The sequence below is a fragment of the Coffea arabica genome, chromosome 9c, assembly GCF_036785885.1.
Source record: "Coffea arabica cultivar ET-39 chromosome 9c, Coffea Arabica ET-39 HiFi, whole genome shotgun sequence".
Lineage (NCBI taxonomy): Eukaryota > Viridiplantae > Streptophyta > Magnoliopsida > Gentianales > Rubiaceae > Coffea > Coffea arabica.
The window spans coordinates 37,290,986-37,357,379 of NC_092326.1; the positions used below are offsets into that span (position 1 = coordinate 37,290,986).

The 66,394-nt window shown below is 35.0% G+C and overlaps 6 protein-coding genes and 1 long non-coding RNA gene across 10 annotated transcripts; 4 read left to right on the top strand and 3 right to left on the bottom strand.

Moving 5' to 3' along the window:
* Positions 1 to 17,580: 17,580 nt before the first annotated feature.
* LOC140014219 (uncharacterized) lies at positions 17,581 to 18,800 on the top strand. The gene is made up of 3 exons (XM_072064647.1): positions 17,581 to 17,907; positions 17,989 to 18,035; positions 18,140 to 18,800. Exons 1-3 carry the CDS (start codon positions 17,581 to 17,583, stop codon positions 18,798 to 18,800), a joined length of 1,035 nt encoding a protein of 344 aa, XP_071920748.1.
* A 2,769-nt stretch (positions 18,801 to 21,569) lies between these two features.
* LOC140014220 (premnaspirodiene oxygenase-like) lies at positions 21,570 to 22,254 on the top strand. Its single transcript, XM_072064648.1, has 2 exons — positions 21,570 to 22,145; positions 22,240 to 22,254. Exons 1-2 carry the CDS (start codon positions 21,570 to 21,572, stop codon positions 22,252 to 22,254), a joined length of 591 nt encoding a protein of 196 aa, XP_071920749.1.
* A 658-nt stretch (positions 22,255 to 22,912) lies between these two features.
* Positions 22,913 to 23,362, top strand: LOC140014221 (premnaspirodiene oxygenase-like). Its single transcript, XM_072064649.1, has one exon. It carries the CDS (start codon positions 22,913 to 22,915, stop codon positions 23,360 to 23,362), a length of 450 nt encoding a protein of 149 aa, XP_071920750.1.
* A 14,848-nt stretch (positions 23,363 to 38,210) lies between these two features.
* Positions 38,211 to 40,551, top strand: LOC113708157 (strictosidine synthase-like). The gene is made up of 3 exons (XM_072064285.1): positions 38,211 to 38,529; positions 38,652 to 38,921; positions 39,880 to 40,551. The coding sequence occupies exons 1-3, from the start codon at positions 38,294 to 38,296 to the stop codon at positions 40,421 to 40,423; spliced, it is 1,050 nt and encodes a 349-aa protein (XP_071920386.1). The 5' UTR covers positions 38,211 to 38,293; the 3' UTR covers positions 40,424 to 40,551.
* Positions 40,552 to 41,932: 1,381 nt separating this feature from the next.
* LOC140014222 (uncharacterized) lies at positions 41,933 to 46,375 on the bottom strand. Its single transcript, XM_072064650.1, has 6 exons — positions 46,295 to 46,375; positions 44,716 to 45,190; positions 44,386 to 44,643; positions 44,056 to 44,310; positions 42,443 to 42,759; positions 41,933 to 42,358 (listed from the first exon to the last, which is right to left on the bottom strand). The coding sequence occupies exons 1-6, from the start codon at positions 46,373 to 46,375 to the stop codon at positions 42,221 to 42,223; spliced, it is 1,524 nt and encodes a 507-aa protein (XP_071920751.1). The 3' UTR covers positions 41,933 to 42,220.
* A 2,917-nt stretch (positions 46,376 to 49,292) lies between these two features.
* Positions 49,293 to 50,003, bottom strand: LOC140014289 (uncharacterized). The gene is made up of 3 exons (XR_011821014.1): positions 49,848 to 50,003; positions 49,611 to 49,721; positions 49,293 to 49,428 (listed from the first exon to the last, which is right to left on the bottom strand). It is a non-coding gene; the product is annotated as an uncharacterized lncRNA (long non-coding RNA).
* Positions 50,004 to 52,088: 2,085 nt separating this feature from the next.
* Positions 52,089 to 60,311, bottom strand: LOC113708672 (protein NARROW LEAF 1-like). Of its 4 annotated transcripts, none has more exons than XM_072064429.1 (6): positions 59,975 to 60,311; positions 58,623 to 59,129; positions 58,128 to 58,271; positions 55,164 to 55,404; positions 53,780 to 54,280; positions 52,089 to 52,907 (listed from the first exon to the last, which is right to left on the bottom strand). In XM_072064429.1, the coding sequence occupies exons 2-6, from the start codon at positions 59,115 to 59,117 to the stop codon at positions 52,492 to 52,494; spliced, it is 1,797 nt and encodes a 598-aa protein (XP_071920530.1). In that variant the 5' UTR covers positions 59,118 to 59,129; positions 59,975 to 60,311; the 3' UTR covers positions 52,089 to 52,491. The 4 variants fall into 4 exon arrangements, with proteins under 4 accessions (XP_071920530.1, XP_071920529.1, XP_071920528.1 ...); XM_072064428.1 differs by having other exon boundaries at positions 58,623 to 59,153; XM_072064427.1 differs by having other exon boundaries at positions 58,623 to 59,199.
* Between the last annotated feature and the right edge of the window lie 6,083 nt (positions 60,312 to 66,394).

Below are 66,394 nucleotides of genomic sequence, written 5' to 3' on the forward strand. Positions count from 1 at the left end.
TCTAATTAATATGGAAACAAGCTACCTACAAAAGTGGATTTGATAAGGGAATATAGACTCGCCACTCTTCAATTTCCACAATCCTCCCTTTCCACCTTACCAATTTATACATATACATACTTTGCCTTTTAGTGTGAAAAGGATCAAAGTTAATTTCTTTCGATTTTCAGACACACTCCTACAACGAGGAGAAGAGTAGAAGAGACTCTACTTTAGAAAGAGAGGCTCTCACTTAGAGAGAGAAAATCTCGAGAGGTTCAAAAAAATGATGCAAGTAAGTGGTAGTAACTCTGTGGTTAAACGAAGAAGTTGAATATATATTTTTTTGGGAATTGCAGCTTTAGTCCCCTTGCTTTTACTTTGTTTTTTGTTTTGACCAATGCCGTAACTTGAGTTGTTTTTCTAATTTGACCTCAACACTATGTTAAATGCGATATACTTTCATTACCGACTTTCTATTTTAACAAGATTCTGTCTAGTGTTTTCTTTTATATGGAAATAATAAAGTCCTTAAGAAAATTAAAATATTAAATTGATTGGTAATGTTTTGATTCACAAGATCTTGCTTTATTTATCTAAACTCATCTGATAAAATATTGAAGTTCATATTAGTTTATAGACGAAGCATGAAAACTGAAGAAGTTCGATTCAAATTATTCTTAAATAAGTAATTTGGATAGCAAAAGAATTTTACAATTACTTATATTTTGTTATTAATTAGTACATTAGACTTCAAATTGACGTCGTACTAGTTTATGGGCTCACAGCATGCATGAGCTTCCCCAGACGAATTCCCAGATTGTATAGCTACGTACGTTGATAATAAGCCTCTATATCAATAGTCTGGCTACAATGTGATCTTGGTCTCAAAGGCTAGAAAAGCTATAACAATGGAATGAAGCAATGAAGTTTTGGAAAAGAAGCTCAAGGAATGTGTTTTTTTCCCCGGGGGGGGGGGGGGGGGGGAGGAGGTTCTAATTGAAACAGCAAGATATCATACATTACCACAAATTTTTACTTCAATCCTCTACTCTTACTTGAAAGAAGATGATGACGTAAAACCTTAGTGTACTGGAAAAGAAGAATATAATCATATATTTACTTTGTTTTAATTACTTCAAGAATCTATATTGAAACACAAGAGGGACCTCGAGTGCACTTAATTTGCAGGGAATGCTTCCTTTCATAGGCGTTATATATAGAGTCAGTCTAAAGAGAAAGCATAAATCCTTTTCCCTTTTTTTTTTCTTTTTGGTAAAATGTCTGAAACTTTTCTTAGAACCATGAGGACAACCAATGATCACCATGAATTAAATTGAAAGTGGAAATGATTTATTGGGAAAAAAATAATAATAAGTGATGTGACTTGGCAACTTTGACTTGGGCTTTTGTTTCTAAAGACATGGTAGCTTAAGAAAAACTAGTGGTACTTGAGTTTTTTTTAATAGTGCTACTTAAAAAAAACTAGCTTAAACAAAATAATAAGGAGGTTCTTGGGTAATGGGTACTTGTTAAACAATAAAATATATTTTGCACATGTATCATGCATTCACTCATACTAATATTTTTACCTAAAAAGGAGACAGGTGGCCTCGGACTATAAGGCTTTGTTAATATGGTAATCAGGTTGTTAATGCTCTAAATATTGTAGGCAGTATATGATGTATGAGATTGGCCTCTAGTGAAAACTTTATTCACGTTTTAGAGATCTTTCATTTTTTTTTCTTACATATTAAACGAGTTTTGTGAATTGGTACTTCATTTATACTTAATAACAACCATCACATAGACAATACTCATAAATTCAATCAAATTGATAAGTAAAATTTTCCAATTCAAGCATTGCATTCATGTTTTTATACATAATCCTCCTATGGTTTCAAAAACTATACATAACCTTCTCATGATTTAGATTAAAGTGTCAAAGTAACGGAATTTGCAATTCATAACGGAATCACCTAAAATATCAAAAATACCCCCATGTAAAGTTAAAAATTATTTATTAACCATAAGGGAGTTATGTATATATTTTGAAAAAAAAATATTTATCAAATTGGTAAGTAAAATTTTCCAATTGAAGCATTGAATTCACGTTTTTAAATTAGGGCAAATTACATTTTACCCTCCTGTGATTTAGTGTTTTTGTACATAACCCTCCTATGACTTCAAAAACTATACATCACATTCTCATGATTTAGATTAAAGTGTCAAAGTAACAGAATTTGCAATTCATAACGGAGTCACCTAAAATATCAAAAATACCCCCATATAAAGTTAAAAATTATTTATTAACCATAAGGCAGTTATGTATATATTTTGCAAAAAAAAATATTTATCAAATTGGTAAGTAAATTTTTCCAATTGAAGCATTGCATTCACGTTTTTAAATTAGGGCAAATTACATTTTACCCTCCTGTGATTTAGTGTTTTTGTACATAACCCTCCTATGACTTCAAAAACTATACATCACCTTCTCATGATTTAGATTAAAGTTTCAAAGTAACAGAATTTGCAATTCATAACGGAGTCACCTAAAATACCAAAAATACCCCTATGTAAAGTTAAAAATTATTTATTAACCACAAGGGGGTTTTATATATTTTGAAAATCATAAGGGGGTTATATGATAAAGCATTAAACCATAAAGGGGGTTATATGGTAAAATATAAAATTATACAGAGTTAATACGTCATATATATTATGTTTATATATTTTGGTCATTTAAGCTATTTTAATTTTTAAACAAGGGTAATTTCGACATTTTTAAAGGTTCCATTGCGAATTATCATTTCCGTCACTTTGACACTTTAATCTAAACCATGAAAGGGTTATGTATATAGTTTTTAAAACCATAGGAGGGTTATGTACAAAAATACTAAATCATAGGGAGTAAAATGTAATTTGCCCTTTAAATTATCAAAACACTGAGCTCATGGTCTTCTAGTGTTCTACACTCTCACAAAATGTTATTCTTGGTTTTGATGATCACAAAAGTTTGTTTATACAGACCAAGAAAGTGAACACTTTGATCTGGTCTGTTGGAACAAAGAAAGCATATGTTCGTTTATCTCCTGACTACGTTGCTTTGGATGTGGCAAACAAGATTGGAATAATATGAATGAATTTAGTCATTGTTTTGTTTTCGATCAAAGATATTGTCTTTTAAGTATGTCTAGTTTGTCATTCTTGGTACTTTGAAATATTTGTCTAACCTTCCTCAAATACAAGTGTTTTTTGTCTATCCAAGAATCAGGTTCAAATATGTCATGAAATGTAAAACAACCAAAATGAGAAGCAAAAACAGGACATTCAGGTCGGACGGCCGAAAGGAAACTGTCGGACGTCCGAAAAGATAAAGAACATCAGGAAGGAAGCACCGTCGGACGCTCACATGGAAGCATCGGACGTCCGGAAGGATCGGACGCTTGCCATCGGACACTAATCAACCGCATCGGACGTCCGAAAAATTCCAAGATAACTTGCTAGCTCTCGGCCCAAGGTCGGACGCTGTGCTGTCGGACGACAAAGAACTTATCGGACGTCCGAACCTCAACTTGGCTATCATCGGACGATTGGTTCGGACGATGATTCGATCGTCGGACGTCCGACAGCCCCAACGGCTAGTTGACTCTTCAGCTGCCTTCTATCCGTTGGAAGCATTGATGAAGCCCATTTCTGGATCCCTTTAAAATCAAACTGGTCTGAACGAAGTAGGGACTTTTGCTCACTTTGTTTACAAGTTCTCAAGAGATATTTTAGCTAGAAAATAGTCTCCAAAGCAGATTTGTATTAAAGTGGTGTGAATTTCTGTTGAGCATTTCTTTTGTGGTTGAAAGGATCTTTAGTGTAGCTTTGTTGAGGGTTTTCTGAGTGATTGTAAAACTTCCTAGCTTGACTAAGTGAGGCTTAGGGCAAGGAGGAAGAGCTCCCTCCATTGTACATCTAGTTGATCTTCGTTCATCAAAGAGAAGGTGCTCTTCCTAGTGTTTGGTCTTCAAGTTTGGGTAAAGCTTGGTAGACACTTGGTTTGTTTCTCTATTTTATATTTCTGTTTAATAAAATCTTCATTGCTTATCTATACTTGCTTCTCTGATTAATATTGCTATTGTCTTCTAATCTACTTGGTTGATCATTACTAAAAAGGAAGGTAAATTTTCATTAAAGAAAAAGTGCATAAACTTGGTTAAGATTTTAATCAACCAATTCACCCCCCCTCTTGGTTGTCTGTGGGACTTACAATTGGTATCAGAGCCAGGTTTCCTTGAGATTAAGCTCTAACGGCTTGGAGTAAAGATGACAACCAGTCATGCTATGTTTGTTGAGGGGCAATCTGTTACTAGGCCTCCCATGTTCAGTGGCTCTAACTATGTTAGCTGGAAAGAACGAATGATTATCTTTTTGCAATCTATCGATATTGAACTATGGTTTATTGTGAGTGAAGGACCGCATGAAGCTAACTTTCTTGATGCAGATACAGGGTTGCTTCGGCCAAAAACAAGAGTTGAAATGAATGCTCAAGATAGGACTAACCTCACATTGAATGCCAAGGCCATGAATGTTATTTATAGTGCCCTAGATTCAAATGAATCAATCAGAGTAAAAGGCTGCAAATCGGCTAAAGAAATGTGGGATAAACTAAGAGAAATCCATGAGGGTGGTGACAATGTGAAAGAACAGAAAAAGGCCATCTTGGTCACGAAATATGAATCATTTAAAATTGAACCTCTTGAGGATATTGACAAAATGTATTGCAGGTTCACTGACTTGATCAAAGATCTCGAGGCGTTGGGCAAAGAGTACACCTTGGGAGAGAAGAACAGGAAAATTCTCAATGCCTTGGGCAAAGAATGGGAAAATAAAGTGACAGCAATAGAGGAGGCCAAGGATTTAAGTTCTGTGCCTATTGAATCTATCATTAACTCACTAACCACTTATGAGTTGAAACTGAAATCTAAAGTGCAGGAGGAAGAGGATGCTAGAGCAAAGAGAAACATTGCTCTAAAGACTACTCAAGGTGAAGATGATTCTGCTCATCTGGATGATGAAGACTCGGATGGTGATGATAATGATCTTGCTCTCATCACCAGAGGCTTCAAAAGAATCCTGAATAAAAGAAAGTTTAGAAGGGGAGGACCTAGCAATCAATTCCAGAATCAGCCATCTATCGCAAAGTATAAAGGTAAACAAGATTTCAACAAGAAACAGTTGGACAAATGCTTCGAATGTGGACAGATTGGACATTATGCAAACGAATGCCCCATGAAGAAGATGAAAGATGGAAAAGCTGATCGAAAGCCAAGATTCAACAATTTTCAGATTACTTGGAATGAATGCAACTCCGAAGGGGAAGTTGAAGAAGAAGAAGAATCTGCTCAAATGGCCTTCATGGCTATTGGAAATAATGAGGTAACCTCCACACACTCTCAATCTGAAAGTGATAATGATGAAGATGATGATCTTGAATCTTTTGTTGAAAAACTGCATAATGCCTTGAAGGAATCCTATGATAAAAACAAGCAGTTAAAACAGAAAATGGCTTTTCTCATTCAAGAAAATGCAAGTCTTTTTCAACAAAATAAACAACTAAAGACCGACAATGAAAGTCTAGTAAGAGCTGGATGTAATGTTCAAGATGAGCTTGATAGAAAGACAAATATTTGTGAAATGCTGAAGGAAAGACATGGTGATTTGAAAAAAAGGATGGACAGCTTGGATGAGAATTTGAAAGCAAGAAAGCAGGAGTTTAACAAAAGGAACATGTTATCTACACATCCTACTACTTTTCAAAGAACATTTGCACACAACAAAATTGCACATGGTTTCACAACATATAGAAGAGGTGAATTAAGATATGTCAAACCAGTACATGTTAAGGACTCTTCCATTATGTGTGTTTTTTGTTGTCAAAGAGGGCATTTGAAAAGTAATTGCTATGTGAAAAGAAATCTGAACAAAGGGATGAAGTGCATGTGGTTAGTTAGATACAATGCTAACTATTATGGACCCAAAAATTAAAAAGGGTACCAAACACGTTATCTTTTCAGGATAAAGGATCAAACAAGTCAAAATGGTTTATTGATAGCGGCTGCTCAAGGCACATGACCGGTGATCCTTCCTTGTTCATAAAGCTGAAATCAAAATCAAGTGGAAAGGTAACATTTGGTGATGATGTGAAAGCTAAGACAATTGGAATAGGTGATGTTGGTAAGGATGGTGAAACTTTTGTTCATAATGTGCTCTTGGTTGATAACTTAGGTTATAACTTGCTTAGTGTTAGTCAACTGTGTGATAAAGACTTGTATGTGTTATTTAAAAAGCATGAATGCATTGTACTTGATTCCAAATATAATGTTGTGTTCAAAGGTAAGAGGTTTAATGACATATATATTGTGATTCTTGATAAAGTTGATTCTTCTAGCTTAAAATGTCTTAAAGCTTCAAATGAAGATTCTTGGTTGTGGCATAGAAGACTTTGTCATTTTAACATGGATTTACTAAAGGAAATTTCGAAAAAGGAGTTGGTTAGAGGCTTGCCAAAAATTAGTTTTGATAAGGACAAAATATGTGATGCATGTCAATTTGGGAAGCAAACTAAAATTTCTTTTAAACCAAAAATGTGTGTATCTACTTCAAAACCTTTGGAACTCTTGCATCTTGATTTATTTGGTCCCACTCAAATCACTAGCTTGGGAGGTAAAAAATATTGTTTTGTAATTGTTGATGATTATTCCAGATACACTTGGGTGATATTTCTTGCTCATAAAGATGATGCCTTCAAGAATTTTACTTCAATGTTTGCTAAAGTGCAAAATCTGCTTGGGTTAAAAATTGTTAGGATTAGAAGTGATAATGGGACTGAATTCAAGTATTGTGGTTTTCCAGAATTTTGTGATCATAATGGTATAACACATGAGTTTTCTATTGCAAGGACTCCACAGCAAAATGGTGTTGTAGAAAGGAAAAACAGGACTCTCCAAGAGGCTGCTAGAACTATGTTGAATGAATGTAGGTTGCCTAAATATCTTTGGGCGGAAGCGGTAAACACTGCATGTTATGTGATGAATAGAATACTCTTGAGACCTATTTTAAAGAAAACTCCTTATGAGCTGATTTTTGATAAGAAACCTACGGTTGGTTATTTCAAAGTATTTGGTTGTAAATGTTTTATTTTGAATCTAAAGGAACATCTTGGTAAGTTTGACAAAAAATCTGATGAAGGAATATTTTTGGGGTATTGTGAGAATAAAAGAGGATATAGAGTTTTTAATAGAAGGACACTTGTGATTGAAGAAGCTATACATATAACATTTGATGAAGCCAATGATGATAATTCCAAAAGTTTGTGTGAGGATGATGATGTAGGTGTTCGAGAAGGAATGGAAAAGCTATCAATTGGAAATGAAGGAAGTTCTGAACCAGCAGCAACTGAAATGGAAAATGAAGTTCATAATGATCAAGAAGAGGAAGATGAAGACAAAAATGATGATCTACTCAAAGATCTTCCCAAGGCTTGGAAATTCAACCAAAATCATCCAAAAGAGCTTATAATTGGTGATCCATCCGAGAAGGTAAACACTCGTTCCTCATCCAGAAAATTGATTGATAATTTTGCTTTAGTTTCTCTTTTTGAACCCAAAAATATCAATGATGCTTTAAAGGATGAAAATTGGATTTTGGCTATGCAAGAGGAACTTAATCAATTTGAGAGAAATGAAGTTTGGACACTTGTTGATAGACCTCAAAATCAACCTATCATTGGCACAAAGTGGATTTTTAGAAATAAGTTGGATGATAAAGGTGTTGTTGTAAGAAATAAAGCCAGATTAGTTGCTAAAGGATATGCACAAGAAGAAGGAATAGATTTTGATGAAACATTTGCTCCCGTAGCAAGATTAGAATCTATTAGAATGCTTCTTGCTTTTGCTTGCTTCAAAGGTTTCAAATTGTTTCAAATGGATGTTAAAAGTGCCTTTTTAAATGGTTTTATTGATCAAGAAGTGTATGTGGATCAACCCCCAGGTTTTGAAAATACAAAATTTCCAAGTCATGTGTTTAAACTTTCTAAAGCTTTATATGGTTTAAAACAGGCTCCAAGAGCTTGGTATGAAAGATTAAGTGGGTTCTTGATTGAAAAAGGTTTCAAAAGAGGTATTGTGGACACCACACTTTTTACTAAGCATGTGTTGAATGACCTTCTCATTGTGCAAATATATGTTGATGATATTATCTTTGGTGCTACTAATGAGTATCTATGTAAGGAGTTTTCCACCACTATGCAAAATGAATTTGAAATGAGTATGATGGGAGAATTAAATTTCTTCCTTGGACTTCAAATACATCAAACTCTTGAGGGAATCTTTATCAATCAAGCAAAGTATACCAAGGAATTACTGAAAAGGTTTGGCATGGAGGACTCAAAGCAAGTTGGAACTCCAATGTGCACTTCTACAAAGCTTGACAAAGATGAAGAAGGTAATCATGTGGATGAAAAGCATTATAGAGGTATGATCGGAAGCTTACTCTATTTAACTGCAAGTAGACCTGATATTATGTTTGCAGTTTGCTTGTGTGCTAGATTTCAATCGTGTCCAAAAGAATCACATTTGAATGCTGTAAAAAGAATTTTTAGGTATTTGAAAGGTACATTAGACTATGGTCTTTGGTATGCTAAATCCAGTGAGTTTGCACTATATGGTTATTCGGATGCTGATTTTGGAGGGTGTCGTGTAGATAGAAAGAGTACTAGTGGATCTTGTCACTTTCTTGGAAATTCTTTAGTCTCTTGGTTTAGCAAGAAACAAAATGCAATCTCATTGTCTACAACCGAAGCAGAATATATTGCCGCTAGTGCATGTTGTGCTCAACTTTTATGGATGAAGCATACCCTGAATGACTATGGATTGTTGTATGACTGCATGCCTGTATTCTGTGATAATACTAGTGCTATAAATTTGACCAAAAATCCTATTCAGCATTCTAGGACAAAGCATATTGAAATAAAGCACCACTTTATTCGTGATCTTGTTCAAAAAGGTGAAATTTGTGTAAATTATGTTAGTTCTAAAGATCAATTTGCTGATATTTTTACAAAAGCTTTGCCATTAGATCAATTCATTCATCTAAGATCAAAATTAGGAATGTTCGAAAAATCATCATAAATTTTTCATTGCCTTCGGACGTCCGAAAGAGGATGAACGGACGTCCGATGATGTTCTTCAGCCATTTTCCAGATTGCACCTGTTCGGACGCAGCTGTCGGACGCACAACTTCGTTCGGCCGTCCGACAGTGCAACGGCTCATTTTTTAAAATAACTTTCTTCCTTATTTGCTTCAGTCTCTTCCTATTCTATCTCCTCTCGGACGAAAACCCTCTCTTCTCTCACTCTCAAATTCGTACCATTCTGTAGCTACCATTCCCAAATTGACTCAACCAAAACATTTCCCCATCGTTTGCGTTTCATTTCTCCTGATCACTTCACCAAACTGAGTAACACTTCGCAAATCCCCAAATTTTCCTCACAACCCTACACTTGCATAACCGCTCTGTAAAATCTCGTTCAAGGTGTTTTTGTCCCAAAATTTCTGTGCGATTCACTTCCCTACTGTTGTGTGCATCATTTGCATCCTCCATTCCACACATTTAGAACAATGGTGAATCTAAGGGGAGGAAAAGTTACTGCCGGACGCAAGCATTCACTCAGGGATGAGGATGAGAATCTTCCTACTGTCAAACGGACATCCAAACGCTTCAAAAGGGGAGCTATCAAGGGTCAAATGTCACGACCTACTCCACAACCCACTTCTCAACCAGAATCTGGACAGGGGACCTCTTCTCAACCGCCTCCTAAATCAGTCCCTCTCCCTCCATTCTTTGATGATGCTGCGAAAGACAAATACGCCTGGATATCTCAGAAGGGTGTCATCCCTCAAAGAACTGTAAACCCCTCTGAATTTCGTTCCATAGGATTAGAATCCATTCTAAGTCTATTTGATTTCCAGAAATGGTCGCATCTCATTTCCATGCCCAATGTCTACTATCCTGATATGCTGCATCAATTTTTTGCTAACCTTAGGAAAGGAACTGACCAAACTGAGATCATGTCTAGGGTAAATGGGGTAGACCTAATCTTTGATTCTGATACTGTGAATTCCATTTTAAAGACTACCATTGAACGTTTGTGCAAAGATAAGGTTGCTAATTTCTTTTCTTATGAAGAGCTTCCTACTGCTGCAAATCATTTTGATGGGACAAAAATGTTAACTTATTTCAAAAGAAGTTTTTCTTCACCTGCTGATGCTAAGTTGAATGATTTGGCTCCTGTGAATTTGATTGCCTTTTCTATCATTTCAAACTTGCTTGTGCCCACTGATGGCCATAGAACTGATGCAAACAAAATGGAGCTGTATCTTTTTTACTGTTTTCGAGAAAAAATTCGGATTGATTTTGGCTTTGTCATGTGCAAGTTTTTACTTCGCTATGCTACTGACTCTCGAAGAAAACTATCCTATGGGAAGTTTCTTCAAAAGATTTTTGAATTTTACAAAGTTCCAATTCTAGGTGTTTGTCCCAAAGAAGCATCTTCTTATGCTTTTACCAGAGCATATTTTGAAAGGAAAAATCTTATTTTTAAAGATAATCTGTGGGCATATAAGGGGGCATCATCTAGTGAACAAAGATCTAAGACTGTACATGATTCTTCACCCATTTCACTCACTCCCATTCACCCTAGGAAGTCTACCACTAAAGCATCTTCCTCTTCTAGTAATGAGGTAATTGAGCTTCTTCATGAACTCAAACAGCATGTTCTTCTTCTAGAACATGGCCTAATGCTCACCATGTCTTCTGAGCAACAAGCTGCCTTTCTTGATAAAAAGAACCTTCTTTTTCCTCCACCTGTGGTTGAGGAAGTCTCACATGACAAAGAACCTCGAACCACTGATCCAGGTTCATCAGTTCCAGATCCGAATCCATCAACTCCTGTGACTCCTCATGGCCCTTCCACATCAGACAAAGGCAAGGCACCAATTGAAGAAGCTACTGAAGATGATGAAGAAACTGATGAGGAAGACCTCTCTCAATATCAGCTCTCTCGGAGGACTCCTGGATCCACTTAGTTCATCATTTAGGACATTTGCATTCTATTTGTCTCTTTTATGTGTTTGTGGTATTCAACAATGAATATGTATTGTAATGGATATTTTAAGTTTTTTTTTGGTATGATCTGGTGGATGTTTAAGTACTGTTTTGATGAATGTCTAAATATTTTGATGAATGATTGTCTATTCTGCTTGTGTGAATGTAATGAATTTGTGGATTGTATGATTGTCTATTGAATATGATTGTCTATTTTAAGTACTGTTTTGATGGATGTGTTGGATGGTGTCACCAGGATGTTGATTTGTGAACTTGTGTAAATTTGTGACTGTGTGGATGACAAAAAGGGATGTTGATGTTGATGTGATTGGTTGCCCTTTTGTGATGACAAAAAGGGGGAGAATATGGTATAATGATTGGATTGAGTGATGATTGGTGATTGATGATTAGTGATGTTAGGATATGTTGGAATTGATTGTTTAAATTTGGATTGGCTGATATGCTAAATTGTTTAATGTTTAATTGTTTAACTCGGTTGGGCAGCCAAGTGAGGGGGAGTTTTTCAAAATTTTTAAATTTTAGGTTTCACTAAGACAGGGGGAGTTTTCATCTCAATCATCAATTTCATTTCAAACTTTTGTTTTGTCATCATCAAAAAGGGGGAGAATGTTATTCTTGATTTTGATGATCACAAAAGTTTGTTTATACAGACCAAGAAAGTGAACACTTTGATCTGGTCTGTTGGAACAAAGAAAGCATATGTTCGTTTATCTCCTGACTACGTTGCTTTGGATGTGGCAAACAAGATTGGAATAATATGAATGAATTTAGTCATTGTTTTGTTTTCGATCAAAGATATTGTCTTTTAAGTATGTCTAGTTTGTCATTCTTGGTACTTTGAAATATTTGTCTAACCTTCCTCAAATACAAGTGTTTTTTGTCTATCCAAGAATCAGGTTCAAATATGTCATGAAATGTAAAACAATCAAAATGAGAAGCAAAAACAGGACATTCAGGTCGGACGGCCGAAAGGAAACTGTCGGACGTCCGAAAAGATAAAGAACATCAGGAAGGAAGCACCGTCGGACGCTCACATGGAAGCATCGGACGTCCGGAAGGATCGGACGCTTGCCATCGGACGCTAATCAACCGCATCGGACGTCCGAAAAATTCCAAGATAACTTGCTAGCTCTCGGCCCAAGGTCGGACGCTGTGCTGTCGGACGACAAAGAACTTATCGGACGTCCGAACCTCAACTTGGCTATCATCGGACGATTGGTTCGGACGATGATTCGATCGTCGGACGTCCGACAGCCCCAACGGCTAGTTGACTCTTCAGCTGCCTTCTATCCGTTGGAAGCATTGATGAAGCCCATTTCTGGATCCCTTTAAAATCAAACTGGTCTGAACGAAGTAGGGACTTTTGCTCACTTTGTTTACAAGTTCTCAAGAGATATTTTAGCTAGAAAATAGTCTCCAAAGCAGATTTGTATTAAAGTGGTGTGAATTTCTGTTGAGCATTTCTTTTGTGGTTGAAAGGATCTTTAGTGTAGCTTTGTTGAGGGTTTTCTGAGTGATTGTAAAACTTCCTAGCTTGACTAAGTGAGGCTTAGGGCAAGGAGGAAGAGCTCCCTCCATTGTACATCTAGTTGATCTTCGTTCATCAAAGAGAAGGTGCTCTTCCTAGTGTTTGGTCTTCAAGTTTGGGTAAAGCTTGGTAGACACTTGGTTTGTTTCTCTATTTTATATTTCTGTTTAATAAAATCTTCATTGCTTATCTATACTTGCTTCTCTGATTAATATTGCTATTGTCTTCTAATTTACTTGGTTGATCATTACTAAAAAGGAAGGTAAATTTTCATTAAAGAAAAAGTGCATAAACTTGGTTAAGATTTTAATCAACCAATTCACCCCCCCTCTTGGTTGTCTGTGGGACTTACAATATAGTTTGCCCTCAAATTTTATTTAGAAAATTATGTTAACTTTAAATTGAAGGGTGATCTTGTAATTTCATAATAATTTTATTTGAAAATTTTGACCGTCCAAATTTCACCGTTAAATCTAACAGAAAACTTAACGGTTCACTTTGATTACAACTATAAAGAGTTAAATTGTAGACTTTCAAACGACGAAGAGTTAACGTGTGGCATCATTGTTTAATGAAACTTCTCTTAATGAAACTGTGGCATCATTGTTTAATGAATCATTTGAGTTGATGTTTTAAAATAGAACTATGAATGAACTGCAAATGTAGTTCATGAAGATATACTAAATCCAGAAGCAATGAAGCAATCGTTCACCATTCACCGTGATACTAAGATGGTAACCAACAAGGATTTCACCTAATTTTCTAAAAGGTTTTCTCAGCAACTCATATATCAATAAAGGATATTAAGATCAGTCTAGTACTTCCCATCCAAGTTATTCAATAGGTAGGAAAGGTAAAGTTAGTAGGAAAAGAATCCTAAAACACATACCGTAAGTTACATTCCATCATGTAGGGTAGCATTCTATAGTAGAGGAGTATAGCTCCTTTGTGCCTATTTTCATAAGTTTCGGCTGTAGATTATATGCTTTGCGGTTGCTAAAATTTATAGGTTTTTATAACAAACTGCTTTGCATTTAATCTATCGTAGAAATTTTTTGTAGCGGATACCAATATATATATATATATATATATATATATATATATATAAAAGATGAAGAGAATCTAACGGAAGAAGGTAGAGAAGTAGTCATTAGAACAAGTCTGCGTAACAGTCGAAAGCTGTTACTCAAAAATAATGAGATATTAATTCAATCACTAAACGGCAAAAAAGGCATTACTCTTACATTTAATTATGAAAACAACATTTAAGTAATTACAATAAAATGAGAGTTAGAATGACTAGTACCCAATGCTCCAATCATAGCCCAAACATTCTCATATTTCTAAACTTCTCTTAACCTTAAATGTCTAAAAGGTCATCTCAGTGATTACAACAAATTCAAAACTGATATGACTTGTACCTAAAGCTCTAACAATACTCCAAATATTCTCATATTCCCAAACTTTTCCCAACCTTGCAGTTGATATTAAGATGGAAACCAACAAGGATTTCACCTAATTTTTTAAAAGGTTTTCTCAGCAACTCATATATCAATAAAGGATATTCAGATCAGTCTAGTACTTCATGTCCAAGTTATTCAATAGGCGGGAAAAGTAAAGTTAGTAGGAAAAGAATCCCAAAACACATGCCGTAAGTTCCATTCCATCATGTAGGGTAGCATTCTATAGTAAAGGAGTATAGCTCCTTTGTGCCTAGTTTCATAAGTTTCGGCTGTAGATTATATGCTTTGCGGTTGCTAAAATTTATAGTTTTTATAACAAATGGCTTTGCATTTAATCTATTGTAGAATTTTTTGTGGCGGATACCAATATTTACATATATATAGAAGATGAAAAGAATCTAATGGAAGAAAGTAGAGAAGTAGCCATTAGAACACGTCTGCGTAACAATCAAAAACTGTTACTCAAAAATAACGAGATATTAATTCAATCACTAAACGATTACACTTACCTTTAATTATGAAAGCAACAATTGAGTAATTACAACAAAATGAGAGCTAGAATGACTTGTACCCAATCATAGTCCAAACATTCTCATATTTCTAAACTTCTCTCAACCTTAAATGTCTAAAAGGTCATCTCAGTGATTACAACAAATTTAAAACTGTTATGACTTTTACCCAATGCTCTAACGATACTCCAAATATTCTTATATTCCCAAACTTTCTCTAACCTTGCAGTTGAAATTCAAATACAACCTTTAACTACAACTCATTATTATATAATATAAGGATACAGATTTCATCCAGCATCCTTCCCAAAAAGTGGAGACTTCTATGGGCATACTATGACCGTTTATTTTAATAAGGGAAAAGAGTCCCAATGGCCCTCTAACTCTTACTCAGGTAAAGTTTTGGCCCTCCAACAATTAAAGAAATGGTTTTGGCCCTCGATCTAACAAAATGGCATATTCGTGGCCTTTCTGTCAAATCCAGCAGTTAACTATGACGGGAGAGCTTCATCTCGTGAGATGCGCGCACAAATATGAAGGGCACTATAGTCTCTTGGCCAAGACAGAGTAAAAACAGTTTCACCAACCATTTTCCTTCCAACAATTTCACCCCCTTTGCTGTAAAACCCTAGTGCGAGTTAAATCAGAGTGTTCAATTCGGACGCTGCAGCGAAAGTGGTAATTGCCGGCGTGGGAGGGGTTGTAAAGGCAGAAATGAAGTGGCGAATAAGGAGGAAGGATGACTACTTTGATCTGTACCTTGTTTACGGTAATTGAAATTGTTGTTTACTAACCTTTTTGGGTTTAAGATTTGTTTATATGTTTGGGCAATGTGTACTGGAACTTATTTGTTTAGTATATGCATGTGTAATGGGACTTATTTGTGTATATGTTTGGGTAATGGTGATGTTGGGAGGCTAAGTGGTCCAGTTTGTGGTCCTATTTTGTTTGTTGTAAATTGATAATGTCGGACAAAGGAGGTTATTTTGAAAGTGATGTATTTTAATGGCTGAAAAGGGACACTTTATTTGTTTATGATCTTTTTTTTTTGCCGAATACTGACCAATTTAGTATTTCATTTGTCAGCCTCTGTTTGTTTTTTGTTGACTGTTTTATCCTAATTGCTATTGTAGAGACTGATTCTGAATGGTTTACTATTCGGATGCATCATGGGGGTAGAATTATGTGGGAACAGTATGTCTGGTATGCTAATGGAGAGGTGGACTATGTAGATGTTTGTAATGCCGAAAGAATGTTAACCATTGAACTAAATAAAATGGTAGGGAAAATGGGACATCGTAACGCTGCCATAATGTACTACTACCTTGAACCAAATAAGGATCTAAGAAATGGTTTAAGAGAGTTATGTACAGATGATGACATTATCAAGTTTTGTGGTTGGACTTATAAGTACAAGGTAATGGAAGTCTATTGCAACCATCTAACAGCTGAAAAAATTAATAGTTGCAAGTCTCCCATAGTGATCCAACCAGCAGAGAAGAAGAAAAGTGGTGTTTTGATAGAAGAGTTGGATGAGGAGGATAGTGTAGTAGAAGAATCTTTTTCTCACCTAGTTCCTAAGAAGAGGCTGTTCATTAGAGAGTCAACTGGAGGACAGAGTCGAAGTAGAAGAACAGCAAAGAGCCAGCACATTGGTGAGCAAAGTGGTGATGCACAACAGGAACATGAAGGGTCCTCAAGTGAGCAGCAACAAGAGCAGCAACTTGAGCAGCAAACTGAGCAACAGGAAGGGTCCTTAAGTGAGCAGCAACTTGAGCAGCAACCTGAGCAGCAACTTGAGCAGCAAACTGAGCAACATGAAGGGTCCTTAAGTGAGCAGCAACTTGAGCAGCAACCTGAGCAGCAGCATGTAGGTTCTTCAATTGGAGGACCTTCACAGCAGGGAGGAGATGCAGCACAAGAAGGATTGAGGTGTGAACAGGCTAATGAAGATAAAGGAAATGGAGGAGATGATGAAAATTCTGGATCAGAAAATGAATGTGACAGATTCAGTGGTGATGTAGAATACTGTAGAGATGAGGATCTTCTTGGTGATTTGACATTGCAGCCAACACAGTGTAGAAGCATATTAGAAGAGGTGCAAAGTGGAGGACCTTCACAGCATGAAGAAGAAGCAACTGAGCAGGCTGCAACTGAGCTGGCTACTACTGAACAGGCTACTACTCAACAACCTGAAACACAATAGTCCTCAGAACAACAGCAAGCACAACAGAAAAAAAACAAGTAAGGCGAAGAAGAAAAACAAAACAGCAGCAGCAGACCAGAGATTCTATACCTGAAGCAGATGCATTGGCAGAAGATACAATCCCAGATCATCTAAGAAGTGATGTTGGTTCATCAGAGGAAGATGAAGAACCTGACCAGTATGCTGGTAGGTATAAAGATTTTTCTTGGGAAAAATTTAGGATTGATACAAGGTTTGAGTTGGGTTTGAAATTCGAATCAAGAACCCAATTCAAAGCTGCTATCCAAGAATATGGAATTAAGATGGAAAAACTAGTGTACACAAAGAAGAATGAACCAAAGAGGGTGAGAGCCAGGTGTAAAGATCCATGTCCATGGTATGTGTTTGCATCAGTTGAAAAGGCACTTGGCACAACAAATTTGGTGGTGAAGACAATGTATGACAAGCATGAAAACTGTAATCATGCCTGGAAAAATAAAAATTTGAAGGCCAATTGGTTGTCAAATAGATATATGGAGAGAATTAGATCCAATACTTGCATGCCAACTCGGGAGATTAGGCAAATAGTGCATGAGGAGTACCAAACCCAAATTTCGAAATGGGTGGCTTCTAATGCGAGAAAATTGGCTCTGAAAATGATATAGGGGTCGGCCGAAGCACAATATAAGAAACTTTGGGAGTATTGTGCTGAGATAAAGAAGACACATGAAGGGAGTACAATGGAAATAATGTTTACTCCATTTAGAGGATCAGGGGGTAATCCTAAATTCATGAGGTTATACTGCTGTTTAGACCCATTGAAGAAGGGATTCAAGAATGGCCGTAGGCCAATAATAGGCCTAGATGGTTGCCATCTAAAGGGGGTTTATAGAGGACAGTTACTAACTGCCATTGCTGCAGACCCGAATAATGGATGGTGGCCTATTACCTGGGCTGTTGTGGAGAGAGAAGCAATTGAGCAGTGGACTTGGTTTCTCAAATATTTAAGTGAGGACTTGGAAATCGAAAATCAGTGCCACTATACCTTTATATCAGATCAGCAAAAGGTATGATATAAAACTTTGAAATTCAACATTTGATTCAAATGATGGTAGAAACTAACAGTCTATATCATGATTTCATTTTAGGGGCTAGACAGGGCACTTAGTGAAGTTCTGCCTGGATGTGAGCACAGGTATTTTGTTTTCCTTTAAAACTAAGAAATTTTTATCAAGTTTTTTTTTTCCACTGAAGTTTTGCAATTGTTTAACAATGACTTAAATAACTTTGTAAAAACAGGTACTGTGTCCAACATATGTATCGCAATTTCAAAAAAAAACATCCTGGTTTGGCTCTTAAAGACAGGATATGGAACATAGCATGTTGCACAACAGTGAAAATGTACGACAAAGCTATGGAAGAACTTCAAACTTTTGATAAGGATGCATATGAATGGGTCAAAAAAGCTCCTCATCCTCGACATTGGTGCAAAGCATATTTTCCAACTCACGTCAAGAGTGATATGATAGTGAATAACCTATGCGAGTCCTTCAATGCCCACATTAAAGATGCAAGGGACCAACCTATCATCACAATGTTGGAAATTATAAGGGAATATTTTATGGAGAGGATCCAAAGAAGATGCGCTGCAATGGAGAAATGCAAGGGCTCCACTGGACCTTTAATTAATGAGATTGTTCAGACTAGAGTCAAGCATTCAAGTCGGTGGATGCCCATTTGGAATGCACTGCATGGCTATCAAGTCAAAGGTCCAAGAGGGGCCCAATTTGCAGTAGATATGCAAAAAAAATATTGTACTTGCAGATTATGGGAGGTTAGTGGAATTCCCTGCTGTCATACAATTGCTGCTATCTTCATGCGAGAAGAGGATCCTTACTCTTATCTAGATCGTTTTTATAGCAGAGGCCTCTTCTTCCAGATTTATGAGAATGTTTTGTAGCCAATTAGTGGCGAGGATCATTGGCCCTCATCCACCATGCCTGTGCTGGATCCACCAATACCAGTTACTCAACCTGGTAGGCCTAAAACGGCTAGGAGAAGGGATGTGACTGAGGGGAGAGATCATGGTAGAAGGTTGAGGAGGAGAGTTGTCATTCATTGTAGAAAATGCGGTGAGATTGGTCATAATGCAGCTACGTGCAAGAAGCTTTCCAATGAAGAAGCACAACAAGGTTCTAACCAGTCATCCGAAGCTCAACCGAGTAATCAGCAGAGGCAGCAATCAGTAGAAAAAGAGAGGACAGTAAGTGCATGCAATTGCTATTAATTTTTCACTATTTTACATCCGTCATGTACTTATTTGTGTCATGTACAATTTTGATAAGAATAAGGAACCAGGTCAGTCTTTTCAAAATGTGCAACAACAAATGCAACAGGCTAACGATGAAACTGGACAGCAACATCTACAACAGAGCCAACAACATCATCATTCGCAGCAAAGAAAAAACTCAGCTACAAAACTACTTACTGATGCCGAAAAAGGAGCTATCAATGCAAACTATGCTTATTTGGGTAAAGAACCCCCATTCACAGTTGGAAACTGGAGGGGGAGATGGAGTGGAAGAGGCAGAGGCAGAGCAAGAGGAAGAGGAAGAGGAAGACAAGGTGAAAGAGAAATGAGAGGAACAGCCACTGGAAGAGGAACTCAGCCATGATAGACTTATTTCTGTTTGACAAACTCTTTTTGTCTTATCCTGTGTAAACTGATGATGACAATTCATTTTGTGTCTAGTAGTTCTTCTCTGTTTTTTTTGTCTAGCAGTTGCTTGTTGGTAACATGCTGATTCTGCTTTGTATTATAGCAGTTCCTTTTGATACTCATTGACAAGTGATTAATATGATGTATACATTATGGCTTTATGTACTCCTTCTTACACCATTATTATGCCTTCTTTCTAAGCACAATACCAAACCAATTCATTGAGTCGAACAAATGAACTTCAACACTTTTATTTAATAAAAAGAGATGAGCAGATATTTCATTAGAACCAGCACAAACACAGATTTGATTACAAGGTTTGCGAATACATCATACAACTACAAATCAAAAATTTACATTAAAAGGAACAATTTGGATCATCTTCTTCCCCTGCAAACTTCAACTTGGTAAGGGCCAGGTGTTTGCAAGCACCTTGTATTTGTCGAAAACTGACAAGGTTTCCCTTTTTTTGGCCCCAACTCATCAAAATTAAAAAAATCAATATCCATGTTACAAAAAGCAATTTCCCTAGCAACTTATTAACCCATTTTTTGCTGCGAATGTCTTTCTCTAATTCTTTAACTTTTTCCTTCAATTTTGTTACCTTTCTTTCATTTCTTCTTGCTATTTCTTCATATTCATCTCTGTCCTTTTCAGTTGCATTAATCTTTCGAAGAAGGCCAGGTATAATTTCTGTAGCCCGTCGGCACATCTCCTCATCGATCCATGCCCAATATCCGCAGCAACCTTCAGCGCACACAGCAAACCTTCGTCCAAGATTTTTTGAAGTCCATGAAGTAATCACTCTAGTCTCTTTCTCACATCTGCACACCGGTAGAGGGGAACTGCTCATTCTTCGCATTTTCAGCTCCAACTTTGAATTGCTGCAGACTTTGTTGCTCTAACTTAAGGTAAGAGAAGAAACTATCTTTTTACTCTCTCTTTGTTTGGTCAACCATTCTTAAGAGACTATAGTGCCCTTCATATTTGTGCGCGCATCTCACGAGATGAAACTTTCTGTCATAGTTAACTGCTGGATTTGACAGAAGGGCCACAAATATGCCATTTTGTTCGATCGAGGGCCAAAACCGTTTCTTTAATTGTTGGAGGGCCAAAACTTTACCTGAGTAAGAGTTAGAGGGCCATTGGGACTCTTTTCCCTTTTAATAATTGAGAGGTCATAAAATGGTGCTTTTGTCATGTGTTGCATACTTGGATTCTTATGCACTGGCGGATAATTAATTCTTTTTTTTAAATTATGTCACTAAATTTTTAGTGATTGAGTAATAAAGAGTTCACACTTAGACCCTATTGATAATTCAATTTAGCAATTAAACTTAATGGAATGGATTCAAATCTTAACATATTTGGACGCGTTTGATAACAAAAAATTGAATATCTGAATTAATTAAATGGTACTGAATTTTTAAGTAAAACTTGCTCCAAAAAATAAATGATGAGTTATTTACTCACTGATCACTTAATATGAAATATATTTAAATGTATCATATTTCAATTTTTAAACTTCAGTTTTATCAAACGCTACCTTAGTTTACACCAAATACAACCAAATCAAACAAGACTAAATAAATATACATACGTCAAAATTCCAACCTTAACGATCGGATGAGTATGCAATGGTGCATCTTGGATGCTTGAAGATAAACACACAAATAAAACAGCAATAGGTGTGTTCGGATGGACAATATTTGCAAAAAAAAAAAAATTTGCTGCATCAACAAATATGTTTTTAAAATAGTTTTTTTATTTTTTCATCACCTTTTTATTTCGCATGTATTATATCAGAAAAAGTTCTACAATAATTATTTCATATAATATTTCAAATAATCTCCTATCCAAACGCATTCATTTTAAAAACCAAATGTTTTTCAATGTGCACCACAAGAAATCATTCTCGAGCTATAAATACAACGTTTAATGAATCCAGATAATTGAGCACCACTTGGATATCCTCATCCTCTTAACCCCAATTTCCTAGGATATAGTATAATGGAGCTTTTGTTCATTCCTCTCCCCTTGGATATGAACATGAGCTCCCTCCATAATATTTTCCTGCTGTTCTCCTTCCTGCTTATATTACTCAAGATTTCCAAGAGAACAAAAACGCCTACTGATACAACTCCAAAGCTTCCACCGGGCCCGCCAAAGCTGCCTCTCATTGGAAACCTGCACAACTTAGTTGGTGGACTTCCCCACCATGTTCTTAGAGATTTGGCTGCAAAATACGGGCCACTCATGCACCTTCAGCTTGGTGAAGTTCCTGTTGTGGTTATATCATCACCCGACATGGCCAAGGAGATTTTGGTGTCTCGTGATCCTGCTTTTGCTGCAAGGCCCCATACTCTAGCCAGCAAAATCATCTGGTATGACCATCAAGATTTGATCTTTGCTCCTTACAGCGATTATTGGATGCAAATGCGTAAGATTTGCATGATGGAGTTTTTCAGTGAAAAGAAAGTGCGCTCCTTTACATTTATTTTCCAAGATGAAATTTCCCAACTTACAAACTCGATTCGGTCTTCTGAGGGAGTAGCAATAAATTTGTCGGACAAGATTTTTGCCCACGTAAGTTCGATGATCTGTGGAGCAGCATTTGGTACAGTGTACAAGGATCAGGAAACCACGATTCAGAATTTGAAGACAGCAATTGCTTTTGCAGCTGGAATCAACGTAGCTGATTTCTTTCCATCCCTGAAACTGTTACATGCCATTACGGGATTGAAGCATAAGTTGCTAAAGATGCACGATTACTTGGATGAAATTCTCGAGGATGTTATCAAGCAGCATAAGGCGAACCACGCAAGTGGGAAAATGGGTAACGCTGAGTCGGGAGATGGAGATCTTATTGATGCGCTACTACAACAACAGGAGAGTGGCAAATATCAGATTCCGATAAAAGCTGAAAACATAAAAGGTGTCCTTTTGGTAAGTATTGTATTGCATCTAGTCCCTTGCCCCCTTCCCTAATAAAACATAAATTATAAACTACTGATCCCTTTGGGGGACCAAAAAAATATATTGAACAGTTCAACCCAAAGGGTTGCTGAAATGGTAATAAGTCACCAAATGAGTATTTCAATATTCAGCACAAGGTTCAAAACTTTATTCTCATAGAGGATAAATTTGGAGAAGTAAGCAGTGCATATCATTTAAATTTGCAGGATATCTTCGCTGCTGGATTGGACGCATCATCTGTTATAATTGAATGGGCAATGTCAGAATTAATGAGGCATCCAGGGATTTTGACCAAGGCACAAGAAGAACTACGACGAGTTTGCAAGGGTAAGAAAACGATCGATGAGGATGACGTCCAGAACTTGAAATACTTGAAGATGGTGGTAAAAGAAACTCTGAGGCTTCATCCAGCTGCTGCTTTTATCCCAAGAGCAACTACAGAAAATTGTGAGGTAAATGGATATATCATACCGGAGAAAGCCCGCGTCTTAATCAATATCTGGGCAATAGGGAGAGATCCTAAAAACTGGGGCGACCCAGAAAATTTCATGCCTGAGAGATTCGAGCAAAAATCAGTTAATTATCTTGGAACCCATTGTGACTATATCCCGTTTGGGTCAGGAAGGAGACTATGCCCAGGAAGTACGCTAGGTTTAGCCACTGTGGAGCTCATGCTAGCTCATTTACTTTACCACTTTGACTGGAAACTTCCTGATGAGATGAACCCCAAGGACTTGGACATGGATGAGGTTTTTGGAATAGATATAGCCAGGAAAAATGCCCTGTGCCTGGTTGCAAAAGCATACGATCCTTTCCAGGATCAGTAAGTTCATGGAAAATAAAGAAACATTTGTTGTAGTATGCAGTAACTACATCAATCATAGTGTAGTGCTTAAGAAGTTACAAACGGTGATCTATGATTTTGCCTTTTGTGAATAATCGATTATTCATGTACTGTCTTTCTTCCTTTTTCTTCACCTTATTCTCTTCTTTTCTAATTTTCAGTATTGAATAGGGAAAATCGTTCAAGACGTCCCTCACATTTTATAAAATAACTTTTTTCGTCCCTCACTTTTAAAAATGTAATTTGACGTCCCTTACAAATTCACATTGGTCAAATTTCATCCCCACTTACGTTTCCGACTAGATTTTGGTCGGAATTCACCACGTGCCTTGCATGTGATCATATTTTAAGGGCAAAATTGTCAAATCAAATTTTATATAATTTGATTCATAATCTCTCACATTTCATAACCCTTACATTTCACAAATGAACTTTTTCATCCTTCGCATTTTTCAAAATGAATTTTTTCATCTTTTATTGATTATGTATGTGAATAATTTTTTTAAATCCATGTGTATATCTATTTGATTTCACCTGAACAGTACGAATAGCATGTGAAATCAAATAGAGATATATTACATACTATTCGTACTACTCAAGTGAAATCAAATAGACATACACATGGGTTTAAAAAATTTGTTAGTTTTTCACTTATATTCATTTTCTTTTACTCAAAAATTGAAAATAAAGAAAACGTTTAATCCTAAATATTATCGAGTGTTTATATCGAATTAAATTTGGACAGAAAAAGTAAACAAAAGAAAAGTATGACAAAAAGAAATAAATGATTAGCACTTTCAAATTTTAAAACAATCACAAGGCAAGTAGTTCAACTGTTGGTCTTAAATGTGTCGAGTAGAAATTTCAGATTTAAATTGAAATTTGTTAGCACAATTATAGAATTTGAGTTAGGACCCATTAATTAGATGATCTTATTATACAACTTAATAAATAAATTATTACCAAAAGAGAAATGTCACAAATATTGAATAAGTTCAAATGGTGAAATCATATAAATATATACATGGGTTTCAAACAAAATTATTAGTTTTAAACCCCTATATATATCTATTGAATAGGATGTGTATAACTATGATTAGCATGTTTAGATAAAATCCAATGGAAATAAATTACATGTTATTCATACTGTTTAGGTAAAATCAAATATACATATACGTAAGTTTATAGAAAAAAGCTATTTCATACACATGATCAATGAGGGATGAAAAAATTCATTTTGAAAATTGTGAGGGATGAAAAAATTCATTTTGTGAAACGTGAGGGACTATGAATCAGATTATGTAAAAATTTGATTTGACAATTTTGCCCTTAAAAAATGATCACATGCAAGTCACGTGGTGGATTCCGGCAAAAAATTAGTCGGAAACCTAGGTAGGGACCAAATTTGATCAATGTAAATTTGTAAGGGACGTCAAATTACACTTATAAAAGTGAGGGACGAAAAAAGTCATCTTGTAAAATGTGATGGACGTTTTGAACGATTTTCCCCATTGAATAACCGCGACGGGGATTATTTGCACTTGCATTCCTAAACAAACTGTTAGATATCAGTTGTAGTATCATAGTTTCTAGTTACAATTTTTGTGTCTTTCATTCATGGTAGTCCGGTAACTTGAATAAATATGTCAAATTTTAGCAGTTCTTTCACCGGTGAAAAAACATCAAAAGAACCCTTTATATTGTGAACTGCATAAATTATCCTTTCCGTGGTTAGCAACCTAACGACTTCTATTCTTTGTCTCAATGAGTTCAATGCAATATTTTGTTTTTTCTATTGAGAGGTACATATATATAGAATGTTAGGTAAAAATAACGTGTCATAAGTTGTGAGTTGATTTTAGAAACTTCGAAAATTTTGTTCATTTACTCAATAAGGTGATTATCGTTTTCATAGTGAAATGGCCAGCTAAATTTGAGCATACTTTACAAGAAAATAAAATTTTGAGGTTGTTCCTGGTTTAGCACGAAAGATGATAATCACTCATAGTTTAGGGGCAGAAATTATGATTAACTCCAAAAATTAAGATAATTATACATATAAAAAGAGGAGCAACTACTTTAAATGCCACCCAACCACGGGTATGCAATTTCCTACCAAGCTATCCCAATAGAGGGAAGGGACAATTTTGTTGTCCTACTAAATTTTTTTTTTTTTTTTGTTGTTGTTGTCATACTAGACGATTAATGAAGGAAATTTTCTGTCGTGCATTGTCTAGGATACAATAAGCTTAGCACATTAATCAGGCACAATGTCAAAGAATTCCGCCTATATATATATATGTGTGTATTTATTTATTTATTTTATCCTCCCATCTTTTTCATACCCTTTCCATCTCCAACTGTCAAGTATAGAATTCAAATCTTAAATTTGACAGCGAGAAGAACTCTAATAGCCCTCCCCTAAATTTCACGTACATAATTCTGTGCATAGAGAAGAAAATATGTACTTCTAGATCGTAATTCAAGTTACACTTTTCTACAACTTTCACGCATTGTAGCTTCATTCTCAGTAACTCCTTTCTTTAAAATCCAAAAACTTGAGTCCCTCGATTCCAAATTTTAAGTGTCTAACTTGTCTTTTGGTTGGCAATTTGGGATCAAAGCTTATGAATTTTTTACTCGAAAAAATTAGGGCTGTGGTGTTTTCCAAAAGTTAAGAGGGGAGGTTTAGTGACATACCCAAGAAATTGGGGTGCAACTTCAGATAAGATTTGAAGGCAAGTTCGACCAGACAAATTAACAAGGCGATGGAGTCTTATATATATCACTAATGTGAGTATTAAATGCAAGAGGAAGGGATCAAAACATGAGTAACTTCTTACGCCATGTGATTAGTGTATTCTCAACGGCGGATTTTATATAAATTAATGTGTATGATGTTGTATTATTCTGTTTTGCATGCAAAGGAACAAATGTTTAAGAATTAAGGATAATTTTAGAAACCTCCCCCTAAGTTTTTTGATAATTTCACTTGGCACTCCCAAGGTTTCAAGTACTATACCCTATTTTGAGTTTTAATATAACAATGTCTATGAAGCATTCATATAAAATGCTAAAATGTACTTTCATTGGATACAACCAATCTAAAAAATAATAATAATAAGGCAATTCATTAAAAAATGATCAACATTTATCTTGAAAAATTACTCATCGCATTAATATATATATATATATATATATATATATATATATATATATATATATATATGTATTTTATCTAAACCATTGGAAGAATTAAAATCTAAACTTGATGCTTGAAATACAACTTTAAAAAGGGTTTGAAATTGTAAGAGAGAAAAAGAATGGGCGTATTCCCTGTTAGCAATAGTAAAGTAGGCGATATTATCACACTTTTTCCCTTTGTATGTCATATTATCAAACTCAACAGCATCGAAAAATTAGTATCTGAATTAGAAAAGAAAATTTTGATATTTTTCTTTAAGTATTTCTTTGCATGAAGTTTTAGATATTTAATTCTCTTAATGATTTTGTTGTGATATTAACCCAAAATAATTTTGTAAGATGAATTCATTTCCTTTTTATTACATTTTTCTTGTCCTTCTTTTTCTCAGTTTAATCCATTATGTTAGTATGCAATGGTAGTGTGGAAAAAAATAATATTTTTCAGCCTTTTATATCAGTTTTTTGAGATATATGGACTGACTTTGTTACATGAAAATTCAAAATAGGAGAGGAAACTGTAATATTTGAAGCCATTGAGGATCTAAATGAAATCGTTAGAAACCTCAAGGGAGGTTTCTAAAATTATCCCTAAATATTATGGTGTATAAAACTTCTTACACCATAAGATGTTGCATTAACCCCAACGGCAAAGTTACATAAATTAATCAAAATGATATTATTTTGTAATATCAGCCAAAATATTGAAGAGTGATGGTTGGTGCTAGGGGTGGCAATTTTCGACACGACCTGAAAACACGACACGAACCTAACACGAAATTAATGGGTTTGGATTGAGGTTTCGGGAATTCGGGTCAGAATCGGGTTGAACCCGATGAACCCGAAAAGAAAACATGTCGATTTCGGGTCAACCTGTGGTGACCTGATATGACCCGATATGACCCGTTTACGAATTAAAAATAATTTAATAAACATAAAAATAATTTTATCTAACTAAACTAAGTTATTCTTTTTTTCAAAGGCATTAATTACTTAATCCTAAATGAATTTATTTAATTTGTGTGAAGTTAAAATTATTATATTTGGATAAATAATATATTATATTATTTTTTACTTTTATACTGTTTTAATTTATTTTATATTTTGTTTGGGATAAAACACTTTTACGGTGTTTAATTTATTTTAGATTTGGTTTGGAATTATTTATTTAAATTTTTATTACTTGATTATGTAATTAGTTTTGTGAGAAATTAATTTTATTAGAAATTACAGTGATAAATTAATAAATTAAAATTAAGTTTCGGGTCATTTCGGATCGACCCGCCAACTCGGCAACCTGAAATTTTCGGATTCGGGTCAGTATACCTGACCCGTCATGGGTTGGCGGGTCGGGTTTGGATCAACAAATTTTCTGACGGATCGGGTCAGACCCGACCCGCCAACCTGATTTGGACCCGAATTGCCACCCCTAGTTGGTGCATGATTAAATGTCACTGACCAAATAAAATTGGACTGACTCTAGGAAGTTCGAAATCCTACAGAACCCCTACACGCATTAATTACATCTGTTGATGTTTTACGCCCCAGTTCATTTCACTCTCCTGTCTTTCTTTTTTATTGGACTGACTCTAGGAAGTTCGAAATCCTACAGAACCCCTACACGCATTAATTACATCTGTTGATGTTTTACGCCCCAGTTCATTTCACTCTCCTGTCTTTCTTTTTTTCTCTGTTTCCTATGGTAGTGCATTTTTTGGGATTAAAGAATTCGAGCTAAAATGTTTGTACATATCCAATGTTTTTTTTTTTTTGAGGGAATGCATATCCAATAATGTTCGAAAGAAAACTGATTGCTTGATAACAAAATAAAAGATTAATCAATGAAATGATGACTGCTGATAATTAAAGTGATTCATAACATAAACTCCTGCAGATGCTACAAGACTTGTGAATAATGTTTTGGAGGCTATGAAGATTACAATTGCTGGATGGAAGAAAATCCCACGAAACAAAGAAAACTGGGATTTGGTGATGGAACTTGGACTTTCTCATAGTTGCTTTAGATGAATTCTTTGTAAGTTGTTATGATGTATTTGGATTTAATTCCTTTGCACACTCTCTCTTTTGTGCTCAATAAATGCATGAAAGTTTACATAAAAAATATATGTATGTATATATAGTGTCATAACTATCGAATTCGACAGACAGCCGCTGTTGGTTGGCCTTTGAACAATTCAAAGGACTTAATTAGGATCACCTTTCAAGTGACCGACATTGATATAGGAAATCTTAGCGTCATTAAAAGATAACTCCAAAGAAACTTTCATGTTGACGTGGTTCACAAGTTCAAACCGCAATGTAAAAGGGACAATGTCCTTAATGCATAAATACACCAAGTGAGGAAATGGTTATATAAGATCTACTTGGAATAGATTAGATGTGATACCCCGTCCCATATCAGAAGAGCAAACTGCTATACATGGATACATGAATAGATACATAAGTAGAGTTCGAGCACTAAAATTCAATTTGGGGGATATCCATTATGTTCTAGCAAGAACGGAATCCAAATGGTTCCACTTGGTTGCTGTGAAATCCTAATTCAATTGAATTGATGCTCAATGATAAAATTTCTACTGACTGATGATGATAAAATCCTAACTAGACTACCTTCTTGGAGAGAATTTCCTGGTGTTGTCGATGTTGGCTGTTGTTCTCTTTTCTCTCTTCTTCTTCTTCTTCTTGGTATTCATATTGATCAGGCTGCTAAATTCATCAAAATGTTAATTTTGACATATCAAGACATGATGGTTCCATTTCATTGACATTTTCCCGGCCCCATGTTTTGCACTGCACGCATTCTAGATACGTTCACGCAACCAACTTCATAAATGGCCTGCAGTTTCTCTGACTTTGCCTGATTGATTGTTATGCCAATATCCTTCTGAGGATTGGAATCTTTCTTCAAGTCAAGAACAAGTGTTGGCATGAGAAGGCTTTTCGTCAAACGATTGTTCTCATTTTAGAGATCTTTCACTTCTTTTCTTCTTTTACCATGTCATGCGAGTTTTGTCGGTACTTAAATGTTTGCCTAAAAATAACTAGAGGGAAAAAAAGAGAGAAAAGAATGGCATTACACTGACATCTTTATCTGGACTTTGGCCTTTGAGCTCATTATTTTCCGGTTAAGATCATCTCTATTGTTCCTTCTATTTATTTATATCTAAAATTTGATAACTCCATAAGATTGCGTTTGGATCGAGGGATTTGACGAAAGATTTGAAATTCTCTTAGATTCTTTTAATTGTTTATATTATTTAGAAGATATTTGAATTTATAAGTCACAAATTATTGCAGTGTTTAAACAGTAATTTGATAATTGATGAATTATAAATCCAAATTGCTCTTAAGAAATCCAAACAACTCGAGCCACTTCAATGGATTTTAAATCTTTCATCAAATTCCTCAATCCAAACGAAACTTAAAAATTTTTTTTTTTGATTGTGTCATTCTTTTTCTTTTTATTCTTTGAATCAACATACTAAAAAAATAGGGAAAATGATCGGTTTCATCTTTTACATTTCACAAAAATATTCTTTTCATCCCTCACTTTTAAAACGAAGCAATTTCGTCCTTGACATTTAAAAACTGAAGTTCTTACATCCCTGAACCCAAATTTCAATCTGAATCAAACCACCAATCAACTTGATTAGAAATTTTAGGGGTGTAATTGGTAGATCACTTAGTAAATTCAACATGATATTCATGTAAAATTTAATGAACCCAAAAATAAAAAATAAAAAATTATAACATATAAAAAAGAAAGATTAATCTTTCCTACATTATCATTGTATACACTGACGGTTTTATGTACCGCAATATCATTTTAATTTAAATTTAAACACCAAATTTTATATTTATGATACACATATAGATTCGCAAGCGGATATACTAACGGTGTATGAAAAAATTTACCCAAAAAAAACTCTACTATTCCAAGACAAAGAATGGCCTTTTATGTTATAATTTATATTTTTTTTTTGAATTACTAAATGTCATGTGAATATGATGAAATTGACTGAGTGATCTATCAATTCTATTTTCGAAATTTATTACTGGGTTATTGAATGGTTTGATTCAGATTGAAAATTAGGTTCAGGGATATAATAGCTTTAAATTTTTAAATGTCAGGGACGAATTTGTTTCATTTTAAAAGTGATGGACGAAAACAATATAGTTGCGAAATGTGAAGGATAAAACATGTCATTTTCCCAAAAAAATAAGATTCTTTTCAAAATACTTTGACATTCAATTTACACAACATTTAAACGATGAAAAATGAGTCAGAATTGTAACAAAATTTGTAATGATTAATCAGAAGATAACACTTAATCAATTTAATACGAAATTTATTTACAGCTACCAAAAGCGATGAGATATTTTATGAATGGCATTGAGTTTTAACGTGATGGGATATTCTCACCGATGCAAGAGAGAAGAGCCCATCATTCATCGCATTCTACTCTAACACAAGTTTACAAGTCCCGTTACATCTACAAATGGACAAGGCGATGATGCCTCGAGAGAGAGCATTAAACAGTGAATAGGCCAAATTATCTTGGGAACAGTTTGGTACCGGTAATGTCAAATGGCTAATGTCGAACACATAATCCTAAGACAAAAGAGGTTAAGGAATTGCCAAGAGCGGGCGTCAAGCACTGGGTGGTAACGCTGTCAGCAGAGACAGTTCGTTTGTTCTTGTTTCAGAATTCACAAAAAAATGAAATCATAAAATACTGGCTAAAAGGACCAACGGGCCATACAGTAGAAGATAACATAAAGCGGACTTTGCTAGGTGGTCTCTGGATTGCTCCAAACGTCTTTTGTGCAAAAGCCTTCTTTATTTGTGATTTCTAAAGCGGTTAAAATTGATGAATCTAGTAATGTTCTAGATCGTGGCGTCTTTACTCTGGATTTAAGGTCATGGGGAGTCCTTCCTGTCACCAATTGACTAGATAGGGTTTCTCTGTGGGTCCCCATTAGATTGCTCTGTTGGGCCGATTTCTCGATGCTTCCTGCGTTTGCTGGGTGTAAATGTGTGTGTGTGGGTTTCTACCCTTGAGGTAAAAAAAAAAAGTAATGTTCTAGAAACTTTTTTTTTTTTGTTGTTGTTGTCAATATAAAAAAGCTTTCCAGAACATTACTAGTCAACTAAATATTCATTTGACAATTCAATTATGTACAATTTTTTTTTTATTTTTTACACTTTTCCATCCTTCCCCGTACACTTTTCTTTTTCAACTATCAGATATAGGATTCGAATGCTAAATTTAATAGCAAGGAAGACTTTAAAAGCCCTTCCCTGAATTGTGTACAAATTATTTGCCTACTGTGTATGTTAATTAGAATATATAAGTTATATTCTTATGCATAATTTTATATCATTAGATGACCTAAAAAAAAAAACAAAAATCAAACTAGCCTTGGTTTACTATTACAAATATTTAGTTGCTCTAGAAATCTACAAACCAACGCCTTATAAATATAAATTAATGTTATTGCACCCTCTGAATAAAGATCCTGACTCCACCACTGACACTGCATTTGTATAGTTCAATTATTTTTGGTTTAATTTTCTCGCTTTATGTAGGCTTCTATGCATGTTGTGGTTTCCAAGAGGGAAAGAGAAAAAGGAAAATGTTATTTACACACTAATTTTTGTTAATCGCATTTTTACTATTATATTTATCATATAGTTTTCATATATTGAACTATATGATAAAACAAATTGTGGGACTGCAATTAAAAAAAAAAATGGAGTGCCTTTTTCTTAGTCTTATGAATTTGCAGTATAATTGACATTTATCCCAAAGTTGAGGAGATGCCATTCAATCAGTCTTAATAATTACAACAATTGAAACAAGTGGTATTCCCAAAGTTGAGGAATAAGAAGTAATAATCCTCTACTCTAATGGATTCCCAAGTTTGCCTCAAGAGTTCCGGCTTTTGGGGTTAAATTTGGGATTAGATTTAATTAACTAACTTCAAAAGTCTGATAAAAAAAAATAATGGATTCCCAAGTTTCAGAGATCTCCATTTCCCAGTATATCTTTGTGGGATTTCGCTGATTGCTGATTTCTTTTGTCTCTCTTAATTTTTTCCAGAAATTTAATGCATAGAAATGGTCGTGTCACAGACATCGTTTGGATTGCATTTTCGGTCATTTTTCATAAAAAAATTACTATAACGATTTGATGTATGCGAGAAAAAAAAAAGTAATAGAGAGATGTGATCACAAAAAATGACGTAATTTTCTGGCAGAAAATGGCAATCCAAACAGGGACTACTCGATTTTATCGACAATCAATGCTAGCGTTAATGTTGGACCATTACAATATTCAGAATGAAACAAATTGTTAAACAACTAGACTTTTGGACCATACAATCCTAACGAAAACTGTTAGGACCTCCATTGGGGTCAACGCTTAGATACACAGAGACACACACGCACGCGCAAGTTACGCGTGCACGTCTGTGTACATAAAATACAATTTCAGACTTTGGAAACCAAAACGTTGGCATGAATATATTTTAATTTTGAAGTCAATAGAAAATCATAACTTTATCAGCATTCAGTAGATAAAAAATATTGGTCCTTTTTTCCAAATTTCAAAGGTAAATTTTTAATTTTTCTAGCTTTCGGTGGTGTAAATTTCGGTTAATACGAAAAATGAAGATTTGAGAATCCAATCAGAGAACTCAGACGAACAGGGATGCTGAGGACAAGGAACTCTATAATTAATACAGCAGGAATATCCTACCATCCATCGTGATCATGAAAACAAAATGAAAAATATCACAATTACCCTGTCATTGACGTGTGATCCAACGATCCGTCATGGAATTTCAACAACATGATCTTGGGCAAATTTCTTCAAATAATGCTGTAAGAAATATTGTCACAAAATTAGGGTGCTTTGGGCGATTGTTTCTCCCTTAAGGTTGCCGCATTTGGTAAATGTGGCGATCATGTAATTTTTATTTTATTTTTGTCAGAAGCAATTTTATTTTATTTTTTTTTGTAAAGTATTTGCAGCGACACCAACAAAACAAAAAAAAAAAAAAAAATTTTTGACAGCCTTCAATTCTTTTACTTTTTCTCATTCTTTCTACGATTTCTGATCTATTTGTTTCCTTTGACAACAGCCATTAGATTACTTGTTTCGGACCCAGAAATATACACCACAGTTTCCATTGTATGGCAACTGACCAAGTTTTGAAGTATTTAAACTTAGACATTTAGACAATTCCGACTTAAAATAAGAGAAACTTTTCATTCATATATATTAGACGATTTTAATTTTTTTATAACAAAACATATTTCATTAATGGATTGCTAGAAATCGTCCAGTACAATTGATATACATCGTTGCCCTTATGACAGATAAAACATGCACAAACTTTTCATTCATACTAGGGGGGAGTGCCCGCGCATCGCGCGGGTGTTTGGTCCTTGTGGGGAAGGAGGTTTTTTTTATTGAACAAACAATAGTACATTGTGAGAAGAAATAAAACTTAGTATGAAAAGATAAACGATATAATCAATCAATTCACACAGCGTTACTATAAACTATATCAAATTGAAGGTCGTTGATAATGCAGAAAGGCAGAGCAACACAGAAAGCTAACCTTATTCCAGAATCTTCATCGAGAGCTCTTACTTGCTATTGCTGCAAACCTATAAAATTATAACCAACTCAGACCAATTGGGGTTAGGCAACGCGATAAGAGTCGCTAATTGTAGGTACTAAGAACACACCGACAAAATTAAGGGAGGAACTGAAAAATTGGGGGGGGGGTGACATCTAACCTCACGCTGAACCACCAGGAGTAGCTGGGACTGAAGAGCATTCTGAGCTGATTAGCATGAAGCCGGGTAGAATTATTTCAATCCTAAAATGCGAACAGGGAGAAATTGATAATCAACAGTTTAGGCATTAACATTAGGGGTGGCAATTTCCGACATGACCTGAAAACATGATACAAATCTAACACGAAATTAATGGATTTGGGTTGAAATTTCGCAGGTTCGGGTCAGAATCGGGTCGAACCTGATGGACCCGAAAAGAAAATGAGTCGAATTTGGGTCAACCCGTGAGTGACCTGATATGACCCGATAACTAGTTTTATGAATTAAAAATAATTTAATAAACATAAAAATTATTTTATCTAACTAAACTAAGTTATTCTTTTTTTTCCAAAGCATTAATCACTTAGTCCTAAATGAATTTATTTAACTTTGTGAGGTTGAAATTATTATATTTGGACAAATAATGTATTATATTATTTTTTACTTTTATACTGTTTTAATTTATTTTATATTTGGTTTGGGATAAAACACTTTTACAGTGTTTTAATTTATTTTAGATTTGATTTGGGATTATTTATTTAAATTTTTATCACTTGATTATGTAATTAGTCTTGTACAAAATAAATTTTATTAGAAATTACAGTGATAAATTAATAAATAAAAATTAAGTTTTGAGTCATTTCGGGTTGACCCGCCAACCCGCCAATTCGAAATTTTCGAATTCGTGTCAGGTATTTTGACCCATTTCGGGTTGGCGAGTCAGGTTTAGGTTAGCGGGTTTTCTGTTACACCCGAGTCTCAACCCGACCCGCCAACCCGAAACGGACCCGATTGCCACCCCTAATTAATATACCAACGGTTGAGCAATTGAATTGGGTGTAATTAATGGCGAAATAATAGGTAATTTCAGAGTTGATCTCAGATGGACGAGAAAACGATAAGACAAATCGTTGTAGACAAATGCAAAAATGGAAAACTTAACTCCTGAAACTGAAAAGGGATAAACTGACCAACGTTTGTGACTCATAAATATAGATTATAAATGATAGATAAATGGATTCCTACTATTGATAGAGAAATCGTTGGCTCATTTCCTAAATCCAATTGCCATTCAAACGCTTCAGACAAAGCAACATCTCAAACGGTTATTTGCAGTTGAAAAGGGAAATTATTGGTAGTTAAGGGATATTCCGGTAATTACACCAACATACAAGCATATATGGGTTGTACAAAATGCAAAAATGGTTGCACACTAATTAAATATTCCATCAATACCGAGATGGCTCATCAATAACAACTTTAAATGTATTAAAATGGGGTCATTTCAGTAAACATACCCAAATACATGCTTCCTTAATTTGTACCTAAAGATTTTAAACTAATACACAATATTTCACATTTTCAAAAAGCCCCCACCTATGCGGTTGAAATTCAACCTATTTTTTGACCAAAACTCAATCTTATATAATATAAGGATATATTAGACGATTTTAATTGGACATTAATTACTAAACTCTTCTAAATAATTGCCATAATTATCAAAATAGAATTGCTTACACAAAAAATTAGTCCACACATGTGGTTGGCTCCTATTTTTATTTACAAGTATTAAGTCCTCAACTAAGATGACAAATTATACGCAAAAGCAAAAAATTCGAGAAAACATGTATTCTTAATTGCGCAAAAAATTAGTAGTACTATTGAATAATCAATACTTTGCAACTTTTAATAATTACATTAAAAAAAAAGAAACAAAACTAACACAAATATTATGAATTTCAACCAAGTGAATAAAAATAATTCCTAAGCAACAACCATCAATTTTTTTTTTGTTTAAATGTTGAATGTTATATAAATTATAGCAAACATGTAAACATTGGTGGTATCATTTCACCTTTGAAAATTATTTTTTTTTTCAAAATTTTTTAAACGACACCACTTTTGTTTGATCCCCCTTTCTTGGTCAACCATTTTGTTTTTAGATTAGCACGCAAAAGAAGAAAACGACGTTTTGCATTTTTAGTGGTCAAACCACTTTCATTTCCGTAAACGCCAGAGTTTTTTTTTTTTTTTTTTTCAAAGTCAACTCAGCATTTCATTTTCATGCATATTTACCTTCCTGCTTTAACCTGCAAAATAACTTGTACCAATTGAATACTTAGTCAATTTGCCTCCCAAAAAAAATAAAAAAGAAAAAAGAAGAAGAAACCAAAACGACAAAATGTTGTCTCAGTATAATAGTGTGTAATATAACTCCTCTCGTGGAATGGTCAATAGCTAATGTCAAATTAGTAACAGTCAATTGTATTATTTTGCATGCGAAATTTATCCCCTGGAGAATATTCAAATTGATCGTTTGATTTTTCCTTCCTTCTGGGATCACCATTTCACTTAAGAGTAGTTGCAAGAAACAAAATTTTGTCCTTACCACATAAAACAAAAAAAAAAAAAAAAAAGGAGAAGTAAAATTTTGTCTTCTTTTCTGTGGTCAAACTATTCGGAAAGTGAGCGTGGCATATCCAAACTCCAAATGCATGTTTCATATTCTTGTTTGAATTAATCTTCCGTACACTCAATATATTATTATCACTGCCCCAGGGCTGGCTCAGCTGATACTGGGAAAGCCTCTTTAGGTTCTGGCACCGAGTGATCGCAGTTCGATTCTTATTAACGTCTTGTGTCTGTTGGGGAGCGGGGGTACAAGTGCAGTAGGATTAGTCGGATCTAGATTATTATTTCGTTGAATTCCGAATGTCCACTGTGTCAGTAAAAAAAAAAAAGAATATATTATTATCACTGGATGCGTGATAACTAATTTAAATTTGAAATCTGAATTTTACATATATGTCATCTATCTGACTGCAATAGTGCATGCACATTATATTATACATTAGATTAACTTCTTTTTGTTCTTTGAAAACTTTCTAGAATGTCCTTAAACTACTCCTAAATTGTAGGTCCTAAAAATTACCCAGCTAATAGAATGGCAAACCATCAAGACTTAGATATTGTTATAATCAACTGCTCTGCTAAAATATTTAAATTACCGCACCAAAATGAATGAATAGGATAACAGACAGAAAGTGAACGGTGTCAACATCCTCAAACTGTTTATGAATCTTAAATAATCCTCAACTCAACTGTAGGTCTTATCATTCTAGTTTCCAAACTTTAGTGTTTGGATCAATGTGATCCAATCGGACCAATACTTTATTCTCTCATTAAAGAAACGAAACTCCAAACATGGTTCTTCTTCCATGCTGCCGGCTTCATTATATCTTCATCCTATAGTGCAAGTGCAAGGTGGCTGACAATATATTGGTTTCTCTAGTTGTTTTATCAATGGATTACTGTTTTAGTAAAACAAAAACAAGTCTAACTTTTGAATTGCTTTGTCAACCAATTCTAGAATGTAGACTTCGGAGATTTGGAAAATGAGCACCAGATCTTGCTGTGTGAAAGGTATAGGCGTTGACAATACTGAAAGTCTGAAATTCATACGTATCTTTTGGCTCGAGAAAATTGATTAAATATATATATATATTTTTTTTTTTGAGATGACAACTATTGTATAACCTATCTATCTTAGATTATTAGGGAGGGGAGCCTAAAGAGGTTTTGTGTTAGGGATTAGTAGGTACACACACTTTACTAGACCAAAAAAGTGTTATGACACAACTCTTAAATTTTTTTTGCTACAGGTGAAATTTGAACCCACACCTTCAGTCTAAGCAGGGTCTTAAGAGCCACCTTATGGCCACTGATTAAATATATTGTCAATTAGCAAATTACTAGTAGTAGACCAGGAAATTGATACAATCTATGTAGCCTATAAATAGGTCCCTGGACTTTGAATAATATTGTCATGATACAAGAGATTGAATGGTCAAAACCATGACCAAGCTCATTCATGTCATTCTTATCTTTTCTTTAGCTTATGTGGTTCGATCTGATAGAACCCTGAATACTTTCAAGATTTTGCATGCTTCTGGACCCGAAGCTATTGCTTTTGATCTGACTGGCCAAGGGCCTTATACGGGTGTCTCTGATGGTAGAGTTCTCAAATATGAAGGTCCTGGAATTGGTTTTGTCGAATTTGCTCATGCTTCGCCCCTCAGGTAAGTTAACTACCTTTTAGACAATGATCTAACACTTTTTGAGTCATGAAATTAACTGGTAAGAATGACCCCCCCCCCCCTTTTTTTGTTTTGTTTTTTGATATGGGGTTTTGATATTGAAGAACCAAGGAAAAATGTGATGGCACAGATGATCCCAATCTTGGACCAATATGTGGTAGACCATTTGGTGTGGGATTCAACTACAGAACAGGTGAGCTTTACATAGCAGATGCTTTCTTTGGTTTGTGCAAGGTCGGGCCTGATGGAGGCCTTGCAGAACAACTTGCTACAAGTGCAGAAGGTGGTCCTTTCAAATGGCTTGATGGTTTAGATGTAGATTCGACAACCGAAATGGTCTACTTCACGGATATTAGCACTAAATATACTTTCAGGTAAAACTTAATTTTAACCCTCGTGTTTTACGTACATACATATTTACATATATATATATAGAGAGGGGTAGGTTCCAGGCTCTGGAAATTCAGTTTCCCTCTCTTAGAAAATGTTCTTTGTAAATTAATAAACTTTTGCTCCGCAAGAACTTGAAAATATATTTATGTTATATGCCTAAGTTTCAGATTGGATTAACTCCATTTTGCACCCCTAACTGATATCACTTTCTTACTTTGCACTCTAAACGTCAATTTTAGATACTTTACATTCTAAACTTTTAATTTTGGATGCTTTGCATCCTAAACTCTCAAGTTTATCGTTGAAATCTAATCAATGACTATGTTCACAAAATTAACAAGATAAAGTGATGTGAAAATTAATGAGAATGTACTGTTTTGTTCCAACTACGATCCCTTAACTTTTTTGACCATTTTTAGCACATTAACATTTATTCATATGGTTTCAATTACAAGTATTTTTAGCAAAATTAATGAACCAAAAAATGGTGCAAATTAATGAAAAGGTACTATTTAATTTTTGCTACAATATCTTGACACCTTTTAATTACTTTCGGCACATTATCATTGATTTGTTGGGTTCCGTATGCCACTAATTTTGTACAAGTCGTCATTAACTAGACTTAAATGGAACAAACTCGAGAGTTTAGCGTGTAAAATATCCAAAATTAAGAGTTTCAGGTGCAAAGCGTCCAAAATTAAAGTTTAAGATGCAAAGTGAAGAAGTGATATCAGTTTGAGGGTGCAAAGTGGAGCTTGTCCATTTCAGATTTGTCAAACTTCACCCCCTATGTATAAACTTTCTGATTCTATCTATGCCCACAACACTATAAATATGCATTTAATCATGACTAAGGTAGTCAACAAAACATCATCACCACGTATATTATGTAATGTTATAGCCATAATGCAAATAAATAATTGAGCAAATTATGTACAGAGAGCTGCCGCAAGCACTTTCAAGCGGTGACTCAACAGGAAGACTAATGTCATACAATCCGAAGACAAAAGAGGTTCAGGTGCTGCTGAGCGGGCTTCAGATACCAGGTGGTACAGGGGTCAGCAGGGATGGTTCTTTTGTCCTTGTTTCAGAATACACTGGACACAGAATCCTGAAATATTGGTTGAAAGGACCAAAGGCCAACACAGCAGAGGCAATCCTGAGCATCCATAGGCCAGATAACATAAAGAGGACATTGTTAGGTGATTTCTGGATTGGAGCAAATATAATCATGCAACAGCCTGCTCCAAATACGATTCCCCAAGGAGTCAGAATTAATGAATCTGGAAAAGTTCTTGAAACTATCAATCTTGATGGAATATTCAGAAATGAAACCATCGCAGAGGTTCAAGAATTTGCTGGTTCTTACTATGTCGTGTCCATTCGTCGCAACTCTGTTGGCATTTGCAAGTGTTTTGTTGAAGAAAATGGTAGAAAGTTGTTGGGTATTAGGTATGATTGGATAAAAGAAAACTGCAGCTAGGACTTCCATAATGCTCTAGTCATGTATTCCATTTTTTTTTTTTTTTTGTCGAATTGATAGGATGAGTCATGTATTCCATTTACTTTAGTCAAGTCTTAACAAAGTGTTATTTCCTTGGTTGCTGACCAGCTTTTTGACATTTCCTTTTGAACATAACAACGGACAAGAACAGTAACAAAAGAGTTCACACAAAAACTAAATATTAAGGGTAACATACAAAAAAGTCCTCGGTGATAAATCTAATATACAGAAAAATCTCCCGTGATTTCAAAATATACAACACGACATCCCGTACTTTAAATTAAATTATAAAGGTGACGGAATCCGTTAAACTTAATAGAAATGACTTATTGAAACCTAAAAAAAATGTTTATACCTAAGGTTTAATTGGGGTGCAGCCCTAAACTTAAGGGCTGCTTCCAAATTATTGGGGTGCAGCCCTAAACCCTTACAATTTATAACCCATACAAAAATTCATAAATTGTTAAGGGCTGCTTCCAATTTTCAAAATTACATCCGTTAAACTTTTTTGTATTGTAATTTTGAAAATTGGAAGCAGACCTTAACATACATGTATCATAAACCCTGTTAGTACTTACTTTTAAGCTGACGAATCATGTTTAAGCAGTCTCAGAGTGACCATGCAATTTCTCCTTAAAACCTTGCGAGATTCAACACAAGAAGTTGCAACAGATGCTTAAAACCTAGAGTTCCAATGCCGTGGAGAAATAAATTGCAATGAATTTCCTTCTGATGTGATTGGAACTCTTTGAGTTCCTTGTTTGCACTCTTTTAACTTTGCTGATCAATAAAATGAGCAAATTTGACCCCAGAAAAAAATGAGAAAGCCATGGGAAATCAAAATATAAAAGGGTTTCTTCACCATCACAACTGCCTTGATTCCTCTGTGGGCAACAATCCCACTTTCCCACCAGTAAAAGCAAGAACTAAAACATTCGAGTTAGATGTAAACAACATTTGTAGTAAAATACGTGTGAAGGGAGATTTGACTGAAACATACGGATTGCAATCTAGGCCGTCTTAGAGACCATGGAAAAGTGAAAACTAAGTGTTTATGTTTGGAGCTGGTATGTTTGTTTCTGGTACTAAAACAAACTGAAACGCTCTGTCAAGGAAAATTACCAGGAAAAAATGTAACTGGGTTCCAGTAATAACTACATTTTCACAAAAATAAAGGGTCAACCATCAACCTCATATTTTTGATGAAAAGAAATTACCCAAAAGAAAGCTGAGGAAAGAGGGCAAAAGGAGACATCCCAAGCAATGGTCTTTCTAATTTCTATGTTATGGCAAAACTTCATACTATGTACGAGCATCTAATGATCAGGTTGCCGGAATTGGGGAAGTTGGAACTACGCAAAACTCAAGGGATTGCATTTGGGATCGAAAGGAAGGAGAGAAAAAGAGGCTTTGCATCAAGAAACAGCACTTCTCATTAATCAAAAAGCAAAAGGCAAACAAGAAACAGCACACGCTGGAAAAACTTACTAGCACAAAAATGCATCAACTCTTAACATATTCAGTATCATGAGAAAAGGAAAATATAATATCAAATATCAAAATCATCAAACAATATAGCTACGAAGATGCTTTAATTTTAACAGTTTCAAAGCCTATTGATTTCGAAACAGACCTAACGTTCTTCCATGGATTTTTTATTCAACCTCCAATAACAGCTCATTTTTCAAGCTTTCAAAAGTCTGGTTTCAATATGCCAGTTCCTGAAAATTGTTTACCAGGATATTCATTTCCAAAGTCTGCACATGTGAATAACCTTCAAATGCTGCTGTAGTACATTTCATCAGATGAAACGCCACCATCTTCATGTACTGCTGTGTAGCAATCAAATAATAGCTTCATCTTCTCAGGATATTCCAACTTCTTCTTTCGGAAGCGCTTTGCAACTGGATTCACCTGAGACAAAGTAATAGGTCCTATATTTACATAATAAAAGAAGTATATTACTTTTACCAAGTCATAAATAGTAGTAAGGTCCACCTTTATATACTCCTCCCACTGCTGCTGATTCCAATTGATCTTATTGGCTACTGGATCATACCCACCATTTCCAGCCTCTGCTATGATCTTTGACCAGACTATATATCTCTTCCTTAAAACGCTCCAAAAGTTTGATAACTGCGCCGGTGTCAAATCAATATTTGTTTTCTCTTTGAACACTGACTGAACCTTTTGCCATGATTCTGGTGTTAAATTGCCTGACCGACGGCGCCCCTTAGCTGCTTCTTCTAAACATGAGTCTAGGTAAAGACCAAGACGCTCTGGGTTCCAGGCAATTCTAGTTCTGTATGGCACCCCTACAATTATCAACTCTAGTAAGGAACCGTTCAAATTAAACAGTAGTTCTCTTACATTTATTCTTTGGGTTAGACATCATAGACAGATCACCAGTAGACTCTTATAACCATCATGAATGCGTTAAAATTCTACCATTTGTGGCATTACCCAGGAATGAACCATTTAACACAAATTAATGGCCACCAACATGCATCAACCATAATCATAAAACAAGTACTTGACCCAGCACCCAATCAAAGTAGGATTGTTAATTGCTTTGCAGCTCAAATAATTTTGTTAACCAAGCATATGTGAACTTGTCATCAAATAAAAATTCAGGCAGTGAAACCTGTTTTACATTTTCCTGAACAAGGTTTTGTTTTCTAATATTTTTGGCACAACCTCCACAAAAACTTCTAAGTCATAGCAATCTACACCTATAAGCAAGATTAAGTTTTGCATCTAACATTGAGTCCCAACATTTTTTTTCTAACTTTAACTTCGTGAAACCTAAAAAGCGACAAACTTTATCTCTAGATAACTGTTTGCTGCTGAAGAGAATTTACTACCGACTTAGTAACAAGCATACTTACAGTAGATATGCAAGAATACCTCAACTTAAGAATTATTAGAGAGAATAACAATCTAAAGAATAAAGAGATACATTAAAGAGGGACAAATTGAAAGAGACAGTAAAAAATCTAAAAGCACCTTGAAGGGTTGAAAGAGCCATCAGGAAAGAAGATCAAAAGAAGTCATTCTCATTCAACTATGAGGATATTCACTCGAATGGGTGCTTGACAGAAAGATTAGAGTGACTCAACTCATGATTCCAAGCTAAGCATACTACGTTGCAACAATGAGTACCTAAAAATTAAGCTAAGTGGCTCTGGTCTTTAGCAATTTTCTTTTCCCACTACAGGGGGCAATTTTGGTGAAAACCTAAGTAATTGAACAATATTTACTTCTCAGTGTTATGTTTGTGAAAGAATATGAAAGTCTAAACTATCTACTGACACAGCATGGTTCCATTGTTCTTAGCCTCTTCCTATATTGCTCCATAAGCCCACTGGTAAATACCAACTAGAGCATAGTTATCTATTTTCCATCAAATGTCCTGATCTTGTTCCACCAAGTACTAAAGCATAAATACGTGCAACATCTGTCTATGGCAAGTTCAAGCTTGGTTTTTTCTAACCATGCATTCTGTTTCACTTTTCTGATAATTTTTCTTTCAATGCAGATTCAGGAATTTAAATCGTCAAGTTTCTGTAACACAGCAAACATTATTTATGTAAATTTAAAATTTGAACTACCTGGACCAGGAACACGAGATTTTGGCAGGTGTTCTTTCATGGAACCAACACTTCTTTTGCCCTGTCTGTCTTTCTTATTTTTAAGATTTAAACTGGCCGGACCAGGAACATGAGATTTTGGCACGTGATCTTTCACGGAACCAACGCTTCTTGTACCTCGTCCACCCTTTTTATTTTTTACACCAGAAGGGCCAGCTTTGTTGTCTCCTCCAGCACTGACTATCTCCTTCTCCAGTCCAGAATCACCAAAGATGTCTACTTCAGAAGACCAATTTTCAAATCACTGTAACGCAATGAATATTATTTATGTATATTTAGAATTTAAACTACCTGGACCAGAAACACAATATTTTGGCAGGTGGTCTTTTGCAGAACCGACACTTCTTTCACCTCGTCTGTCTTTTTTATTTTTAAGATCTAAGCTAAGTGGACCAGGAACACAAGATTTTGGCAGGTGGTCTTTCACGGAACCAACACTTCTTGCACCTCGTCCACCCTTCTTATTTTTTACACCAGAAGAGCCAGCTTCGTTGTTTCCTCCAGCACTGAGTATCTCCTTCTCCAGTCCAGAATCACCAAAGATGTCTACTTCAAAAGACCAATTTTCAAATCACTGTAATGCAATGAATATTATTTATGTATATTTAAGATTGAAACTACCTGGACCAGAAACACAATATTTTGGTAGGTGGTCTTTTGCAGAACCAACACTTCTTTTACCTCGTCTGTCTTTTTTATTTTTAAGACTTAAGCTACGTGGACCAGGAACACAAGATTTTGGCAAGTTGTCTTTCACAGAATGAACAGTTCTTTTACCTCGTCCACCTTTCTTACTTTTCACACCAGAAGGGCTAGCTTCACTGTTTCCACTAGCATCCACTATTTCCTTCTCCAATCCAGAACAAGCAAAGATATCTACTTCAAAACACCAATTTCCACAATATCTAAAGAGTAAAAAGCTCGCTGATGGCACTAAAGAATGATGCACAGAGAAATTTTCCCACCCATCTGCAAGAACGATGCCATTTCTTTCTTGACGCACTTTAACAGACCAGGAGCAACCAGAAGAATCCCTTAAAATTGCAGTATCAGGCACCTCTTCCTCTATCTTGGACAAAAAGTGAGTTGGAATTTCCTACAAGTGAGTGTGGAAAGAAAAAGAATTATACCATTACTCTTGAGCATCCAATACTTCCAACAGACAAATATGCAGATTGTGCCAGTCAGATGGTTTGCAAATTCTTACTGGTTACAAGTATCTGAAGCAAGGCAAAAGAACAAAAAATACATATATATGATAGGTGAACTTAGCAATAAGCATTCTCTTTCTAACAAACGTGTGAAACTTGATGATAGATCATGTCTTTACATTCATTCTGCAATCGACTACTCAACACAAAATAGAATAACAAATTTTCTGTCCAATTATCAAATACTGCTCAGTTATTTGTTTTATATGATCATGGAGAGTATGAAGAACTAACAGCTACAAGCATATCTTCCATATCAATGGTGAAAATAAGCGGAGAAATTTGTCGTAATAGGTGGGTGAGAAGACATTACAAACACAAAAGTGCATCAATGACAAGTGTAAATATACTAATTATAGATATGATTCATATTTAACTATCACTTTGCATCCTTAAAATTTCAGATAGTGGGTCCTGCTAGCTAAGATGTGCATGTGCAAAACACCTTTAAAAGGACAGACCAAAATATTGGGGGGAAAAGAGAAGAAAACAAAGCAAGGAAGGTGACTGGGGGTGCCTTATAATAATTTTTTGGCATTTTTACCACAGATCAGTTCATGCTTGAAGTCATATACACCATCTAAACCAGATCAAAGGCCAAATAGGGAAAAGTATGACAAAGAAGAAAAAAAAGATTAAAATTTACCTCATTAAGTAAAAGACACTGAGTTTATTTGGAAAGCATTTCAAACTACCACCGAAAACCAACCACTAGTAGCCTAAGGTCATATGCGCTGATTAGGTCCACGGCCATTAGTAAGATCGTTTCATACATTCATACTCCTTGTATAGCTAACGACATTGAACCTAAGTTTAGATACGGGAATCTAGATCTAGATAAAATTGGAGAACTCATGTATGCATAAATGATGACAAAATCAACAAACACAATTTATGCCTCCAAAGCATTTCAAAAGCCCCAAATCAAAAAGGGAATAGAAAATTCTAGAATTCAATGTACATCTTTTCAAATATAATTTGAAGTTTACCACTGGTGCAAAATTGTTGCGCATGTACATGTGAATTAAAAACATGGGCCTAAAATTTTTGTCAACCCTGTTCTTGTCCATCTCTGTGCTATATGAACCCTGAAGCTTGAGAGAGGGAGGGAGGGAGGGAGGGAGGGAGAGAGAGAGATAGTGATGGACGAGAACGCTGTTCCAAAGCTCCACAATCTTGCCACGGAACCGATGAAGTGCACCACCCAATCCTACTTGTTTATTCGGAAATCTATACACGCTCCCTTTGGTAGCTTATTAACTCTGAGAGAGAGAGGGAGAGAAAGCAATGGACGAATATGCCGTTCCAAAGCTGCACAATCTTGCCACGGAACCAACAAGGTGCAAAATAAGTAATGAGCTACCCCCAAACCTACTTGTTTATTATGAAATCTACACACATGCTCCCTTTGGCAGCTTATTTACTGTTAATACTTTTTTCTGTTTGTCGGACTCCACCTAATTCCAATTTCGAGAAGCAAAAATCCAAAAGAATAGAAGGAAATGTATAAAGAAATGAGTTTTTAATCACCTTTTACATATATTAAGCATCATGGCTGACACACTGCGCTGTGCACTAGCTTTTGTCCTAATTTTCCAAAAACAAATTTGGTTTTTGGAGCATAAAACCACCATGCACTACAGCCGGTTCTGAAGGAAAACCAAAAACAATCAGGCTCTGTTTGTTTGGATGTAAAACATTTTCATGATGATTTTCTAAGAAAAGATTTGCATTTTCATAATTTTCGGGTGTTTGGTTGCAATTTTGCAACTTTGTTCCTACCCTCAAAACGATTATGACTAATTACCACCACCAATGATCTTTGCCGACTACGACACCGCCACCTCAAGCAGACAAACCCTTAACCCATGGAAATCCATCTTCTCACCACTTGAAATCATAGCGGATCCGTAGTCGACTTAAGAGAATTCCTTGATTAGGAGGTGAGGAAAATGTAATCTCACTGATCAGCAGAATATGATCCATAAACTCCAAATCCAATGTTCACATAAACAAGACCAACAGAATCTAGAAGTGGCATCACCAGAAGAAACAGTTTTCGCCTCTAACACTGATGGCGCATACAATCTGATTAGTTCATGAGCTTACCGAATAAGAACAAAACTGAACTGCTTTTTGTAGATGAAAAAACTGAAATTGTCGATTTTATACGGGATTTCTTCAAGAAGAAATGGGAACAGTTGATTCCTACTCCAAATATATGCCATCAGTCATTCAATCCAATACATCTAAATTTTAATACACACAATATACTAGAAATCTTTTTGTATGTAGTTGTTCCTAGCATTTCCAGCAACCATACCAATGTCACCCCATGTATGGATGACCCCTCTTTCCCTTTTTCATGTTTTGCTTTTTGAACTAACTTCGCTCAACAAATGGATAGACTACATGACTTTGTAGGTTAAGGATAATTGATGGATGAGGAGACAACCTTAAGAGTAATTCCTACAAACCAACACATAAGGACACTGACAAACAAGCATATACCCATACTATCAGAATGCTAATGCTTACAAATTATGGTTATGAGGCCTTCAGGGCATATGGTATGAAATAGTAATTCCTGACATATTTGCACATAGACTTAAAATTAACTTGTCACCAGAATCTAATTGACAATAATCTGGGGCCGTCCTACACTTTGAGGTATCATCCATGCCATGACCAAGTTGACAAGAAAAAAAATCAGAAATGGAGTAAAAATTATCAACTCACCAAACTGTAAAGCATCAAATGCAAAAATTTTGTTCGCTCTGCAGCAGTGGATACATAATACAGCAAGGACAATAAAGCATCAAGGGGAGAAGAAAGGATGAAAACCTCTATTCTACAAAAGCAAATTAACATTCTGCAATGCCCAATAACTCATCCTTGATTAACTTTTCGCAATATCCAATAGCTCATCCTCCTTCCAACTGGACAAATACATATACTTTCTCTCGGCAGAAAAGTTCAACTGCCATGATGTTGACCAGAACATGCATTATCTGCCGTTATTTTTTATCTTTTTTTTCCAATTGTTTAAGGATTACCATGTTAAGGAGTATCAAAAAAGATATCTTCTGATATCTAGAGACATGGCTAACTCCTTTGATCATGACCTTTCCTTTCTAGCAACCAAAGTTTTAAATTGTTCAAGGGACTTGTAAGAAGCAAAAGGTCTAGAATTCAAACATAAATAATAAAAGAAGCAGTTTTGCATCCTCAATAGACTTGAGACCAATATAATCATGGACTCAAAACTCAATAGACTGGAACTTGGGAACACAATGTGATCAAATGGCTTCAGCAAATGAACCCTCTTCCAGTGCAATTTAGTTAAAAGTTCAAAATGCAACAAATAAGCCAGATTGACTTTCACCAGACACATATCCTATAAAATGTCATACTCCCTTTCATTGTCTTCAAATGGCAGATTATGGTTTGAAGACATCTTTACAGTGCTACTTTGTCATCCCCAGCCCAGGGGATGAAGTATTACACAGAACATCCTTCTCTCAAGCTATGAAAAAATGTAGCTTGGAAACTAAACTAAGTCCACAAAATTAGATTAAAATTTAGTCTTTAGCCAGTGATATTCCACATTTAATCCAATGATCAAGATCCTTGTGTATTGACTCTTGTTCTAACTCATTTTGTAATGAATGGTAACATTCAGTCAATTAACTTATTTTCCATTATGAACAAAGACCTGTTTAAACATCCAACTAAATTGAACATCCTATGAAATAACAATTACAACCCCAACAACAATGATAAAAATACAAAATTTACACAAATAATGTTCAAACATTATAAAAAGAGACATAAAAACCAGCATCCTCAAAATACAATATCAGAAACAAACCTAATAGCTTACATATTCAGAGCTCCTTCACTTGAGAAGACTCCTGGTGGCCCATGTCCTCTTCCATTTCGACCAGACACCATTAGCTTAAAAATAGAGCAACTCCAAATTGAAATACGCTTAAAAAAAGAAACGAGAGAGAGAGAGAGAGAGAGAGAGAGACAGATGAGCATGTTCCTCATATAGCACTTGAGCATCTCCACCCAACAACAGAATAGGAGCTTTGCTAAATGGATTGGAATGCATCAAATTCTGAATGCCCAGGTAGAATTCTTAAGGAAACTAATCATGCAAAGTACAATCACAAAAAAAAATTGATTCTTTTTTCAACTAAAGATGTCATGAATAAACCCTCAAAGCTCTAAAGCTTTAGAAGCAGAAACAATAACCCCAACAGCTTTTTACATTTATTAACGCAAGAAATTGAAACTTACATGGAATTGAAGGCCAAAAAAGATGTAGCATAGGGTTATCTTCGTATCCAATGAACCTCCCAGATTACAAACTGCCAATTTGAACACAAAAGATTCCCATAATTAAGTTGCCTGCAGTTTACCAAAGGATTAGCCAAAAAATTGTATATCAAGAAAAAAGAACAAAAACAGTGAAGAAAAGTGGGGTCCCATTTTCTTTCTCTGCTCTAGCTTTTATTTTTTGGGTCTGAAACTTACTGTTGAAAGTTGCAAATTAGGAGTAAAGTGAAGCTGAGAAGGCCCTGCAGTTGACAGATAAAAAATGGAGGAAGAATAATATATGAAAAAAACAGAGATGACGGAAGCTAAACGGAGAACTGCAAATTGCTTCAGAGGTCCTCCGCTTTTGACAAAACTTATAAAACTATCAACTCTTTTTTTTCCATGCACAGCCGAGTAATGGAATGTGCCCCGTTTGGAAAATTGTAAACTTTTTTGTTTTTTCTAAATACCATCCAAAAGCAATCAAGAGCTTGACTGGTAATGCTTAGTTGATTAATACTTCTTAATTACATGAAGATTGAAGAGATCACAAAATTGGAATCAACATCAAAGTAATAAATCACTTGTTTTGCACGTGGCTATACTAATATAAATTATAACTCTTTAAACTACTAAAACTCCTTGCGAAATTTTGATAATCAACGTCAAAATAGAATAAATCATATGGCTTTTAATTTCTTTAAATAACTTTTTTTTTTAAAAAAAATATTTTTTGAGTTTGAAATATTGGATCCAATATTTTTCAAAAAAAACTCTTGTGCTTTTTTCTCTTGGCGTACATTAATTGGCCAGAAAGTGAAACAACAAAGCGGACTCCTTAAAATTGTAGTATCAAGCACCTCTTCCTCTATCTTGTTAAGAAAATTGGAAATATTGATAAACCCACAGCTAAAAACTACAAATTGATTTTCAACTATAATTGTGCAAATTAAAATAGATAGTAGGCCCTACTAGGTAGATTGTGGAAATTATATCTTTCAAAGACCAAAATATTGAGGGGAAAAAAGAAGAAGAAAACAGGACTTGGCTCCTCTCCAATCAAATCTCTCTCCATTTTCTATAATACACTTATGCATGGCATATATAATAAATTAAGACATCTGCCATGCATCCAGAAGTGTATCGCGGGAAATAAAGAGAGAATCCACTAAAGAAAATCAAATTAAAAAAAAAAAAGCAAAAGGGAGTTTGGGGTTCCCACTACTTTTACAATTACTATATATTTGGCAAGAAAACACAAAATAATAGATCATTCCACCCAAGAAGTCACATCCACTCTGAAATCCAAATCAAAGACAGAATAGAGGAAAAAAACAAGAAAGACATATATATATATATATATATATATATATATATACACACACGCACACACACACGCACAAAGGCACCCAAGTTACATCGAGAGCATTTATTTGAAAGCTACCGCGAAACAATCTATCATTAGCCTAAGGTCAAAGAAAGTGATCTATTTCAAGTAAATAACAATTGAGTTTGAACTATTTAAACTCTAGATCTATTTGAGTAACTATAAGTTGTGTCGACATTTATATTAAATGATGATATTCAGCTGATTAGAAAGAAAATTCCTTGGAATTGCTCTTACAAACCAAACAAGAATAGGAAAGAAATCTTCTTGGAGAATAAACTTCACTGCATCATGGTAGAATTAGATTTTCAGTGCAAGGACATGAACTTTTAGAAACTAATTATATTGAACCAAAAACAGAAATGGAATCGAGAGTGAAAGAGTTATAGAAATTAAGCAAGGAGAAAAAAGAAAATAGTTTGTTATGATATGGAATCAAAGAATAATTGCACCATTTACTGTACCTGGCATGTTGTTTACAGAAGAACTCTGGACATTATAACCCATTTAGATTGCTATTTAAGATCCGGACATTATAACCCGTTTAGATTGCTAAGTTTGTATCAATTTGGTATATATACGTGAAATAAAAATGTGATTGAAAAAAAGTATTAACAAGCAGACTAACTACTAGATCATTAGGTCGATCGATCTAGTAGTTAGTCTGCTTTTTTTTTTTTTTTTGTGTCGACAAAAAAGAAAAAAAAGCAGACTAACTACTAGATGCGACGCAAAAAAAGAAAAAAGCAGACTAATTACTAGATCGACCTAACGATCAAGAAAAAATTCTTAGAGTCTTTATTGTTCTCAAGTTCTCTCAGAACTCGAATCTCATGCTTAATCGTTAGGAATGAAAAGAATATGGAGAGAGGTTAAAAAAAGAAAAACAAAAAAGCAAGTCTTGTCAGTCATGGAAGTATAAAAGTCTGGGCCATATCAATCAGACTTGGCCTTAATAGTAGTGTGTTATGGACTTCTTTTTAAAAAATAATAATAATAAAATAAAATATCAGTAGTTATATGGACTTCTGATATAAAGAAAGGAGTAGCCATTGGAATTAAACACCTAATTCCTCCAAATGCCTGCTGTTTCACTGATAATTTCTGATAGAAGAATTACATTTCGTATATTACAAGAATATTATCACCTACTTCCCAAGCTGTCGGGTACAACAATACCCCCCAAAAGTGCTTGTGATACAGTCCCCAGATTAATCGAAGTAATATACAACAGTATGAAAATATTTCAGTTCCCTTCTAGCATTTCCTTATCTATATTGTACAGTAGCCTATCACGGTAACCTTCAGAAACACATGGGGTAAAGAATACTTATTGTTTCTCCAAGGAGGGACAAATTTTTCCTCAGAGCTCAAAACTTTGGATGCATACAGGTTTGCTGTTTGCACCACTGGTGAAAAAGTTTAAATCCATCCATGGGATAAATCTCAAAGCAAAAAATAAGATTGCTGGCTTTATTTCAAGTTCTTAATGCACAAGGAGGGCTCCAAATGCTTTCTTCTCTTTGGCTCTGGTTCACCTAACTGCAAAGAAACGCAAATCTCATCATCAGGTCCATTCTTGAGCCCAGAAAGGTTCTTCAAAACTGTGTTCTCTCCTTCACTTTTGTGCTGATGCATAGGAGATGTCCCAGCAAACCTTGGAATCAATTCAAGCTCTACACTTGGGGCTGATTCACTTCCACTTTCAATGTGAAATTCATCAGGCCTGAATGGTGGAACAATTTCCTGGCAAGACTCCCCATCTGCAGGAACTTGTTCCATGTTCAAACCAAGATTATCCTTGGAAGGAATTCGATCGAGAGACGATGACTCTCCAACTGTAGAATCCATTCCAGTCCCTGATGCGTTTCTTTGCTCTTGAAGTGCAGCTATTCACAAAGAAACAAAGAAAAGCAGGGTCAGTCACAGACACGTGAAGTACTAAAGGAAGGAAAAAAATGCTTGCAAGATCCTTGATTCTTGCATTTCTGTATATATGGAAGTAGAAAGAAAGAGACACATTAGATAGCAAAGAGAATTTACACTAGAATTCTAGAAGGTTATGTTTACAAGTGCACTACTTCAGATGCGCTGGCATTTGCTTAAATAATTTCACTGCAAGAGCTATAGCTAGATGTCATACAACTGACAATAGGTCAAGCAGCTAAACTCGTACAATTATAGGCATGTATATAAATGCACTCGTCAATCTATTGTGTTGATGCATCCATAGCAAGTCAACCATCATTGCTGATTCACATATACCATATACCAGGATCCATCTCGCCACTAAAATACTCGCACAAAATGTACTGTTCATTCTAGCTTCACAGAAATGAGTTTTCCGATAATAGAGTACAACAGACTTTACAGCATTGTAAGGACATGATCCTCTTTCCCAGCAGATGAAGGGCAAAAGCTACACATCTGGCTTCTCAGCTGTCCAGTATTTTCACATGCCAGACTACACAGCACGATTTGAGTGATTTTTCATAACATGAACTGGTCACCAAGAATCAAGAGTCATGTTACATGAGGTGCTTATGCTTTCAAAGTGCACGTGTGCACCCATGTGTCTTATAGGTACTTGCATAAGAAACTCAATGAATTACTATCTGTAACAATTGGATGCACTCAAATTTTATTCCGAATCCAAATACAATCACTGGCAATTGTCATGTCTAAGCAGATAATATGGTTGTTGAGGATGACCTCAGGCTATATGATGCACAATGACAACCAGAAATCCAGAAATGCAAACCTTGGAGCCCTTCACTGGATTTAACAAGATCAAGTTCAAGGAGGTCAAGAAGGCGACCTAGGTCAACTCCACTAGTCCAATTCTCAGGAGGCTGGCCAACCTTTAATTTCAACCGACCTCGATTAGCTGTCCCACCCCATATGATCCCCACGGGCTGTGGTTTCTCCCCATTTTCACCTGCCAGGAGAATGAGGCTTCCACTGTCACCTTCAAGGTCAAAAGTCTGCTGGTTCTCACCAACAACAAGAAAATCAGTGAAGAAACAAATCCCTTTCTCATCATTATATTCCAGTGCATAGGCCATTATGGTCCCAGTAGTCAAGCCAGAACTTCTTCCAACTTTTACCACTTGCCTGCCAATGAGACTACTGATGGGTGACTGTAGGTCAATGGTCTTGACATCACCAATCTCACCAATACCTCTTACAGATGTAGTTACATAGGACATGTCAAATTCTTCTGCAAAAGGAATAAAGGCTCCATCTGCTCGAACAAATGTTTCTGCAGGATCACAACATTGTGTTGGGCATCCGTGTGGTCAACATCAACCTTACGACAAGTATGCATGTTACTGGTAATGATATAAGATGTGTACTCACAATCACATTCATACCAAGCACAAGTTACATACATCTATATCTATAAGAATGACCAGGAGGTCTTGTGAGAGATACAACTAATCATTCTACATACAATATTTTTAAATTTGTACAAAGCCAGAAAAACGGGATAATAAGAAAGTGCTTAGCTGTAATGTCGTATTAGCAAAGAATTTCATTTCACATTTCCATGTATTCATCTGTATATTCTTAATTAAACTTTTGCACCTCCTGATAACACCATGCCATGGGTGAGCAAATATGAGATATTTTCTCCCAAATCACAAATTTCATGTTGGCTAGATCTCCACACTGCTAACTAGATAGACACAATTGCAATTGTTCTTATTTGAAGTGGTTGTTCACTGAAACGTACTTTCTTTAATAATGTATAAAACACATAAGTCAATTGTAGGTAATAATTTGATTCACTTTGAAGCATTGTATCTTGATGATAGATGTCAAATCAACATGGTAATAAGATTCATCAAATCAACCTACTATGATTCATACAACAGTCATCTTAAGAAACACAAGGATTATGTTCAGAAATATTAGAAATGACCTTGTGGAACTACTTCACAGTACACTAAAGAAAAAAGTTACATTTGTGGCCATTAGAAGTAGTTTTATCCCCAAAACTTAGAGTCTGGCATCTAGGAGTAGTTATCTGCTCCTGAATATAGGAAAAGCAAGCTAAATTTGCGCATCCTAAACAATTTACTTTCCTCTTGTAGCAAATGGGGAAGCCAACCAACCATATTTAAAAATTAAAGTGATAATACCTGGATTTGTCCCGGCAAAGATGCCATACCAAAGGACATCAGTTATGAATGATGTTGCCCTTTCCACAGCACCCAAATACACACCAGGCCCAAGGCTTGGAGGCAGGGGATGGAACATCTTCTGACTTGGATAATCCAAGTCAACTGCTACATGTCGGTTGGTAAGGAAACCAACCTGACGGTTCCCAGTCCGGCTTTTCACAATAGCACCTAGGGTTCCATATGTTTCTTGACTAGCAACCTAGAAAGCAAAAGCATCAGATAGATTGAAAGAAAGGTAATAGACGATCATGAAATGTTATTGCATAAAGAGAGTTTACACACAGAGAGTTTCCAAATTTCCAGGAATGGTAATACAATAAACAAAAAATCCCAGATTGCATGAAAGAAGTTTGAGGACTGAATGGCAAAGATAATGGACTTGTCACTGACTGCCACACAAAATAATAGATAACTCACCAGGTGTTTGGTTGGGGGGAATCCCCACTCCACTATGGGTTTTGAGCTCTTGAAACCCATACATGATGTTTGGTTGACACCTATGAGTATGTATCTATCACTATGGAAAACCCTAAGGTGGGTGATGCTCATATCCAAGCAAATTGGGCACTTTTGCCCATTCCCGAATTTTTAAACTTGAAACACCAACAAATAAGGGAACAAATGAATACAAATGAAAAAACCCAGCAGCATCTTCCTCCTTGCTTCACTCTCTCTCCAACTCTCCGATTTTCACGTCTCTCCATCTCTCAATTCCACTATGCATGATTTAATACTTGTTGCCTTTTCTTCATTCTGCACCAACTCGTCGGCTCTAGGTGCGACTTGGTAGTTCTGGGTGTTATGGCTGCCATGAGAGGGTTTCTTGATTTGTACTCAGGTTTTGGTGGTTACTGAACTGGTATGTTGTGTAGAAAACTTACGGTGAAAATTAGAAGATTAACCTCGTTGTTTGTTCTTTTCTAAGCTTCACTCTTGGCATAATGGAACAATCAAATGTTCGCTTAAATTTGAATTCAACTCCTCCAGATATAATTGATAGACAGTAAGGTGACCTTTTTTTTTTTTGGGCACAAGGTGACCATTTTGTTGGAAGAGTGGTGGTGGTGGTGGTTGAAGGTTGGGAAAGCGACAAAGAAGAAGGGAAAAAAGTTTTTTTTTTTTTTTTTGGTGAGGGGGGGAGGGGAGTTCAATCTGAAAAGCCATTCCTTGTTTTTTCAATACCAAACCCCTGAAAAGTTATACCAATAGTTATTGCCATTGAGGAATTTTTCATTGTCATTGTGATTGCCAATCCATAGTGGGTACCAAACAGGCTGCAATCATCAGTATAGAGTCAGAATGCAATCGCGAAGCACCACAGTGGGCAAAGATGTTCAGAAAAAGGTGTAACTCCCCCAAACAAACCCCCCCCCCCCAAAAAGAGTAATACAGTGTGCCCTACAAAATTGATTTATTATGTCATAATTCTGAAGTATTTTACATTTGAGGGCTCTTTAGAAGTAATTCATTATTAAGGCCACATAAGAGTGCAGCTGGGAGATTTTCTCCAGGCATTTATTTGCTAAGGGACACATGCAAAATCTTTGAGTCCAAACATGAGCCTGCCAGTGTGAGGAAAGTTACATCCCAAGCCACTTGTGTTAATGAGACATCCTCTACTTCTGTTAAGTGTATAGAGTTTTATTGGTGATGGTATTCAATTCCACCATGATAACCAAACAATTTTGCATGGTTGATTGAATTATCTTTTGCATATCATTTGGGACTATACATATACGTCTTGTACAATCATGCAAAGGATTGAAACAATTTGGCTCTTAACAAAGGATACATTATGTATCTTTCTTTACCAAGGATGTTATATTACATCGAGGTTATATATCCTTGTACTATTCTTTCTGCGTCACTGCATTCTTCTGCCATAGAATCCACTAATTCAACTTTCAAGAGTCCTATAAGCCTTTTCAACAAACAACCCTACCAGATTCTCATATCATTCACCAGCTTTGCAACTATTCTAGAACTTTGAACGGTAAAGTAAAAACAGATATCTTAGCCTAAGATTTTAAACAATATCACTAGTTCTGAATTCTAGTGGCCCTGCAACAATGTTTTTCGCTATCTCTAATTTGCATAACAATAATCAACAGAAACCTTAGTAAGCTAAAAAAAAATGATGGATGGCTTTGTTTCTTCACAATGAAACAGGTGTTAGACCTCGTATGGTCATTGGAACTAACATTCATTCAAGCCAGAGAAACGTGTCCTATATCAGAGAGCAATTTCGGTAAAAATGTCACAGTTTTCAATGCAGAATCTGTTCTTGTTGTCTGATAAAACAATGAAGACGCAAAGCCAGTAAGGAGAAAAAGCTTGAAAGATTTTACAGGTACAAACTTGACATAGAGATTATAAAATAAATAACTAGAGAAGTTCATATGGTGGCATCAGTTTCACTTGGGAGTGAGCAATCTGCAAAGGGAAGTCTGAGTTCATCAAAGCCTTTGTCTTTCCTATGCCAAGTCATACCTTTGCTTGACATATAACAGATATTAAATCTTTCATCTCTGAAAGCAATGCATGCCCATGCCACAATTTGAGTTTGTTATTTGTGATCACTAACCCAGTCTCATATAAGAAAAAATTAGATACAGCATGCATCATTATCTGAAACAAAAATTCCTCCTTAAGAAGTTTAAGAACAATGCAGTCAAGTCTGCATAAGAAACGAACAACTAAGGATTTTGAGTACAGCATAAGCCAGAATTGTAACGCATCTCAAAACTATTCCTACTTTAAATTTCTTGTCATGTATTGCATTTCACTGTAACTCATACGAAAGTGCAGGGAATTATCCTCAAGGACATCTAGGCTATGCTATTACTAAAGAAGTTTTGTGCTAAACACAAATGAATTCTTTTTTTAAACCCAAAAGTTAATCTTTAAATGAAAACCTATTACCTGGGAACCAGAACCAATGAATGGATCACTACCCCGCAGACCATCCACAAGTTCTGTATACAGTTGCTCCTTTGGGGTTGCTGCAGGGGCACCATAGTAAGAGAATTCAACAACATCTACATCGCACCATACACCACCGGGTCCCTGCTCAATAGGCATGAATAAGATTTACTTGTATACAATAATAAATGAACAAAAAAAAAAACCAATAGATTGCATAGAAGACACCTCATGCTTCTGTTCAAATACACTAAATTTCAACAATTAGGAATGCAGTTCAAAAGTTCAAAAACATGTTCATAAAATCTTAGACAATCTCCACCCATTCTTTCCCCAATTAGAAACACAAGTTCCATTGGCATGTAATCCAGCAATTAAGACCCAATCAAGCTAAAACCCAAGGTGCATCAGTACAACATAACAATATTGTTGTGATATAGTAAAAGCCAGAGGATACCAAAAGTAAAGATATAGTCACCTTTAACTATTTTATACCTCAAGGGCAGTCGGCAAGCACTGGATATGATTGAGCCACTGCCTATGAACTTTCCTGGCAACAAAGACAAGAATAGCTGGTACATCTGTCAGCATTCCCCGCTTGATCCTAAACCCAATTGCAGTACCAAGACTAAAGCGACGCAAGATTTTGCTATGAAATGCTCTAATAGTCATTAATTCAAGCAAGGTAGTGGCTTGCTGCCCTTTGGGCAGTTGGCCAAGTGTTTCGGGCAAAACACCCTTCTGAAGGTTTCCAAAGTAATTAGCCCTATCTTCAGCAGAATCATTTAACCGACTGGAAGGAGGCCATGAGAAGTAGGCAGCGTTGCTCTCGGAGAGTTGCCCACCCGATGCAAATGCTTGTAGTGGTGGTGGACTTGATGAATGCAGATTGGGAAGACTGCAGAAGTTCCTTTCCATGTCCAGAGCTGATTCCTCTGATTGGGAGGATCCAGAGTGATTAAATCTTAAATCCAAACTTGCCCTATCCATTTTTCAGCTTTCCTATGAAAATTTCGAGCTATCTACCTAATAAATGTACTGAATTCAATTTCTCAAAATTTACCAACAAAAGCTGAAAAGAAGTAAGACCAGGGAAAAGGTGTGAGTATCAGGCTAAGAGTCCAAGTTGAGGTTCTGAAACAAGCTACAATTAGGAGAAAGTGCCACAAGAATGTAACAAAAGTTAATGCAGGTTCTGCAAGGGTGATGAATAACACTAAGGAAACAACTAATTACATGCTAACCACGTATATGGACACTATACAGTATCAATGAAAACAAAATGGTTTCAGAAGATAGCATATGTATTACCAGAAAAACATCATTTCAGTAAAAGTTAGCAAAATACAAGCAGCACAACAGACAAAGTGGGAGAATTATCCAGGATCATTTCCGTGCTCATATACAGAAAACGATAAAGAGTACGCGAAACTGCCAGCAGCTACAAAGAGATAAAGAAGTTACAGATACAAGCTATTAATCATCCCCACCATGCTAAACAAAAAAAAAAAAAAAGCAAAACAGTTACATTAATGCAGAAAAAGGAAATTTTCCAGTTACTCCATCAGGCTAAAAAGAAACAACTCGCGCGATATACACCTAGAAGTATAGACTGGCATATGTGCAGAAACAGAGGGGAGAGAGCAAGAAAGAATCGATAGCATTCCGGAAAGGAGAGCATACACTCCTCGAAAACTATAATTACAACCATTATTGGAGTTTATAAAAGAATAGCAGCAAAATTCTGGTAAGATAAGGTCAATCAAGCTGGTTCACCAAATTCAGCAAAACCCAGATAGGAAATCCGATAAAGATTGAATCTTTATGCTAATTCAATAAAAACCCACCTGTCAGCAATGATGAAGCTCTTGACAGAGGCTTCACTCTGGAGCCCCTCCAATATTATGATAACCTAGCTCAAACTTCCCATCTCCCAAATCAATTCAGACAAATGAAACTCTTAACGAAAAATCAATCCATATTGCCAGTCTGCTGAATAATCAGGAGAAGAAAATACAAGTATCTTTTGACTGTTTTTTTCCTCAGCCTCCGATAGAGAGGGAGTATGTTTGTGTTGGAGAGGGAGAGAGAGAGAGAGAGAGAGAATACAGACACAGATATATAGTAATGAAAATGAAAACTATATAGAAAGACTTTCAGTTAGGAAATAGAAACCTACAAGGCTACAAATACATACCACTATTATGTACATAGTGATAGTGTAATAGACTAGTATCCGCCAGTGTTACAAAAGAACTATTTCTTAATGTGTTTTTTTCCCAGGGCTTTTTTCTTTCTTGCTTTTTGCTGTCACTTTCACTCTTTTCCACTGTTCCTTTTTGCCACTTATATTTGCCACTCATCATTTGAGTGATCACATAAACAAACAAACACACACACAAGGACACACTCTTCTCCTTTGATGATGAGAAGCAAGAAGGTATGAGAAGATTTCAATGGAAGATTAAAAAAAAAAAAAGAAGGAAAAATCATTTTCTTGGATACTATAGAGTATAGACATTTAAGTTTGGTGGGGATCGAAGGGCCCGTCCATATTTGCTCCCCAAAAGCTGCACACTCATTCATCAAAATAATTCATTTCCCACTCATCACAAGAGGCCGGGTGGAATGGTTTTTGTGCTCTGCTTACAACATGCCAGTGTGTCCTCTGCCCGCAGTAAAAAAAACACGACCATACTTTTTTTTAACTCTGGTATGACGTTTATCACCGCCTCTTTCAAGAAACATTCCACCGTATCATCCTGTAGTCCAGATAAACCGATGCTGATGTATTTTCCAGTCAAGAGCCCTTTTGTTTGGATTATCATGATGTTCATATCAAATCAGCAAAAACTTCCAATAGAAAAATTACTGCAGCATAAACACTCGACTTTGACTCTAAAATGATCTGCAGTAATACTTTCATGTTGACCGGTTTTACTTCTTAGAATGTAGATTTTTCCATTAGAAAGAGGTCTAAATTCACCTTAGTCTTTGTCACATAAAGTAACAATAAACAAGAAACTGATCCCATCCCTTTTGCACTATTGTTAGTGTCCCATGATTTTTAAGGTTTTTTTCTTTTGAGGAAATGGTGCTGGTTTGGTAGCAGAAGCAACATGTGTTGAAAGGTTAGATAGAAATGTGAAGGTCCATGGGGACCTTATCCTCCTCTCAGGCTCTCACGCATGCGATGCTCCACCCCCATTGTTTTTCCCTTCACAAATGGCTTTAAATGTAGCAGGTGTAGACCATCCCCTCAGAAATGCAAAAGTAATTCTAACATCTTTCCTTGTCTTGCTGTCATTATCTTTTCATTATCTTCTCATCCTTTTGTCACTTGCATTGTCTTTATATACCTTTCAATGATCAAATCATTATCAGTGGACTCTTCCAAATATGCAGCGCCACAAACGGTTTGTAATGCGTATCACTTGTACTGGACTGCCTGCTTGTTCGCTAGTATTTGCTTATACCATCGAGAAGAATCCAAAATGGACTCAATCCATCACTCATGTCATTTTTTTTTCCTTTTAATAAAACAGTAGCCAGTATTGTTAATAAACTAGTTGAAATTCTAAAATAACCCATAAAAGATTAAAAATTACGGAACTATCCCATTCTTGCCTTCTTGAATTTTGGTAGTATTCTCTCTAACCTCGCAATTGCCCCCTAAAATTATTGAAATTTTTTACAATTGTCTTTCTCTATTTTCCCCCCAGTGGTGAACCTTGAATTAAAATATATATAATGCTATTTTTTTTCCTTTCTATTAAATGTATTTTATTGGTAAGCAAATGTTATTTATTTAATAATTAGCTTTTCTTGCACGTCCATTTCGTACGAATTACAATCCAACCAGACATTGATTTGAGAGTTCGATTATGTACAAATTATTTTCCAATTGTATATAGTAATTAGAATATACGTCTTGTATTCTTATACATAATTTTATACCATTGAACAAGCTGAAAAATAATGAATCCCAAGTTGCATCCTTGCTACAACGAATATCGCAAACGATTTTCTGTCCCACATTTCGTGTCACTTTCTGTCTCGTTTTTTATTATATTGCTATTTCTCCTTCATAAACATCACATTTTAGTTTTTTTTTTTTTGTTTCCGTAAGATCCAATAACTATTAATTGAGCAATACACAAAATTTAACAAACTCAAAAAATCAAAATGTATTAAAAAATGAGATTTTTATGAATTTTCTATTGTATGTTTTAATTTTCTATTATATATTACTAGTTTAAAATTGTTGTATTTATTTTTTACTCAATTAATAGTTATTGGATCTTAAGAAAACTAAAAAAATGATGCTCATAAAGGAAAAATAACAATATAATAAAAAGTGGGACAGAGAATGGCACAAAATATGGGACAGAAGATCCGTTGCGAACAAATATTTACAAATATAATATTCCAGAAATCTACAAACTAACACTGTTTGAGGTACGCCATCAAATCTCATAGGATTAGATGATATCAGTTAGGATTTGGCCAAAGATGCCTAGTGAGTATTTGTCATTAGAGACTTCAAGTGTTAATTTTTTAGAGAAGTAAAGTTGTTTAACACTGTAGTGGACGCCCGCTGATGCTTAATTAATTAAAGGGATAATTGCAGAAACCTCCCCTGACTTTTATAGTAATAGCATTGACCTCCCCTATCAATTTTGAAATAGCACTGACCTCCCCTATCAAAAGTTGGAGGCAATTTAATAGGCAAAAGTGGGTCAATTTACTAAAGTACCCCTGACATGATTTAATTTTACCAAATGAATGTGATGAGAGTACTTTTATCAAACCCAACAAAACATTTGTTAATAAAAATTACACTAGATTAACTATTTCTGCATAGTTTAACTAATTAACTAAATAACTAATAATCTAATTAATTAATAACTAATTATCTAATTAACTATTAACTAATTATCTAATTGTTAATAGTTATTAACTAATCAAACTATTTCTGCATAATTAAACTAATTAACTATTAACTAATTATCTAATTAACTATTAACTAATTAACTAATTATCTAATTAATTAATTAACTAATTTTTTGTTTATCTAATTAACTAATCTCCATTTATCTAATTAACTAATTAACTAAAGCTGTTGTCTATCTGAAACTAATAAACTATTTGCATGTTAAACTAATTAACTAATTAGCTGCTTAACTAATTAACTACCTAATTATCTAATTAACTAATCTTTGTTTATCTAATTAACTAAAGTTGTTGTCTATCTGAAACTAACAAACTATTTGCATGTTAAACTAATTAACTACTTAACTAATTAACTAAAGCTGTTGTCTATCCTAAACTAACAAACTATTTGCATGTTAAACTAATTAACTAATTAACTGCTTAACTAATTAACTAACTAATTATCCAATTAATTCATTAACTAATTTTTGTTTATCTAATTAACTAATTATCTAATTAACTAATTAACTAAAATTGTTGTCTAGCCGAAACTCACAAACTATTTGCATGTTAAACTAATTAACTAATTAACTACTTAACTAATTAACTAAAGTTGTTGTCTGTTCGAAACTAACAAACTATTTGCATGTTAAACTAATTAACTAATTTCTGTTTATCTAATTAACTAAAGCTTTGTCTATCTGAAACTAACAAACTATTTGCATGTTAAACTAATTAACTAATTAACTGCTTAACTAATTAACTAACTAATTATCTAATTAATTAATTAATTATAACTAATTTCAATTTATCTAATTAACTAAAGCTGTTGTCTGTCCGAAACTAACAAACTATTTGCATGTTAAACTAATTAACTAATTAACTGCTTAACTAATTAACTAATTAATTAGCTAACTAATTAACAAACTATTTGCATGTTAAACTATATGCAGTACGCATTACCTATTTAAAGTATCGGCTTTTTATAGGTATTTTACTTTCAAACATTTAATTTATGATAAAAATATCAATGTTTGTAAGTAAAATTCAAAAAGTGTTACGAAAAATATCAATATTCTTACTTTCAAACATTTAATTTATGGCTCTATGCCCCTCCCTTTTTGTAAGAATATTACTGTAACACTTTTTGAATTTTACTTACAAACAGTAATGTTTTTATCATAAATTAAATGTTTGAAAGTAAAATACCCATAAAGAACCGATACTTTAAATAGGTAATGCGTACTGCATATAGTTTAACATGCAAATAGTCTGTTAATTAGTTAGTTAGTTGATTAGTTTATTAGTTAAGCAGTTAATTAGTTAACTAGTTTAACATGCAAATAGTTTGTTAGTTTCGGACAGACAACATCTTTAGTTAATTAGTTAAGCAGTTAATTAAATAAATAGAAATTAGTTATTTAGTTAATTAATTAATTAGTTAATTAGATAATTAGTTAATTAGTTAATAATTAATCAGATAATTAGTTAATAGTTAATTAGTTTAACTATTAACTAATTAGATAATTAGTTAAGCAATTGTCAAGCAAGAAGAAGGCAAAATTGGAAGAAATTTCTTATCTCACTTCTACAAAAGCTGTCAGGGAGGTTTCTGCAACAAATTGTTACTGTTCAGGGGAGGTGAATGCAATTTCAAAACTTGGAGGGGAGGTCAGTGCAAATGTCAGAAATCTCAGGTGAGGTTTCTGCAATTATCCCTTAATTAAAACATATGTTAAAAGTGTCAGTTTTGTCACACGCTTTTGTGGTTCAGCCAAGGAATTAGGTTCTAAGATTCTAATCACACAATCCAAAGGTGTGCTTAAACTAGATTAGCTAAATAAGAAGTGCGGTAGGTGGGTTCATTTAGTCTTTTTGATTCAGGTGGGTTCGTCTAATCTATATATCTAATACGACTATAATTTATAGTTATCTCCCTACCATGATATAGGTTCCTTTTATTTGAGAGCTTATGATCATGATCTAGAATAATTATTTTAGCACCAAAATTGAGTAATGGAGTTAACGTCACTAACATTTTCTGTCACGACCAACCAGGATAAAAGATCCCCATTGAAACGGCTAACCCCATGCATATTGTATAGAAATCAATAAAGAAGGACCATTAACATGGTTAAAGTAAACTGTTTGAAGTTTAGATGTAGCATGGTTAGTCTTTCTATCGCTATGTTAGAGTACAGTGATAGTGTTAAATAGATATTTTATCGATAAAGAACACTCTCATCAATATGAAACGCTTATTGTAAAAATGGAAAAGATGGGCATTTCACCCTCTTTATCCAATGTTGAATCCACGACTTATGTTTTATGTATAAATGATAAATTTTTAGATTTGAAGAAAAGAAAAAAGCAAAAACTTAATTTGTTGACAATTACATATTTTTGTAAGAAAGAGTCCTCTCAATATCTTAATCCCGATTTGCAACGTGACACCGCGTACTCGTAAGAATTTACTCCCACAAATACAAGACAGCATGTTCATATTTATGATGATTCACTAAAATTTAAAACTTATAATTACTAAAAAAAATACATACAATATTCGAATCCATATCTCTACTATACACCTTATCTATACTACCAAACTGAAAACGTCTATTTATCTACTTTTTTCTTATTTTCTAAACGTCTACGATCCTGCTTTCTTAATCTGCAAGAAAGATAAAGAAAACGTAGGTTGAGCGACGTGCGTCTAGTAAATAATACTTACTCCCCTCCTGGATCATGTGACTGTGTAAATACTATATATGTTTTTAAATTTGTTCACACAATACCACATGCATACATTGAATAAAACATTTGGTATCTTTTCATACATTACATACACATATTTCATTGAGAGTGAGCGGTATACACATAAGTAACCTCCGTCCGACGTGGCACTTAGTCGCATAGGTTCTAGAGGTGATCTCTGGTCGAACATGACATGAAAACACATAACATGACATGATCATATTCATAGAAAATTGTTGCAAATCATAAAATATGTCAATCATGTCTTTCATTTCATAAAATATAGTTCATAAACAAGTACATGCAATATTTGGTTTGTGAGTACTAAGTCTAGAGAATAAACTGCTTCTAAGAGGGCGACAAAAAGATCTTGCGTAAACTGTTTGACTACATAACATAATACAAGTCAATCGATTGGACACGACAGCTATCATAACAATCAATCGATCGAGCATAACGGCTACCATTACCATACATATTAGGACTACAATTACTACTATCTATTTCATGACCGTTTAGAGTTTTTCATAATATAAATTCACGTCACACGTCACATGCACATTTTTTTTATTTCATGAAAA

Bases quoted from the DNA above. Each gene is read 5' to 3' on its own strand.
- LOC113708672 (XM_072064429.1), bottom strand. From the start codon at position 59,117: ATGGATAGGGCAAGTTTGGATTTAAGATTTAATCACTCTGGATCCTCC. The intron at 55,405-58,127 runs GTAATAGGTTTT...TTTGCTTTCTAG, and splicing joins TCATTGGTTCTGGTTCCCAG to GTTGCTAGTCAAGAAACATA. The intron at 54,281-55,163 runs GTATTATCACTT...GTGATCCTGCAG, and splicing joins CTTTGCCGGGACAAATCCAG to AAACATTTGTTCGAGCAGAT.
- LOC140014221 (XM_072064649.1), top strand. From the start codon at position 22,913: ATGGTGGTAAAAGAAACTCTGAGGCTTCATCCAGCTGCTGCTTTTATC.
- LOC140014222 (XM_072064650.1), bottom strand. From the start codon at position 46,375: ATGGACAAGAACAGGGTTGACAAAAATTTTAGGCCCATGTTTTTAATT. The intron at 45,191-46,294 runs GTAAACTTCAAA...ACTCACTTGTAG, and splicing joins GCAACAATTTTGCACCAGTG to GAAATTCCAACTCACTTTTT. The intron at 42,359-42,442 runs GTGGACCTTACT...ACTTTGTCTCAG, and splicing joins AGTGGGAGGAGTATATAAAG to GTGAATCCAGTTGCAAAGCG.
- LOC113708157 (XM_072064285.1), top strand. From the start codon at position 38,294: ATGGTCAAAACCATGACCAAGCTCATTCATGTCATTCTTATCTTTTCT. The intron at 38,530-38,651 runs GTAAGTTAACTA...TTGATATTGAAG, and splicing joins GCTCATGCTTCGCCCCTCAG to AACCAAGGAAAAATGTGATG. The intron at 38,922-39,879 runs GTAAAACTTAAT...AATTATGTACAG, and splicing joins AGCACTAAATATACTTTCAG to AGAGCTGCCGCAAGCACTTT.
- LOC140014220 (XM_072064648.1), top strand. From the start codon at position 21,570: ATGGAGCTTTTGTTCATTCCTCTCCCCTTGGATATGAACATGAGCTCC.
- LOC140014219 (XM_072064647.1), top strand. From the start codon at position 17,581: ATGGAAATAATGTTTACTCCATTTAGAGGATCAGGGGGTAATCCTAAA. The intron at 17,908-17,988 runs GTATGATATAAA...ATTTCATTTTAG, and splicing joins TTATATCAGATCAGCAAAAG to GGGCTAGACAGGGCACTTAG. The intron at 18,036-18,139 runs GTATTTTGTTTT...TTGTAAAAACAG, and splicing joins CTGCCTGGATGTGAGCACAG to GTACTGTGTCCAACATATGT.